The 72089-nt window shown below is 43.0% G+C and overlaps 1 pseudogene; it reads right to left on the bottom strand.

Annotated features, from left to right (window-relative positions):
• Positions 1 to 11694: 11694 nt before the first annotated feature.
• Positions 11695 to 59731, bottom strand: LOC119250969 (TIMELESS-interacting protein-like; annotated as a pseudogene).
• Between the last annotated feature and the right edge of the window lie 12358 nt (positions 59732 to 72089).

Genomic DNA, 72089 nt, shown 5'->3' with positions numbered 1-72089 from the left:
CACGGCGAAGAGCATGTGGCTGCTAGAACCGTTTATAAACCTGCTCAGAATGGTTGGTTGCTTTACACACTGGCGTAGTCGGCAGGATGGTTCGAGGCAGGACAGCTCTACGCAGACGAAACCCTTTGAAATCTGGAGAGGGATCCCTGGATGCGGCCACGAGCAGATGGTACCCGGTGGCCGACCTCCTCGCCCAGTGGGCACCTCCCAGGAATGGCCAGAGGTAGATGGATCCCCGGGGCAGTTGGAAGGCCCTGTATGAAATAGAAGAAACCCTGATGGATGCAGTGCCCGCGACGGCAGGAGCCGTGGGATGGGTGTTTCTCACGGCTCTGCGAGAGTCCAGGCGGAAAGAGCAATCTAGGATCCAGCAAGTACTGGATGAGATGCGAGAAGAGATACGAGAAGAGATGCGGATACAGCAACAACATTTGAGGATTCTGGAGGAAGAAGTTCGGAGAAACGACCCACCCCTCCCGAGATGCCAGACTCCGTCTCAGGAAGGAAGGAGAGGGAGGCTGGCCCTTTGCCGCGAATCACAGCCGGGTGGCAAACCAGCCTGCGACTCCAGAGATGCCTGAACCCTGCTCAGGAGAGGAGAGAGGAGGCTGAACCTCTTGCCTGAGTCCCAACCGGCAGTGGTAAACCAACCCGCCACCCCGGAGATGCGGACTCCTCTGGGAGGAGGAGGAGGCCGGGCCCATGCTCCGGCCCGCCCGGTGGTGACTCAGAAAATGAAGCGGCAGCGACCATGGCCCCAGGGGGTCAGGCCGGGACCACAGATGACGGAATTTACTACCTACAGACCTTACACCCAGGCGGAACTGGTGGACTTGGGCAAACAGTTCCGCCAGAAACCAGGGGAACCCTTGGCAGCCTGGCTGCTACGTTTATGGGACCTGGGGGTGGATGGGATTATTTGCACGGCTCAAGAGATGGAGAGACTGGCCTCCGTGACTCACACCATCCTTTGCGACAGAGGCTGCAGAACAGCCGGCGGTATGGCCAGGGTGACCACACCCTCCTGGAGTGGATAATGGCTGCCATACGGACAGTCTGGGCTGATGCGGGAGATGTGCCGGAGACAGTAAGCGGATGGCAGACGTACGCCGAGCTGGTGGCAGGTACTTCGGGAATGGGATGCGGCAGGCCATGTTTAATGTGAATACGCGTGGTCCTGACGACGAGCGTTCAGCAGGAATGAGGAGACTTGGTATTAAAGGATGCCCCCTCCTCTACATTGGATCCCTCATGGCAGTACTAGCACCCTATGTGGGACGTCAGATACATGACGTCACCACCATGATAGCCAGCTTGGAGAAGTTGAGAGCCGGCGCTCTCAGAAAGGAATACGGGTAGTTTCAGAAAGGTCAAAAGGAATGCCAAGGAGGGCAAGGAGGCTCTTGGCATCACAGAACCTATAAAAGTCACCCGTAAACAAATGTGGATGGATTTAATAAGAGCAGGCGTAGATAGCACTAAAATAGACGCACAGCCAATGCATATTTATGGAATTATGGCAGCAGCTGCGAGAAGACCAGAGGTTCACACCCATGAGAAAGGACTGCTGCTCAAGGGGAGCCTGGAAACCCCAGGCCTCAGGCACGCGCCCTGCGGCTGGAAGACCACTTGCTGCCAGCCCCGTCCTCGGGTGATGGCCTGATATCCTTTGAATAGGGTGAGGGCCAAGGAACCCGTCCACAGGGGACGGGCGGGGACCGGAGGCCACATGTGGAGCTTGCCATTCACTGGTCCCCGACTAACGTACAAAGGGTTTTAGCGCTAGTAGACACAGGAGCAGAATGTACTCTGCTCTATGGAAATCCGGAAGATTTCATGGGTCTACTTGTTATATTGATGGCTATGGAGGCCAGAGTGTCAAGGTGACAGCAGTAAAACTATCTCTGGGGATTGGGCGATTACCCCCTAAAGAGTATAAAGTGTATGTATCGCCCATCCCGGAGTACATCCTGGGGGTGGATGTACTACGTGGCTTATGGCTAGAAACCACAATCGGAGAGTTTCGCCTTAGAGTGCGCGGGTAAAGGCAGTGGTGAGAGGACATGCTAAGCATCCGCCCCTACAACTGCCAGTCCCTAGGCGAGTGACTAATACCAAGCAATATCGGTTGCCCGGAGGCTACAAAGAAATTACAGGCACAATATCAGAGCTGGAGAAAGTGGCATTGTGCGTACTGCCCACAGCCCCTACAATTCGCCAGTGTGGCCGGTGAAGAAGCCCGATGGCTCTTGGCGCATGACAGTAGATTATCGTGAATTGAATAAGGTAGTTCCCCCCTTGCATGCTGCAGTGCCTTCAGTGGCAGATTTGATGGATCGTCTGAGCCACGAGCTAGGAATGTACCATTTTGTAGCTGATCTGGCAAATGCTTTTTTTTCCATAGATATAGCCCCAGGAAGTCAAGACCAATTCGCCTTCACCTGGGAAGGCCGGCAGTGGACATTCACTGTGCTGCCACAGGGATACCTGCACAGCCCGACTCTGTGTCATGGGCTGGTGGCAGCAGATTTGGCCCGGTGGGAAAGGCCATCTTCAGTGCGTTTTATACCATTATATTGATGATATTTATTGACAAGTGACTCTCTTACAGATCTGGAAAAGGCAGTACCTCTCTTATTAACACACCTGAAAACATGCGGCTGGGCAATCAACGAAAGCAACTGCAGGGGCCTGGACTGTCAGTTAAGTTCCTGGGAGTTGTTTGGTCGGGTAAACAAAGGTTATCCCTGAAGCTGTGATAGATAAAGTTCAAGCTTACCCCACTCCAACCACAGTGAAGCAGCTGCAAGCCTTTCTGGGTCTGCTGGGTTACTGGAGGGCATTTATACCTCACATGGCCCAGCTCTTACGGCCCTTGTATATGTTAATACGAAAGGGAGCCAGGTGGGATTGGTCAGCTGAGGCAGACACAGCATTTGCCACGGCCAAACGAACTATAAAGACTGCTCAGGCCTTGCAGGTTTTTGACCCAGCCCGACCCTGTGAGCTCGATGTACATGTTACTCAGGAAGGGTTCGGGTGGGGACTCTGGCAGAAATCAGAGAGGCTACGACAGCCTATTGGGTTCTGGTCCCAACTCTGGAAGGGGGCTGAGGTTAGGTACTCCTTAATTGAGAAACAGTTAGCTGCGGTATATGCAGCCTTACTAGCCACAGAAAGTATAACTGCCACAGCCCCTGTCTCAGTGAGAACCACTACCCAATAGCTGGATGGGTACGGGACTGGACAACAAAGCCCCATAGTGGCACTGCTCAAACGCCCCACTTTGGCGAAGTGGGGGGCATACTTAGAACAGCGCTGCACCCTGTCAACTAGCCCCTTAAGGGTGGAGTTGCAGGAGGTTCTTGGTCCTGTGACATATACTAGTATGGAACCAAATTCAGAAGCCTGTATAGAAGCCGAACCTGAAGCTAGTCCCTACAAGGAGGGTCGAGCACCGATTCCAGCAGAGGCCTGGTATACAGATGGCTCCAGCCGGGGCCAGCCAGCCTCTTGGACAGCGGTGGCTGTACACCCAGAAACAGACACTATCTGGTTCGAAACCGGGACGGGACAGAGCAGCCAATGGGCTGAACTGCGAGCAGTATGGATGGTGGTGGCCCATGAGCCTTCCCCTGTAGTAATCTGTACTGACAGTTGGGCTGTGTACAGGGGTCTGACACTGTGGATTTCCACATGGAATTTAAATGACTGGACAGTTATGCATCGGCCATTGTGGGGCCAGGCCCTATGGAAAGATCTATGGGATCTGGGGCATCAGAAGCAGGTGACTGTTTATCATGTCACAGGACATGCCCCATTAGCCTCACCAGGCAATGATGAGGCAGATACCCTAGCCCGGGTTCGATGGCTTGAAACTGCTCCAGGGCGGGATGTTGCGCAGTGGCTACACAGACGCTTGCTCCACGCAGGGCAGAAGACAATGTGGGCCACTGTACGTGCCTGGGGTCTACCTGTAACTTTAAAAGAAATCCAGACTGCATGTGAAACATGTGTAGTATGTTCTAGGACTTACCCCCGGAGACCTTTTGCATCTACAGGCCAGGTGTTGCGGGGGCAGGTACCCCTGACACGCTGGCAGATTGACATCATTGGACCACTACCTCGCTCCGATGGACAACAGTATGCTGTCACCTGTGTGGACACTGCTACCGGGTTATTGGCAGCTTACCCTGCTCCACATGCGGACCAAAAGGCAGTTTTGGCAGCACTGGCACGCCTATGTGCTGCATATGGACGTCCGCTGGTAGTGGAGAGCGATCAAGGGACTCATTTTACAGGAGCCCGGGTGCAGCAGTGGGCCAAGAACATGGGTGTTGAATGGAAGTTTCACACTCCCTATAATCCCAAAGCTGCAGGGATTATAGAGAGGTATAATGGCCTACTGAAGCAAGGACTAAGAGCCACTGCCCCCACTCAGACGCTGGCCGGGTGGAGCCGACGTCTCTGGGAGGTGTTGCAGACATTGAATGAGAGGAGCAGGAGAGGCGGCCTGGCTCCAGTGGAGGCATTGCTACATCGTGCCGCTGCTCCCATCCAATTACAAATAAAGACGTCAGACATCTTATTAAAACCGGGACTTGGACAGCAGGGCAACATCCTATTGCCAGCCCCAACTGGAGTGGACCCAGGGCAGACTGTGGACTGGGAATGGCCCTGGACAGTGAAGGCTCCCCACATGCGGTGGGTGGCTCTGATAGCCCCTTGGGGTCGTGGCCTGGAGGCCAATTTACAGATAAAACCATGGGTGAGTGCTCAGTGGCCGCCACGGGTGCGTGTTACCCACCCTGGAGTAACAGATCAGCAGGCAATCCTCAAGGGGACATTTGTAATAACTCTGTGGCCCATTATGAGCTCTCCACTCCTGCTGCATGTAGAACCCACTGATGCCTCTTCACTGGCAAAGCGAGTGTGGTACTCACGCCCTGGAAGGCCACTGATGCCAGCAACAATATTGTCTTCGGATGCCAAATTAGCATGTATATTGCCCGATGGGAGGGATCTCCCATTGCTGGTACCAGTAACTTCTCTGTCCTTCCGCCCCTAGGAAAATTAAGTTTAGTCATTTTGTGGTGTGTTTGCTTTTGTGGTCCAGGGCTGCACTGTTTATGTTTGCTTAAAAAAATTGTACATACGTAGACTATGTGGCAGAAAACCCTGAGGGGGTGGACTGTAGGGTAAGGTAAAAGGTATCAGGCTTTTCTGCCCTTCCGCCATCAGGATAGATAAGAGAGCCCTGTGATCCTGGGTGCATGCCTGATGGCGGGCACCTGAAGTGGGTACACCTGCGCTAAAAGACTGATAATATAAGGGTGGTGCAGCAGAGTGCGGTGTGGTGGTAGTGCGGTGTTAAGGGTGGAGGAGTGGAGTGTACGGAGGAGTGTTGGAGCGACTACAAACCACGGCGAAGAGCATGTGGCTGCTAGAACCGTTTATAAACCTGCTCAGAATGGGTTGGTTGCTTTACAATCCCCAAAGGGAAGTTGGGAGGACCTAGTTGGCAGAGTTAAGCAGCCATTTTATCTGTTTATAAATAAAACCAGCCATGTTAGTGGGGGTCTTGGGTACTTGGCTCCTGCACTTGGCCAGGCAGGTTTGGTCTCGGAGGGTCATTTGGGATCCCAGGTTGGCGGAATGGGTACACATTTAAGACTTTATCTCCCTCTTTTCTCCCTGAGTTGTACATTTCCTCATTTCCCTTTCCCTTGCAAATAAACTTTTGTTAATGTTCAGTGTGTGTGTAGGGGGCCGGACTGGGCACAGTGCAGGTTTTCTGATCCCATGCAGATCGGGTAAAGGAGGAGTCAGAGTCCTCAGTAGTTTTGCAGGTTTTTTATTTGGGGTTCACCAGGCATATGGCAGGCAGGGGTGCTGGCTGGGGGGCTGGGAGGCTGGCAGGCCTCCCAGCCCCCAGCAAGTCCTCACTCTATCTGGGCTCTCTAGCGTTCGTTCTGCTGCTTCTCGGCTTCGGCTTCGGCTGCGGCTGCTGCTGCTGCTGCTGCTGGTGCTGCTGGCGTCCCCCCGTGACGCCGCCCTTAAAAGCACAGTCTTAGCTCAGCTGAATCCCATCTACCTATGCCCACACCCTATTCCAGGTGCCCACCATCAGGCATGCATTCAGGACAAGGATCCATCATCTATCCTGATGGCGGAAGGGCAGAAAAACCTGATATTTTCTTTACCCTACAGTCCACCCCCTCAGGATTTTCTGCCATACAGTCTATACAATACAGTATATACAATTTTCTAAGCAAACAAACAATGCAGCCATGGCCCACAAAAGCAAATACATCAAATATAACAAAATACAATATAACAAAATACAACAGAACACAAATAAGTCCAGGCAGGGCACCAACCAAGTGCAAAAGACAATTATTGGTACCAGCAGATGAGCCACCAAATCTGCTGCCGAAGGCACTGCTCATACGAGGGAGGGAAATCACACACGGCATCTGCTATAACACACCAGGAGCCGTCAGGCTTCCTGGCCTTCTCTGGCTGTAGTCTCGGCTACAAGGCACACACAGCATCCACCCCCAGGATGCACTAGCTCTGGGATTGGCAATTTTATTCTGTTGGGGGTAATCGCCAACCCTCAGGGTTTCTGTCTGCAGTCGCTCCAACACTCGGCCTTCATGGCCACCCATGCGACTCACAGACCCCTGCTCTCAAGCCAACCCACTGCACAAGCACATGGGTTGGGGATCCAAACTTTGCATTTGGCTTGGGCTCCACCCCAAGCCACATTCCCCACCCGTCCCCCAAGGACGGGTTCCTCAGCTCCTCACCCTCACTCAAGAATGAGCAGGGCATCACCCACAGGTGATTTTACGAGACTCCCAGTTCTTCAGCATACTCAGGCTGCTTAACAGCCGCTTTAGGGCTTCTCAACTTAGCATCAGTACCAGCTTTTGCCACCTTAGTTGGCTTTTCTCCTCCACCTGGCCACTGGGCATACACAGGCTGCTTTTGGCCATCTAGGCCCACTGGCCACCCCCAGATTCTCAAAAAATAAACATAACCTGCTAAGGTCCTCCGCCTTCTGGCGGGATTGTCAGTCCAAAATCATCAGTTCATCAGTCTATCAGTCCATTGGCCTCTCCCTGCTTCAGCAATGGCCTGCTGCCTCAGGGGTCATTGGCTGGTCCTTTCCGGTGTCGTTGGCTGGTCCTATCCGGTGTCGTTGGCTGGTCCTTTCCGGTGTCGTTGGCTGGTCCTTTCGGGCGTCTCCTTCACGCCAGGTCTCATCCTGTAGCTCGTGGACGTATCCATCTTCTATACCGCCATGGCGCCTCCAGCGTCGTCACAGGCAAAGTCTGTTCTCCTTAGTCCCTCCAGGTCTTCGGAGGGCTCCAATACCCGTCTGCATGGATCTTGCCGACATACGCCAATTGTAAGGGGCAGGACTGGGCACAGTGCAGGTTTTCTGATCCCATGCAGATCGGGTAAAGGAGGAGTCAGAGTCCTCAGTAGTTTTGCAGGTTTTTTATTTGGGGTTCACCAGGCATATGGCAGGCAGGGGTGCTGGCTGGGGGGCTGGGAGGCTGGCAGGCCTCCCAGCCCCCAGCAAGTCCTCACTCTATCTGGGCTCTCTAGCGTTCGTTCTGCTGCTTCTCGGCTTCAGCTTCGGCTGCGGCTGCTGCTGCTGCTGCTGCTGGTGCTGCTGGCGTCCCCCCGTGACGCCGCCCTTAAAAGCACAGTCTTAGCTCAGCTGAATCCCATCTACCTATGCCCACACCCTATTCCAGGTGCCCACCATCAGGCATGCATTCAGGACAAGGATCCATCATCTATCCTGATGGCGGAAGGGCAGAAAAACCTGATATTTTCTTTACCCTACAGTGTGCCTGCCGTTTAAGTCCCCCTTAAGTGTGTGGGTGAGGACCCACAGTCAAGCAACCCGTTTTATATCAGGGTTGCCCATTATAGCTTGTGGTTTCCAAGTTACATCCTTGGTAGACCAGCCCAAAGTAACTCCTTGTGTTGGTCATCTTAAGCACACTAGGTCTGCAGGACACTGGTAAATGTCTTTGTCCCAGGTCTTGAACAGTTTTCTTTTTTTTCTTGCACACAGCTTGTAGGGTAAAGAAAATATCAGGCTTTTCTGCCCTTCCGCCATCAGGATAGATGATGGATCCTTGTCCTGAATGCATGCCTGATGGCGGGCACCTGGAATAGGGTGTGGGCATAGGTAGATGGGATTCAGCTGAGTTAAAACTGTGCTTTTAAGGGCGGCGTCACGGGGACGCCAGCAGTAGCAGCAGTAGCAGCAGTAGAAGCCGAAGCCGAAGCTGAAAGAGAAGCCGAGAAGCAGCAGAAAGAATGCCAGAGAGCCCAGATAGAGTGAAGACTATGCACCCCTGCCTGCCATATGCCTGGTGAACCCCAATAAAAGACCTGCAAAAACCCACTAAGGACTCTGACTCCTCCTTTACCCGGTCTGCATGGGATCAGAAAACCTGCACCGTGTCCAGTTCCTGGCTTTACACAGCTGTCTTATCTTTCAACCATGCACTTAAGCAATTCTTCCCTAGCTTAAGTTCTTTCAGTTTTATTCCGGTTTTGACTTTAAGTAGTCTTTTTCCATTCAACATCCCTACCAACCTTAAAAATACAAATAATTTGGTGAAACTGGGGCTTTGGCACATGATTTTGCTTTTATATACTTATGTGGGTGGCTTGCAAGCCATCTGTAGGGTAAGGTTAAAGGTATCGGGCTTTTCTGCCCTCCCACCATCAGGATAGATGATGGATCCTTGCGGTCCTGAATGCTTAGGTAGATGGGATTCACCTGGGCTGAGGCTTTTAAGGGTGGTGTCACTGGGACGCCAGCAGAAGCCAAAAGAGAAGCCAATAAAGAAGCAGCAGAAGCCGAGAGAGAAGCAAGAGAAGCAGAAGCTGAGAGAAGGCCGGAGAGCCCAGAGTGAAGACCTGCTGAGGGCTGGGAGGCCTGCTAGCCTCCCGGCCCCCCAGCATCCCTGCCTGCCATATGCCTGGTGAACCCCAATAAAAGACCTGCAAAAACCACTGAGGACTCTGACTCCTCTTTTACCCAGTCTGTTAGATATTAGAAAACCTGCTTAGTGGTCCTTCCTGCCCTACACCATGCCTGCTTTGCAATCTGTGCTTCTGGCCTTTTTCCTTTTTTTTTTTTTTTTTTTTTTTGATAGTGTGTGAACACCATTGGCTACATTGTTGCTTCTCTGAGACCATGCAGCAACAAATTCAGGCTCTCAATTTAGCTATTCAGAGTATGAGGGAGGGAAACCATGCAGTTCTTGAAAGTGTGCAGGACCAGATACAGGACGCCCTCCAAAAATTGGATCTGGGAGAGGCCTGGCTAATGGTGCAGAGAAGGAATAAACCTTACCCCTCCCATAAGGACTGCAAGAAGGCAGAATTAGAAGAGGATGATTATCATTTGTAGCATTCTTTAAATACACCAGGACAGAATCTCCTCCAGGACAGAATCCTCCTCAGTGTAACAATACTCCCCTTGTGCAGACTCCTGAGGCTCCACAGCCCCCACTGCCCTCCAGGGAAGAAAGAAAAATGGCTTCTCTGCCCCACACTACACACGACATCCACTTTGGCATGAAGGGTCACCGTGAGGCAGGACAGTTTCTGCTATAGAGGAACCCCCATATAAAAAGGGTTGCTGGCTGTGGGTCCTCACCCCAGTGCTCAAAAGGGACTTACAGTGCAGGCTCATGAAAAAGGTTAACAAAGGTTTATTTACAAGGGAAGAGAATGAGTAAATGTACAACTCAGGGAGAAAAGAGGGAGATAAAGTCATGGGATTTGTAGTTCCCAGTGTCTTCCTGGAGTGGGGGTGGCATCCACAAAGCCTGTATGGAATTTGCTCAGGACATCCTTTCCCCCTAAAAATTTCCCCCTTTTTACTTTCCCCCACCATTTCCATGGTGATGATGTAAGATATTAAAGAACTAGGCATAGCAAGACAGCAGCCATTTTAAGGAAAACAGACATTTTCAAGGGCACAGCCATGCCCTAGTTTCGTTTTGGGGCAGAAACCACAAAACAAGGGTAAACGAAACCTAGCCAGCACCATAAGAGCTATCCAATCAGGGTGGACCCTGCCCCAGGTGTGAAAAGTCCCCGCATCCTGTCAACAAAGTACAAAAACAGCTGGTTGCTCTGGGAGGGGGGTCCCTCTCTCAACCTGGTGAGACTGCTGTGTCAGTACTCCAGGCAGATTTGGGCCCTAGCTTAAGCTAGCAATAAAGCCTTTTTGCTTTTGCATCTCTGACTCTGTGTAGTCTTTGGGAACTCCGGACGGAGTTGAGGCACCAACTCCTAACAATGAGAACCAAATATATGGTTGCCAGGGTACAGTCTCAGATGAAAAATTTTCTCAGGGTTCCCTTTGGAAAGAAAACCAGTCTCAGGCCTCCCCTGGTGGCGCAGGCAGTTAAGTGCCATGCTGTGAAGCTGTCCACAACCTCTGCAGCACCGGTTCAATCCCTCCAGCCGGCCAGGGTCCCACATGGTGCTGCAGACCTATCCTGTCTCACCCGCTGCTCCCCTCAGCAGTGTATTTCTTCAGTCTGCCTGTTCTGTTCCCTGCTCTGTCTCTGGTGAATCCTCTCACCCTCCCGTGCATCTGGCCTGTACCCTGGTTCTTGTATGAATAAATAAAATCTTAAAAAAAAATAAAATCAGTCTCTCCAGGTATTGCCCATTGTGGAAAGCAAAAGTCCTCCATTCCTGGAAAATAGTTTATCAGTCCAAGAGAAAAAAAAAAAAAAAACAAAACAAAAAAAATCTGGAGCTATTAGCTAAAATAAAACAGCAAAGAGATCAAATCACAGGAAAAAATGTTAAAATTTATTCAACTTATACAAAAACAAGTTCTCTCACCTTGATCCTAAATTGGTTCAACAGCATATCATAAGTTTGCAAAACAAATCTACTTTTAAATAATATTGCCTATTTTTGCATAAAATCACAGGGCAGAATAACCAAACATCAATTTTAGCTGCTTTGTTGGACACTCCATATAGCATGAGAACAAACTCTCGACGTCTGGTCCACGCACGTAGGCTTCAAGAACAAAGTTGGTCTCGCCAGAATCCACCTGTGCTTCCTCTTCTCAAGGGTACCGGGGCTTTTCCTTTTTCCAGGTCGTCCAGTCCTGCCCAGGGAGGCAGTTTCCCCACCTCCCTTAGGGGTCTCTGGAGCCCATGGACAAAGCAGCGGGTTCTCCTCTTCTTGGTTCAGCTGTTTCATCCTCCTGGAAGATTCCACTCACAGCCACACAGTGACACTCATGGCCAATTGTTTTTGTTTCAAGCAGACAAAATTCCTAAGGAAGTTATGCAAAAATAGACACTGACATGAAGATTAAAAAAAATTACTACCACTATTTTCATGCTGTGTTGGTACCAAGGGGAGAGAAAATGTGAACACAAGGTAGCGCTGCTGGGAAAAAAAAAATGCAACATTGCTGCAGGTCCTGGTCACTCAAAACAAGAAAACTTTGTTGAATCAGGACAAAATGCAAAACAAAAAAAAAATTACAGGATTATGTCAAACAAAACTTAGTAAAAATCAGGTTTATTTCCAGGTCTATTCAGTTCTTTGAAGGAAATTTTTACTCTCAACATTTCCATCTATAGGAATCTGCCGAGGTCCTTTCTCCCTATTTTCTTTCTTTTTTTTTTCTTTTAACAAGAAATTTGCAAAAATTTTATTACATAAAGATTTTAACACAAAGTAGACAAAATACATGGTAATCCCAAACTTGGAGAACAGGAAATTAATAGACTTTCTCTTAGTGGAAGCCTATAACCTCAGTGACATATATGGGTAAAGTTAGTGCACATTTTAAAAGGACTAGTATGGTTGTGTTTCCTCTGATTTTAATTCCTCCTCTTCATTTGCAGTATTGGCAGTAGCAGCATTATGTGGACTGTCTAGAATGTCTTTGTTAAATCCATTTGACTCCTCCTGTTGATCTTCACCTGTATTAACCTCTTCCTCCTGTTGATTCTCACCTGTATTAACCTCTTCAACTGCCTGTACAGTAGATGTGTTCATCAATAAGTCATTTCCTAGTGACTGGCTATTACTCAGTAGCTTTGCCTGCCTTCTTTCCAAGGCCAGTTGTTTATTTCTCTCAATTCTTTGTTGTTGCTCTTCTGTTAGACTTCTACTTGACTTGGAAGCAAACTGCTCACTTTGAAATGAGCTTGTCAAAAAGGGATCTAATTCAGTAGTCATTCCATCATGGCCAGTATTTTCTGCCACTTCATCATTATTGCTAACAAAATCTTCATGTACAATAGGAAGATCAAGTTGAATTTGTTTTAAACATGTCTGAATTTCCTTTTTATTTCCCAGGTATTCAACTCTGTCAATAAAATCTTCAAATTACAGTTTAGGGAATAGCCTATGTGCCCAGTGCGCCATGTGTCTGATTAGAGTCTTCAACTTCATGCCCTTCACCTTTGAATTTTGCCTTATCAAACACATGCCTTAATGCTGGAAGTCCTCTCTCTGAAATGAATCTTTATCAGCTTCCGTTTCTTCTCCATCTTCTCTCTCAGTCGGAGGTGGAAAAGGAGCAAAGGTTTCATCTTCTACATGTTCATAATCTGGGAGATCAATCAAGCCATCCTGCTGTTCCTCCATCTTTTCCTCTCAAGCAGAATGCATCAGGCACAGCGCGGACTTGGTCGCGACAGACAAACCTCGCACATCCCCTTTCTCCCTATTTTCTGTAGAAACAATTTATGTAGATATTAAACCATTGAAGTATACAATATTATAAGGCGGCAATTAACATTGACATGTTGATTACATACATATCAGGTATTGAGAGGTTGTTTACACATTTTAGAAAACCAATGTGAACATTTCTGTGCATGTCAAAGTGTTTCCCTTTTTCCCAAGTGACAATGCTTCCCTTCTAGTTTTACTTTACTAGGTAAGCCAAATAGGACAAAATCATCTAATGTCTTTCCCAGGAGGAAAGGGAGAAATTTTGTGGAGTGTCTCAGGAGCTCTACTGAGGTTCCACAAATATTCCTTCTATCATCCAAATGACAGGCTACCACCTTTTTACTTGAATTTAGATTTCTGGGAAGCCTTGCCATAAATATCAGAAAACAGCAGAAACAACAGCATTCAATCTCTATGAAGGCAACAGCTTAGTTCAATATTACAATGTTGGCAAACCATAACCTTTAGTTTTTTTTTTTCCTCATAACTGGAGACTTTTTGTTGTTGCTTTTTTCATTTCTATAGGCACCATGAATATCAATTTGTCAACCACTAGAGGCCAAGAGAAGGACACAAGGAAAGGGTATACAGACATACAACATATAGCATATAGAGCTCTTTATTTATTTATTGATTGATTGATTTAAGCAATCTAATTTATTTCTGTTTAGGTTTGAAGTATTTTCCATTTCAACCTAGAAATAAACTGATCACCATTTTACTCATTTTCTTTAGATTTCAGTTGCCAATAGCAACCTTGAAATACAGGGTTAAACAAATGCTCGATTTGACTTTAGTGGCTTTTAGAATCTTGAGCTCATGTTCATTGGTAATTGTAGAGTTGTGAAGAATCCCTGGGCTGTGAAGAATCCGAATAGCTGAATTTACTGCTGGGACTCCATTAGTTTATCAATTTCTGAACAGCTTTTGCTTTGATTTATTGGCACTGGGTATCAGTTCACAGAGGTAATATGAATTTGAAAACTATTATTCAAGGTATTAGTTTGGGTGAAGCTATTTAATTTGATGTAGTCCCAGCTGTTTATCTTTGCCTTCACTATCACTGCTTTGGGTGATGTGTCTGTAAAGATGTCTTTGATGTTCATATCACATAGTGTTTCGCCTATATTTCCTTCTATGTATTTTATGGTTTCAGGTCTTATGTCTAGTTCTTTAATCCATTTTGAGTTGATTTTTGTGTATGATGTGAGGTAGTGGTCAAGCTTCATTCTTTTGCATGTAGCGACCCAGTTTTCCCAGCACCATTTATTGAACAAACTTTCTTTGCTCCAATGCATATTATTTGCTCCTTTGTCAAAGATTGGTTGACCATAAATCTGTGGGTTTATTTCTGGATTTTCTATTCAATTCCATTGGTCTGTGTTTCTGTTCTTGTTCCAATACCATGCAGTTTTGATGATTATGGCTTTGTAGTATAGTTTGAAGTCTGGGAGTGTGATGCCTCCATTCCCTTCTTTTTTTTTTTCAGGCGAGCTTTGGCTATTTGGGGTTTTTGGTGATGCCATATGAATTTCATCAATAATTGTTCTATTTCTTTGAAGAATAGCATTGAAATTTTTATTGGAATAGCATTGAATCTGTATATTGCTTTTGGTAGGATGGCCATTTTAATAATGTTTATTCTTCCAATCCATGAGCAGGGTATGTTTTTCCATTTCTTTGTATCTTCTTCTATTTCTTTTAACAGTGTTTTATAGTTTTCTTTGTATAGGTCCTATACCTCTTTTGTTTGATTTATTCCCAAGTATTTGATTTCTTTTTGTTTTGCTAATAAAAGGATTTTTTTTTTATTATTTCTTCTTCAGATTTATTTTTTGTGTATAGGAAGGCTTCTGACTTTTGCGTGTTGATTTTGTATCCTGCCACTTTACTGAACTGATTGATGAGTTGAATTAGGTTTTCTGTGGAGTTTTTGGGGCTCTTTATGTAGATTATCATATCATCTGCAAATTGTGATAGTTTGACTTCTTCTTTTCCTATTTGGATTCCTTGTATGTCTTTCTCTTGTCTTATTGCTCTGGCTAGGACTTCCAGTATTATATTGAAAAGCAGTGGTGAGAGTGGACATCCTTGTCTTGTTCCAGATCTTAATGGGAATGCTTTCAGCTTTTCGCCATTGAGAATGATACTGGCTGTTGGCCTTTATGATGTTGAGGTATGTTCCTTGCATCCCAAGAATTTCAAGGGACTTTATCATGAATGGGTGTTGCACTTTGTCAAAAGCTTTCTCAGCATCTATTAATTAATATATGTTTTTTTATATTTCTTTTTGTTGATATGTTGGATAATGTTGATTGATTTTTGGATGTTGAACCATCCTTGTGTCCCTGGAATGAATCCTACTTGGTTGTGGTGAATTATCTTATGGATACATTGTGAGATTCTGGTAGCTAAAATTTTATTGAGGATTTTTGCATCAGTGTTCATAAGGGAGATTGGCCTATAGTTTTCCTTTTTTGTGTTGTCCTTGTTTGGTTTTGGTATTAATGTAATGTTGGCTTCATAGAACGTGTTTGGTATTGTCCCTTCCTTCTCAATTTTTTGGAAGAGTTTGTGAAGGATAGGCACTAATTTGTCTCTGAATGTTTGGTAGAATTCATTTGTAAATCCATCAGGTCCTGGGCTTTTGTTTTGGGGGAGGTTTTTGATTACCATTTCAGTTTCGCTGCTTGTAATTGGTCTGTTTAGGTGTTCTATTTCTTCTTTATCTAGCTTTGGGTGATTGTAGAGTTGTAGGAATTTGTCCATCTCCTCCAGATTGTTGAACTTGTTTCCATATAACTGTCCATAGTAGTTTCTGATTATTCTTTTGATTTCTGCTGTGTCCGTTGTGATTTCTCCTCTTTCATTGATGATCCTGTTTATTTGTGCTTTCTCCCTTTTTTCCTTTGTGAGCCTGGCTAGGGGTTTGTCTATTTTATTGATTTTTTTTCGAAGAAACAGCTCTTGGTTTCATTGATCTTTTGGATTGTTTTTTTTAGTTTCAATTTCATTTATTTCTGCTTTGGTTTTTATTATTTCTTTTCTTCTAATGATTTTGGGTATTTTTGTTGTTCTTTTTCTAGATCTTTGAGCTTCAAGATTAGGTTGTTTCTTTGAGTTCTTTCTTGTTTCTTGATGTGAGACTCTATTGCTATATATTTTCCTCTTATTACTGCTTTTGCTGCATCCCATACATTTAGGAGATTGGTATCCTTATTGTCATTCAATTCAAAGAATTTATTAATTTCTTCTTTGATCTCCTCATTAGTCCAGTGGTCTTCCGGTAGTGTGGTTTTCAATCTCCATGAGGTAGGAGAGTTCCTTGACTTCTTTTTATGGTTTATTTCTAGTTTGATGCCTTCATGGTTAGAAAAGATGGTTGGTATGATTTCAATCTTGGTGTATCTGTTGATGTTTGTCTTGAGATACAGTATTTGATCGATCGTGGAGAACTATCCGTGTTTGCTTGAGAAAAATGTGTACTCTGTTTCTTTGGGTTTAGTGTTCTATAGATATCTGTTAAACACAAGCACTCTAGGTCCTTATTTAGAGCTTTAGTGTCTTTACTTATTTTTTGTCTTGTTGATCTATCCATTGTTGATAGTGGTGTGTTGAAGTCTCCCACTACATATGTGTTTTCTCTGATGTCTGTTTTCATCAATGACAATAGTTGTCTGATATATTTTGGTGCTCCTTCGTTTGGTGAATATATGTTAATGAGTGTTATTTCTTTTTGAAGTGTTGTCCCCTTGATCATAATGTAGTGACCATTGTGGTCTCTTTTTATTTTTTTGAGTTTAAAATCTGTTTTATCTGATATAAGTATAGCTGTTCCTGCCTTCTTTTTTGGTCCATTTACTTGTAGGATTGTTTTCCATCCTTTTACTTTCAGTCTATTTTTATCTTTTGTAGCTAAATGTGTTTCCTGGAGACAGCAAAGGGTTGTATTTTGTTTCTTAATCCAGCCTGCGACTCTGTGTCTTTTTATTGAAAAGTTTAGTCCATTTACATTTAGAGTTAATATTGATATGTTAAAATCTGTATTTGACATTGTATTTGTCTTTCCTTTAATTTTATTTATTTATTCTTTTAATAACTTTTTTTTGGCCTTCTTTCATTGTTATTTGTCCCTCTGAGGTTCTGGCTTTAAGACTCCTTGTAGTATTTTTTGGAGTGGGGGTTTAGTCGTAATGAAATTCCAGAGTTTCTGTTTGTCTGGGAAGGTCCTTATTCTTTCTTTATAGAGGAAGGAGAGCTTTGCGGGATAGAGTATTCTTGGTTGGCATCTGTTTTCTTGGAGTCTGCTGACTATGTCCGTCTACTCTCTCCTTGCCCGTAGTGTTTCTTCGGAGAAAACCTGATTGGTTTTCCTTTGAATGTTATCTGTTTCTTCCCTCCTGTCACCTTCATTATTTTTCCTTGTCCTGGATTCTTGGGAGCTTTCCTATTATGTGTCTTGCTGTATTTTTCCTTTTGTCATGAATGTTGGTGTCTTCTTGCTTCTTGTATATCAATTTTCAGCTCCTTCTTCACGTTGGGAAGTTCTCTTCAATTATCTCCTTGAATATTTTCTCTGTTCCTACATCTCTCTCCTCTCCTTCTGGGATTCCTATAACTCTTATATTTCCTTTCCTCATGGAGTTAGATAGTTCCCGAAGTCTTTCTTTGGTCTTTTCCCTTCTTACTTCTCTTTCCTTTTCTGTTTTGGTTCTTTTTATTTCTGTGTCTTCAAGAGTACTTTTTCATTCTTCCATTTCATCTATTCTGCTTTCATTGCTTTTCCCAGAGTTCTTTCGTGCCTCCATTAATTCTTTGATCGCCTGCATTTCTTTTACTTCCCTCTTTAGGGACTCAATTTCATTCTTCTGATTGTTGATTATTTTTCCCCTTATCATTGTTTTCCTTTATGACTTCTGTCATTTTTTTTCATGGGAATTTTAAATTCTCTTTCTGGAAGGCTCAGAAGTTCTTCCAAGTTATTGTCGTTGCAATCTGGTGTGTGGTTTTCTTTTTGTGATGTGCTTTTTTCCTGAGGAGTTGCAAGGTTGCGTGTGGTTCTTCTACTCCCTAATGTCTGTTTTCTAATTTGCCATATACATTGGGACACTGTGTTGCTGGGAGTGGCCGGCATCTTGGGTGAACTTCTCCACTCCCCTCTGGCTCCTCCGGGAGCCATCTGTCGGTTTCAAGCAGTCTTTACTGAAGAAATGTTCCTGTTCTAAAATGCTGATGTGGGGACACACTCCCCTGCATGCCTGGTCTGCTCCGGCGGTGTGTTCCCGCTCCCCCTCTGGGCTCAGACTGCAGGCCAGAAGGGGTCTGACGTGGGCCAACTTCCCAGCTCAACTCTGGCTCCTCAGGGAGCCTTCTGCTGGTTTCAGGCAGTCTCTACGGAAGAAATGTCCCTGTTCTAACATGGCAATGTGGATGCATTCCCTGCGTGCCTGGTCTGCCTCGGCGGTGGGTTCCCACTCCCCCTCTGGGCTCAGACTGCAGGCCAGAAGGGGTCTGGCATGAGCTAACTTCCCAGCTCACCTCTGGCTCCTAGGGAACCTTCTGCTGGTTTCAGGAAGTCTTTACTTAAGAAATGTCCTTGTTCTAAAATGGCAATGTGGGAGGCACTCCCTGCACACTCGGTCTCAGGCCCACTCTTCTGCGCGCCCGGTCTGCCCCGGCCATGGGTGCCTGCTCCCCCTCTGGGATCCTTCTGCCAGTTTCAAGCAGTCTTTACTGAAGAAAGGTCCCTGTTCTATGGGGTGTTGGTGATTTTTTTTTCTGGTCGCTAGGTGGCGCCAGAGATCTCTCCTAGTGTCCTTGGGGAGCTGTTTTTTTTTTCACCCTGTGGGACTGGGAACAGAGTGGGAGTGGTGGGGAAAGCCTCAACGGCTTTGGGGTGCTGTGTCTGCTTTGTGCCCCACCGCTGTGGGGAACCCACACCCTGAATTTCATGCCCCGGTCTCCATTCCAAAGCCCTCAGGTCCAGGATGCAGGCTGTAGCCCAGTTCAGTGTCCACAGAAAAGGCGCCTTTTGCACCCCACTCCCGTGTCTGGGCGCCTGGTTTCTGATTACTCAGTGAGGGACATTCACCTCAGTGAGGGCCCCCACGCATCTCCCCACAAGCCTAGGTTGCAGGTGTTTGGACCTGGGCAGCCGCGATCTGCGTTTGCTTTTCAAGTGTGCCACATTTCTGCACAAGCTTACCAGCTGGCCTGGGGCTGTTTGTAGGTCTCTGGGAGTCTTTGTTTTTCTCTAATGGCGCCTGGAGCTGTTCGCTCACCTCTGCGGCGAATCCTGCAGGGTTCTCCACAGCTCCAGTTCACGGGGTGTGGTGGCTGAAATAGTTCCTTTCCACTCACAGTCCTGCTTGATGCATAGTTTGTTCTTGTTGGTTGTTTCAGTTTTTTTTTTTTTTAGTTTTTTTCCTCCTTTCTGTTGGTCGGAGAGTGCCGACTTTGCGGGTGGGGGAGTGTAGCAGGGTTCTGAGCTTTCCTCCCTTCTAGTCCTCTTTTATGGCAATTTTCTTCTTCAGGTAGTTTGCTGGAGTCGTCCGTTTATCTACCGTGTCCCAGTTCTCACTGGGACCTGCCGCTTTTCTTCCCTATTAACTTGTTTTTTAATGGGAGATCTTACTCGCAGTGTTTCCTCACCGCCATGTTGATCTGCCCCCATGGTTTTTTCTAAGAGCTCTTTAGTTACCATTTATCACACATAGGCATATCATACAACAGAAGTTTCATTCATAGGCCAAAATGAAGTTAAAAGGAAATATCAAATCAAGATTGAAAGCCTTTCTGTGTAAAAAAAATACTGCCAGAATATGCATGATTCTAGATGTTATTTCATGTCTCCTAATCTATGAAAGGAAAAAGATTGGTTAGAGCATGTCAGTCATCTCAGGGTTTCTTCAGAACTGTGCTACAGGCCAGAGGTGGGAGGGGTAAGAGGATTCACCAGAGACATAGTGGGAATAGAACAGGTAGATTGACAGAAATCCATTGCTGAGGGGAGCAGCAAGCAAATCAAGAAGCAAATCTCTCCAACTGTGACTGTGGAGGACATGGGCACAACAACCCTATTTTAGAATATCTGCTGCACCATGTAGATCAGCAACCTGGCTGGCCTGAGATCCAACTCGCTGTAATGGAAAGTCTTAGTGGATGAGCAGGCCAGGAGGCATCACCTTTGAGGGCTCCTGGGTGCTGCAGCTCAGTCTTCAGATTAAGGAAATGACACTGCACACTCTGATGGGAAACCGATTCTCTTGCCTGTCATGGCAACTAAACTATTCTTGTCAATTTTTACCTGCTTGTGGATGACTCTGCAGGTTTCTCCTCTGTATTGTTGCCACCTATTAATTCAGCCTTAAATTTTATGGCAAAGACAGGGAACTATACTGACTGTGGGGTGTGCCCTAGAGAGGACCCTGCTGTACAAGGAATTCCCCACTAGGCCTAATTAGCTTCTTTGGAGGAACTAAGTAATTTTTCAGCCTCCATGTTTGGGATGAAGGGACATCTCCCCATGGGACTACTGTTTCCCAGTATAAATAGGCACTATTAGTTCCTTCACCACTTAATGATCGCTGGCCTGGAACTGTTTCTCTCTCTGTGGATTCAGTACACATAGTAGGGGGTTACACTCATGTTTGCTTTCAAAATGCTTTGTGTGGACCTACTTCTCAACATTTAGGATGGCTATACCTCACCTTCTGTAAATATACACTCAAATGTAACTATCCCCGCCACAGCCTCAGTGTTATAAGCGCACAGCGCGCTGGGCACACACGGAGACACAGCACATGAGCACTATCCCTGTGACATTTCACTCTCTGGGGAAGCACTCACCTCAGTGCCACCAGCTCATTCACAAAGAGCACTTTCTGGTTCTCAACAGTTCCAGTGCTGGACAGAGGAATGCTGGATGGGGCGGGGCAGATATGGGGCTCTTGCTGAATCTTACTGGAAATATATGGGACATGGAGGAATAGATCAGGGAGGCTGACCCCACTTATTTCTCCTTTCCCAAATTCACTGTTCCCCAGCTTATTGTCTGTAATTATCTCTGCAATAGCCCCTGGCACATTCATAACTTAAATAGATCACACCCCCCTCCCACGTGTGCAAATGATTTTACCCTGACTATCTCAGAGAGAGAGAGACTTTGTCAAATAATTATGTGTCTGTCCCCCAGTTCTCTGGGAATTCATTTACAAAGGCATGGCCAGAGGGACCCCCACTATTGACATTTCATTAGAAAATGCAGGGCATTTTTTTTTCTTTTTGGCTGAAACTTATACAGTATCCTCCCTCAACACTGGAAAAGACACTATACCATTATAGCTGTCATGCCTTATGTCACTTTTCTCCACCATCCCAAACATCATCTTCAGGAAAAATCTCCAATTGAGGCTATTCCTGAACAATCTTTGAACAAGGATTCTTGAATAATCCTTGTCTTCCATATGTGAGAGGGAAATCAATATGCCCTCCTTTGAGATCTCTCCAACTGTGACTGTGGAGGACATGGGCACAACAACCCTATTTTAGAATATCCTGGCATTGGCCATACTACTGCCTGTGGTTTCTTTTGGTTTGAAGGAATTCCATGTCTGGGAAAATCAGTGCTAAATCTGACTGCTATGGTACAGCCAGGGTGGATGGCCATAGCACGTGCTACAGAGGCTGAACAACACTCTCCGAATTCCCTCGCCTCAGTGGTTATACAGAACCTTGGAGCTCTAGACCTGCTGATGGCTAAAGTCAGATGAGGCTGTGCCCTCATAAGTGAAACATGTTGTTTTTGGATTAAACTTCTAGTGAGGTAGAAGAAAACCTGGAGGTATTAAAGAGAAACATCTGTATTACAGACACAATTTAAAGACAGGCAGGACAAGGGCCTACAATCAATCTTTCCCTTTGTAGGAAATCAATTTCTGTCCTGGTTGCTCCCCTTGCTCATTTCCATACTAATCTTCTTTATTATTCTCTTGTGCGGACCCTGCGTCCTAAATGCCCTTGTCAGAATCATCTTCTCTCACCTGGAAGCCATCAGGTTCCAAATGGTCCATCAGATGGAGCCTGGTAGGACATCTCCACTGTCCTTCCTCTGAGGTCCTGGAGTGCATTGCCCTGCCATGGAGCCCTGACTGCTTCCCCACGTTGCCCTTTTTAAGCAGGAAGCAGTTAAAGAGCAGACTGACGCCCTTTGTCCTAACAGCAGTCAGGGGCTCCATCTGTAGAGGGGGGATGAGTGCCAGGGCAAGTTAGGGTTAATTGGGAAGCTTCAGGGACAATGCAGGCAGGGACTTTGGAGAGTTCAAGAGGCTTCTGAGAAAAGGGTAGAGAAATTCAGGAGGGCTAATGAGGGCAGTAAATTTTAAGGTTAATATTTAAAGCTAACTGGGACAGTACATTTTAAGATTCCTTGGACAGGGAGGATAAAAAGAGAAATTCTAAGATAAGAGCTGAGAAAATGGGCACTTCAGCCTGCAGGCATATAAACACTAGGAGAAAGAGCCAATCACAAAATAGGATGAGCAGGTTTTAAAATAGAGAAAATGGATTTTAAATATCTCCTAGACATGGGCATATAATGGTGTCTCTTGCCCCTTCTTGGCATCACTGCGTAGGAGTCCTTGCTCTTGTTCTTTTTCCTCAAAATAAACTTTATTTTCTTGAATAAGAAAATATTCAAGAAATATTGAATATCTCAATATTTTCTTGAATAAGAAAATAAAGAGTGGTTTCATGGGAATAGAAACTGTGGTGGTGCAAGGGTTAAATTAACAGCACACACCGGTTTCAATAGAAACCCCATTGGTGTTGGGGTAAATGTAGACCTGGCTGAGGATAATTCCTCCTCAGTAAAGAGGACTCCTGGGAATGCTAAACAAAATAGGGGGGACAGGAGCCATCTGTGTCCCTTTGATCTTCCCTGACAGCTTGCTAAGTCTGCTGAATTGCCTCCAGAGACCCATGGCCTTGACAGCCAAGTAAAGATGCCAGGTTCCTTGGTGGCATCCAGGCCTGGGGCTGTAGTGCTAGTTGTGGCCATGGGGGGCAGAGGGTCTTCTGTGCCAGGGCTGAGCTTTGCTGGGCCATGTGGTCACTGAGAGTCCATTGTGATGACCCCTGCTTCAGATACACCTTAACCTCCTGTGACCAGGGTCAGTCTGTGCAGTGTAGCTGCCTAGAGAGAAGAGGTTCCAAAGACTTCTCATTTCCGGCCAACTCTGTCCTTGTGCCAGGTGACCTACAAGGACCAGCTGTGTCTTAACATCACTCTCACCAGGCCCTGCCATTCTGGAGCTGTCGGTGGGAAAGGGGCATGTCAGAGCATGAAAGTGAAGATGTGAATGGTATGAGCTCGTGCCCTTCTGGAATCACAGGGTGTATGGAAAGGGAGGTCTGGGGTTCTCATGGAAGGGGTGTCTGGTGTCCTTGCTGATGACAGCAGGTGCCAGCCCTTCACAGGTTGGGGTCAGCATGTCAGGGAGAAAACACCACTACTGCAGACTTTCATGGGCAGAAGAGAGTTCCTTCAGAGGCAGTTAGTCAGTCAGTGTCACTACAGGGGACATGGGGGAAAAAGGGGAAAGGAAGGAGGAAGTAGGAGGGCAGGAGGGTGAGGATAATAGGAAAGGAGGAGGGAAGGGCCTACACCTGGGGCCTGAGAGACTGTCTTCTGTTCCATTCTGACAACACTGCCCTAATACTCATACCTTAATCTTAGTGCCTATCTCATAATGTGTGTGAGCCAACTGTCTGGATATAGTGGCATTTGTTCTGCAGCCTCAGGTCTCTCAGAGGCCAGGGATTTTGACCCAAATTCACCCCCATGGTTTAGGTTGAAGTTTGGACAAAGTGCCTGAGTTCTATCCTGTGAGGTATCCTGAGCAATGCCTGGAAGCTCTCCTATGTGGTCTCTGCACAGGGCAGATTACATCTGTGCTTTTCTTCCATAGTTCAGGAATGCAGAATATGCAAAAGAGAATGGCATCTGGTGAGGAAAAGGAGCTAGGGATTTATACTGGACCTCCCCAGTGGTGCAGTGATTGAGCACTGGGCTGCGAAGCTGCCCGCAGCCTCTGCAGGTCTGGTTCGATCCCTGGCTGCCGGAGAGGGTCCCACATGGTGTGCAGACCTCTCCTGCCGCGCCCACTGCACCCCTCAGCAGTGTACTTCATCACTCTACCTGTTCTGTTCCCCGCTCTGGCTCTGGTGAATTCTCTCACCCTCCCGCGTTTCTGACTGTACCCAGTGCATGTATAAATAAATAAATCTTTTTTTTTTTAAAAAAAAGAAGGAGCTAGGGATTTATATTGAAGGGAGATACGTTTTGATGTTTAAATATAGCCACGGAATCCACACCATTTAGTTGTGTTTGTTACTCAGTATCCAGGCCCTGACCACTTTGTGGTGAGCATGGCGTGTGTATGCTCTGGATGGGGATCGTGGGAGCCATTGTGGATTTTGTCTTCATCTGGGTAAAGATAAAGCCTTTGAGTCTCATTCATTTGAATAGGAAATATTTCTACTCTTTATGCCAGAAAATGGCAATATCTGAATTCACATTAATTTCAACTTCCTTGGGGAACAGACATTGCAACTAGGTAGGTGGGAAGTGAAACTGACAGTATGCCCAGGCTGGCGCCCACTCCTGTCTCAGCAGTGCTCCCCTACCTGTTCCCACACCTGTGTCTGCCAGACCACAAGTGCTGAGATAATATCACACACAACAGATGCTGTTCCCAGGAGGTTATTCTGATGGACCCCATGCTTGGAAACAGGGGATGCCTGAGGGAAAAAATACTTCAAGGACACAGAGCTTAAAGAAAGGAGGCCTGAATTCAGACAAGACCCTCATCTCAGGACCATTGTTACTTCCCAGACACCTGAGATGAGGCATGTTTTGGGTCAGCGTGAACATCAAGTATTTCTTGGGGGAATAAGGTCAATAGTATAGACTGGACTTTGTGGAGGTCAGACTGAAGGAAGCCAACAGGTAATGAATCCTTGTATGAGTGACCTCACATCCTATTGGTGGGCACCACAGTACATAGAACTCTGCCAACCAGGAAACCATATCCTAGCGACAGTGCTGGACCAGCTCAGTTGACTGGACACAGCAGATGTTGTTCTGCTGCTGGCACCTGAAACTTAGAGGCTCTAAATTCAGGAAAACCCAGAGTGTGAGGCTTGATGATTATTCCCATTGCTGGCTCAGCCATCTTGGCCACTCTCTCTGGCCATTTCACAGCAGGCAACCAAATGTAAAAGTCTCAGGCTGCCCAGGTAGTGAGAATACACCTGTAATCCTGCCTGAGCATCCCATACTCCTTTTCCCTCATCATATTTGTGTGTGTGTGTGTGTGTGTGTGTGTGTGTGTGTGTGTTGGGAGATGGTAAAGTTTGAGGGGAATTACAGAGGTAAGGCACAGGATGACATTTGTGAAAACCTGGTGGGTCAGCCATGTTTCTACCCAGCACATGACTGCCAGGATGAGAAAGTGACTGCAGGGAATAGACTCATGACCATGTGTTAATCTGGAGTCCTGGAGTTTCTCATGTCCTCCTAGCAGGATATCTTTGCAGCCTGCTCCTATGTGTCTCAACTGGGTGAAAGGGTTCCTGTATTGTGTGCCCTGTGGCATTACAGCCCCTGATACCTCTTCATCTGTCTACCTGGCAGTGTCTACATAGTTTTCCCCCAAGTTTTTATGTATCTACTGTCCAACATTCAATCCCAGTCCCCTAGATAATGGCCACTATTCCAAGGACCTCAACATTGCCCACAGCTGGACTCTGATAGAGCAGAATTACAGGGGCTCACTCAGGACTCTGGGGTGGCTGGGCTGGTACTAGAATTCACACTCAGATACTGGCTACTGAATGCCTCTTGGGCTTTCCCACACAAACACCCACAGAACCACACCCAACATAAACATAAGGACTCCCATAAATATAAATCCAGTATGTATGTAGAGATTTCCTCAGTAATAAAGACACCAGCAATAAAGACACTAATTTGCCATTATCACATTTTACGAAACATGTCAACTCAAAACTTATGATTGACAAAGTAGAAGTAGAAGTAGCAGGGGGTGGAGGAGAAACAGAACCCCCCAAATTGCTGGGTAGACATATAAATAGTCTTTAAATTTTCTTTTTCAGTGGTGAAAAGATGAAAGCATTTCCATTAAGATCTGGAACAAGACAAGGATGTCCACTCTCACCACTGCTTTTCAATATAATACTGGAAGTCCTAGCCAGAGCAATAAAACAAGAGAAAGACATACAAGGAATCCAAATAGGGAAGGAAGAAGTCAAGCTATCACTATTCACAGATGATATGATAATATACACACAGAAGCCCAGAAACTCCACAGAAAAACTAATTCAACTAATCAATCAATTTTGTAAAGTGGCAGGATACAAAATCAACATGCAAATTTCAGTAGCCTTCCTATACACAAACCATAAATTTGAAGAAGAAATCAAGAAAACTATCCCTTTAAAAAAAAAATCAAATAGGGTCTCCCTGGTGGCGTAGTGGTTGAGCACTGGGCTGCAAAGCTACCTTCAGCCTCTGCAGTGCTGGTTCGATTCGGGCTGTCAGCGAGGGTCCCACATGGTGTGCAGACCTCTCCTGCCACCCGCTGCTCCCCTCAGCAGTGTATTTCGTCAGTCTGCCTGTTCTGTTCCCCACTCTGTCTCTGGTGAAATCTCTCATCCTCCCGCGCATCTGGCCTGTATCCAGTGCTTGTATACATAAATAAATAAATCTTTAAAAAAAAGGGTCTCCCCGGTGGCGCAGCGGTTAAGCACCAGGCTGCGAAGCTGCCCGCAGCCTCTGCAGTGCCAGTTCGATCCCTGGCCGCCAGCAAGGGTCCCACATGGTGTGCAGACGTCTCCTGCCATGCCTGCTTCTCCCCTCAGCAGTGTACTTTGTCGGTCTGCCTGTTCTGCTCCCCACTCTGACTCTGGTGAACTCTCTCACCCTCCCACGCTTCTAACTGTACACAGTGCTTGTATAAAAAAATAAATAAATCTAAAAAAAATTAAAAAATCAAATACTTGGGATGAAACCTAAAAAAGAGGTAAAGGTCCTATACAAAGAAAACTATAAAACACTGTTAAAATAAACAGAAGACCCAAAGAAATGGAAAGACATCCCCCACTCATGGACTGGAAGAATTAATATTACAAAAATGGCCATCCTCCCAAAAGCAAAATACAGATTCAATGCTATTTTAGTAACAATTTCAATGACATTGTCAAAGAAATAGGACAATTATTGATGAAATTCATATGGCATCACCAAAAACCCCAATAGCCAAAGCTCTTCTGAAAAAAAAAAAAAAACAAGGGATGGAGGCATCACATTCCCAGATTTCAAACTATACTACAAAGCCATAATCATCAAAACTGCATGGTACTGGAACAAGAACAGACACACGGACCAATGGAATCAAATAGAAAATCCATAAATAAACCCACAAATTTATGGTTAACTAATCTTTGACAAAGGAGCAAAGAATATGCTCTGGAGCAAAGAAAGTTTGCTCAATAAATGGTGCTGGGAAAACTGGGTCACTACATACAAGAGAATGAAGATTGACTACTACCTCACACCATGCACAAAAACCAACACAAAATGGATTAAAGAACTAGACATAAGACCTGAAACCATAAAATATATAGAAGGAAATATAGGAGAAATACTACATGACATGCACCTCAAAGACATCTTTACAGACACATCACCCAAAGCAGTGATAGTGAAAGCAAAGAAAAACAGCTGGGACTACATCAAATTAAAGAGCTTCTGCACAGCAAAAGAGACAATAAACAAAACAAAGAAAAACCCCACCAACTGGGAGAACATTTTTGCACACAACACCAATGATAAAGGACTGATCCCAAAAATCTACAAAGAGCTGATGAGACTCAACAAAAACAAAGAAAATAATCCAGTCAAAAAATGGGCGAAAGAACTAAAAAGAAACTTATCTGAAGAGGAAATGAAAATGGCCAACAGGCATATGAAAAAATGTTCAACATCACTTGCAATCAGGGAAATACAAATCAAAACCACCATGAGATACCATCTTACACCAGTGAGAATGGCACATATTAAAAAAACTAGCAACAACAAATGTTGGCGAGGTTGTAGAGAAAAAGGAACTCTCCTGCACTGCTGGTGGGAGTGAAAACTGGTCCAACCACTATGGAAAGCTGTGTGGAGTTTTCTTGACCTACTAAACATAGAGCTTCCATATGATTCAGCAATTTCACTCCTAGGTATTTACCCAAAGGACACAGAAACATCAATTCCAAAGAGCACCTGCACCCCAATGTTTATAGCAGCACTATTTAAAATAGCTAAGCTTAGGAAACAACCCAAATGCCCAAAAATAGATGACTGGATCAAGAGGATGTGGTACTTTTACACCATGGAATATTACTCAGCATTCAAAAAAGATAAACACATGCAATTTGCAGCAACATGGATGGAGCTGAAAGGGATCATGCTCAGCGAAATAAGCCAGAAAGAAAAAGAAAAATACATGATGGTCTCACTCATAGCAGGAATCTAGAAAACTTAAATAAGGGACCAGGAAAAAGAATAACTATAAGAAAGAAATTATCAAAATCAACAAACAACTATGAACCAGGGACACTCTATGGCAGGTGGGCGGGTGGGGAAAGGAGGGATTGGGGTCAAAATAAAGTGGTTGTAATTGTAAGGGGAATATAAAAATAAAATTTAAATTGAAAAATTACAAAAAAAAAAAAAACAATTTCAATGATATTCTTCAAAGAAATAGAACAATTATTGATGAAATTCATATGGAATCACCAAAAAAACCCAATAGCCAAAGCTCTCCTGAAAAAAAGAAGGGAATGGCGGCATCACACTCCCAGATTTCAAACTATACCACAAGCCATAATCATCAAAACTGCATGGTACTGGAACAAGAACAGACACACGGACCAATGGAATCAAATAGAAAATCCATAAATAAACCCACAAATTTATAGTCAACTAATCTTTGACAAAGGAGCAAAGAATATGCTCTGGAGCAAAGAAAGTTTGCTCAACAAATGGTGCTGGGAAAACTGGGTTGCTACATGCAAGAGAATGAAGCTGACTACTACCTCACACCATGCACAAAAACCAACACAAAATGAATTAAAGAACTAAACATAAGACCTGAAACCATAAAATATATAGAAGGAAATATAGGAGAAATACTACATGACATGCACCTCAAAGATATCTTTACAGACACATCACCCAAAGCAGTGATAGTGAAGGCAAAGAAAAACAGCTGGGACTACATCAAATTAAATAGCTTCTGCACAGCAAAAGAGACAATAAACAAAACAAAGAAAAACCCCACCGACTGGCAGAACATTTTTGCACACAACACCAATGATAAAGGACTGATCCCAAAAATCTACAAAGAGTTGATGAGACTCAATAAAAACAAAGAAAATTATCCAATCAAAAAATGGGCAGAAGAACTAAAAAGAAACTTCTCTGAAGAGGAAATGCAAATGGCTAACAGGCATATGAAAAAATATTCACCATCACTTGCAATCATGGAAATGCAAATCAAAACTACACTGAGATACCATCTTACACCAGTGAGAATGGCGCATATTAAAAAAAAAAAAAACTATCAACAACAAATTTTGGCGAGGTTGTGGAGTAAAAGGAACTCTCCTGCATTGCTGATGTGAGTGAGAACTGGTCCAGCCACTATGGAGAGCTGTGTGGAGATTTCTTGACCTACTAAACATAGAGCTTCCATATGATCCAGCAATTCCACTCCTAAGTATTTACCCAAAGGACACTGAAACATCAATTCCAAAGAACACCTCACCCCTATGTTTATAGCAGCACTATTTACAATAGCTAAGCTATGGAAACAACCCAAATGCCCAAAAATGGATGACTGGGTCAAGAAAATGTGGTACATATACACAATGGAATATTACTGAGAAATCAAAAAAGATAAACTCACGCCATTTGCAGCAACATGGATGGAGCTGGGGAGGATCATGCTCAGCGAAATAAGTCAGAAAGAAAAAAAAAATACTGGATGGCCTCAGTCATAGCAGGAATTTAGAAAACCTAAATAAGGGACCAGGAAAATGACTAATTAATACAAAGTAAAAATCAAAATCAACAAGCAACTATAAACCAGAGACACACTGGGGTGGGAGGGGCAGGGAGAGGAAGGACTAGGTTCAAAATAAGGGCAGGGTGCAATTGTATGGGGAATAGAACCAAAATGAAAATGCATATATTGTGCAAAGATGGAAAGTGATGTAAGAATTACATAAAATAAAATATTTTTAAAAAGTGAACAATGATGTAAAAAATATATGAATTAAAATAAATAAATAAATAAATAAATTTCTCATCATTAGCCATCTGAAAACAAAAAAAAAATTCTTTCTCACCCAGGTCACAAATATTTTTCCTTGGAGCTCCACTGTTTCCCTTTAAGTCTACAGGCAATTCTAATGAATTGGATGTGTGGTGTGGAACTGTGTGGTCAAGGATCACTTATTGTAAAGAAAATTATTTTGCTACTGAGCTACAGTGGTGCTTATTATTACTGAATTGAGTATGGAAAATGGATTTGTTCCTGGACTTCCTTTTGTTCGATGAATCAAGGTTATTTTCTTATGGGGATAACACACTGTCTTGATTACCATAACTTTGCATCAAGTCTTGCTCTCTAGCAGTGTGTCTTCCCTTTGATTGTCAAGGACTTCCCACAGACCAAAGCCTAGAGGACAAATGACTTTGTGTGCTTTAACAACTTTCTTTTCCAAAATTCCCGCTAGTGGAGGAATTCAAAAACCACACATTACTAGGAAGCTGTTAAAAGGTGGCTTCTCAGATGAGCCCTCATAGCAACACAACCAAAGTGAAATGCTCACACATGGAGTCCCATGCCCACCCTGTGGCCAAAGGCTGAGGACACAGGCAGCAGAAGAGTCAGAGCACTTCCTGCAGAAGCCAGAGTCAGGTGATGTGCTGAGGGGACCTGTGCTCTGGAGCTGCCTCAGGGCCATCCCGCTTGGGCCTTGCAGAGGTGAACATGATAGTCCGGGGCTCAGTGGGGAGAGGCCAGGGGGTTCTCTGTAGAAGACACTCTGGCTTTTGCCTCCTGTAGAGCTGAGTGTTGTTAGACTCCCTGAAAGTGCCTCTCCTGCCCTCCACTTCAGCGCCCTCTACACAGCTGGCCTCTCGGTCCTTCTGGAGAGGCCTCAGAGAGGAGAGGTCAGGGTAGGGGGGAGCATGGGTGTAGGAAAAATGGTTTTCAGGCTTTTCTGCCCTCCCACCATTAGGACTGCCCCGCCTGATGGGGCACCTGCAGTGGTTACATTGTCGTGTTGTTCACTTCTGTGGGCCAAGGGAGGAGTATTGAGATAGTCATCAAGAGAAGCAGAAGCAGGAGAGAGGCAGGAGAAAGGAGAGAAAGAGGCCAGAGAACCCTAGAGTGAAGACTTGCCTGGGACCAGGAGTGACCCCCCTACCTCTGCCTCCAGGCCCTCTAGCACCCCTGACAGCCGTGTACCTGGTCACTGCTCTACATGTAACAGCTCAATAAAGGCCTAAGAAAGTCACACAGGGCTCCAGGACTCCTTCTTTACCTGTCTGCCGGATCAGAAAACCTGCTCTGTGCCCATCCTGCCACTACAATTGGCATTGTAGGATGTTATAGAATTGGATAGTAGCCCTTTGGGGAAGATAGCAAGACTGCAACCATTTTGAGAAATAACTGCCATCTCAAAAGGGCACAGCTTGGTTTCGTTTCTGGGCAGAAACCACAACATAAGGAAAAACAAAACCTAGCTGGCACCATGAGAGCTATCCAATCAGGTTGGACCCTGCCCCAGGTGTGAAAAGTCCCCGCATCCTGTCAAGAAAGTACAAAAACAGCTGGTTGCTCTGGGAGGGGGTCCCTCTCTCAATCTGATGAGTCTGCTGCGTCAGTACACCAGGCAGAGTCGGATCCTAGCTTAAGCTAGCAATAAAGCCTTTTGCTTTTGCATCTCTGGCTTCATGTGGTTTTTTGGAACCTTGGATGGAGTTAAGGCGCCAACTCCTAACAGCGTAAGTCAACAGGATGTTCCGATGCAGACGGGTATGGAGTCCCCTCAGGAGGGACTGAGGAGTAGCAGACTGTGTTTGCCTGTGACAACGCTGGATATGCCATGGCAGGAAATGACCAAGGTCCAGGAGCTGCAGGAAGAGCTAAGGATGCTGCAGGAGCACAAGTGGACAAGGTCCGGGAGCTGCAGGACAAGACCTCAAGTGGAGGAGGACATGGCCCGCGAGGACCAGCCCAAAACCCCTGAGGCAGCAGAAATATTGGGGAAGAAAGGACCACGATTCTGAGCTCTCCCAGTGGTGATGTAGGAAAATACTAATGTACATGGACTTGGACTTACAATCCCGCCAGAAGGTGAAGGAAATTTTGTAGGGTAATGTTATGTTTTGGGGACTGTAGGGTAAGGTAAAAGGTATCAGGCTTTTCTGCCCTCCCGCCATCAGGATAGATGAGGGAGCCCTGTGATCCTGGGTGCATGCCTGATGGCGGGCACCTGAAGTGGGTCCACCTGAGCTAAGAGACTGATTTATAAGGGTGGTGCAGCAGAGTGCGGTGTGGTGGTAGTGCAGTGTCGAGGGTGGAGGAGTGGAGTGTATGGAGGAGAACGACGACTATAAACCACGGCGAAGAGCATGTGGCTGCTAGAACCATTCATAAACCTGCTCGGAATGGGTTGGTTGCTTTAAAGGGACCTTGGAGGAAGATGGTATTGTTTGTTAAAGGAGATGGGACTCTGGGGGTGGCCAGTGGGTCTTGATGGCCAAAAGCAGCCTGTATACTGCCCAGCAGCTAGGCAGAGGAAAGATGCCAACTTAGAAAGGCAAAAACTGGTGCTGGGATTGGGAAGCCCTGGCTAAAGAAGGCCAGCAAATATCTTAAATAAATCACCTGTGGGTGATGCCCTGCTCATTACTGAATGAGGGTGAGGAGCTGAGGAACCTGTCCTTGGGGGATGGATGGGGAATGTGGCTAGTGGTGGAGCCCAAGCCGAAGAGGGGTCCCAAGAGAGGCCACATGTGGAGCTTGTATCCACGGATTCCCTACCCATGTGCTTGTGCAATGGGTCGGCCTGAGTGCAGGAGTCTGCGTGTTGCATCGGTGGCTATGAAAGCCGAGTGTTTGAGTGACCACAGACAGAAACCCTGAGGATTGGGCGATTACCCCCAAAGTACAGAATCGCCAATCCAACAGTGAGAGCATCCTGGGGGTGGATGAGGTGTGTGGCTTGTGGCCACGACCACAGCCAGAGAAGGCCAAGAAGCCAGAGGGCTCCTGACATGTGACGGCAGATGCCTGAGTGATTCCCCCCTCCTATGAGCAGTGCCTTCTGTAGCAGAAGTGGTGGATCATCTGCTGGTGCCAATAATTGTCTTTTGCCATTTGGTTGGTGCCCTGCCTGGAATTTTTTGTGCTCTACTGTATTGTTTCATGACTATGTATTGTATTTTCTTTTGTAGGCCATGGCTGCTGTGTTTATGTTTGTTAAGGGACAATTGTATATACTTATATATAGATTGTATGGCAGAAAACCCTGAGGGGGTGCATTGTAGGATAAATGGTTTTCAGGCTTTTCTGCCCTCCCACCATTAGGATTGCCCTGCCTAATGGGGGCCTGCAGTTATTAAATTGTATTGATTATTTACTATGGGTCATAGGAGGATTATTGAGATAGTCATCAAGAGAAGCAGGAGAGAGGCAGGAGAAAGGAGAGAAAGAGACCAGAGAAACCCAGAGTGAAGACTTGCCTGGGGCCTGGAAGCTTGATGGCCTCCTGGCCCCTGGCATCCCTGATTGCAGTGTACCTGGTCACTGCTTTATGTGTAACAGCTCAATAAAGGCCTAAGAAAGCCACACAGGGCTCCAGAACTCCTCCTTTATCCATCTTCCGGATCAGAAAACCTGCTCTGGGCCCATCCTGCCACTACAGTGGGCTTCTGTCTGGTTTAGCTTGCACAACCTGAATCTGGCAGGAGCATCCATGCACTTTATGGCTGGAAAGCACATCTGTGTGTGGACAGAGAAGCAGTCCCTTCAAGTATGCATGGAAATCACAATTGGAGGAGGAAGGAAAAGAAAAACATTTAAAAAGATTGGAAAATGTTTTACAGGCTCTCTTTATGCACTCTCTGCACTTTAAGTTCATAAGCACACACTGAATTCTTAGCTAGTCTTGAAAACTACCTTCAACTTTGCTTTTTTTTTTTTTTTGAGCCTCCAGAGCAACCTTTCTAAATCCTCAATCTCTTTGTGTAACTTTTCATTTTCCTGCTGACATTGTTCTCCTGCAGGAAGCAGCTGTTTCTTTGTGCTCCCTCAGCACGGCCTGGCCCTGGGCAGGCAGGTGCAGGACACCCCTCCGCTTCCTTCTCCTGAACCCCAATCTTGACCAAAGGCATTTTTTGGAACCAATGTTGAGACAAATTTGTATTTTCTAGGGTTCTTCACACAAAGTACAAATCAGAGCTTCATGGTCTCCTGTGGAGTGGCCACAAATAGACATCTTTGGAGGTACACTAGAAAATTGGCCTTTCTGAGTTGGGAAAGCTCCTCGGTTACACAAGGGAACACTCTGTAGTTTGTTTTCCAGGAATTTTCAGCAGCAGCTGCATAAACACCAGCACTAGCAGAAAAGGCACAGTTTGCTCCTTCTCCTTGGAAGTTGCAGCCACGAGGGCTGCCAGGGAGCAGCGAGGGCAAGGCTGCGCTTTCAGGCAGCTTCACGGGAACTACATTTGGACATAAATTCCATTCTGTGCAAGTTAAAGTGGACAGTTAGTAGAGTGTGGGGCATCTCCCAGTCTCTGCCTTTGGTGGCAAGTGGACAGCAAATTCCCTTCCACAGTCTGTTCTGCCATCCCCGAGGCATCGCAGTCTGAGAGTCCAGCACCGCTCCCCTTGAAACTGCTACCTGTTTCTGTGCCTGTGCAGAGGGTAGAGAGTCCTCAGGTGGCAGCAGTGAGTGGAGAAGCAGCCCCTCTTTTTTAAACTGAAGCAACAATGCATGGACTGGACTGTTTCAGGGCTGCAGTGGGTCTGATCAGGGTCAGCGGGCCTGTCCCTGCAGACATCCTATCCTCAAGCCTTCTGCTGGCTTCCGATGAAGGGGCTTGGTGCAGGACAGCAGGTGAGCAGGTCAAGAGCTGAGTCCACAGGAAGATGGCCCTGCTCTGGGTCCACGACAGGACACCGTGACCAGGCCTTCCCCTGGGATGGGGACTTGCTTCCTAATTTTGGGGTGCCACTGTAGTGTTGTAATCTCTGACCTACATGATTGTCTGTTTCTCTGAAGGGACATGGGCCTCTAAGGGCCTCTGTTCTACCCATTGCTCACATCACCCCTTTCTATTTTTAAAATAACTATTAAACAATTTTATAAGGTAGACAGAGATTTCATAAGTTATACTGTATTAATTAAACAGTTGGGGTAGGGTATAGAAAGATACTCAGAATGGATAGGCCAGATAATAAATTCATAATTTTAATAGACAATGGGCAATAAGTAATGATAAATAATAAACATGATGGATTATTAAAGATATTCAAACCTTGAGAAATATAAGTATAAACTGAGAATAAAAGTAATAATTACTATCAATAAAATAGCTGCATTGTATGAATAAGCGACCTATGAACATCATCTTTAACAGTCAAAAAGGAGAAATTTTAAGTAAAGTGGTATAGTACTATTCAGTTTTTTCTTCCTAAAGAAATTGGTTTTCATAAATAATCCGGGGGGGGTTATGTGGTGCTAAAAAAATTTCCTTCAACATAAGATATGATTATGAATCCCATAAAAAAGTAAAGCATAGGTCAAAACTGTATGAGTTTTGAAAATTTATCACAAAAATTCCAAAGACCAACTTACTTGATGCTAAGTTGTCTGATCTCATTTTCTGCCACTGGAGCCCCAGCTAAAGCTTATCTTTTGAGTGCTGCTGCATGACACCGACTGTGTGTTTTTTTCCACTTTTCTGTACTCACTTTCACTTCCTCTGCCTTCAGTACTTCTGCAGAGAGCTCAAATGTGCTTTACCCCCCAGGGAGAAATTGGCTTAAAAGGAACTGAAATCAATAATGAGAAAGCTACACCTGTGATGCCATGTTCATCTGTCTTACTATAACATGTTAAATCATCAATAATCTTGCTTGCTTCAGTTGCAAAATAAAATGCTGAATGCTGACATAAAAATAAGTTCTAAAAAACATTTTGTTTCATAAATCAAACAGGTCAAATATCTTAAAAAGAAAGCTGAAGTTACACAATGGAATGTTACTCAGCAATCAAAAAAGATGAACTCATGCAATTTGCAGCAACATGGATGGAGCTGGAAGGGATCATGCTCAGCGAAATAAGACAGAAAGAAGAAGAAAAATACAGGATGATCTCACTTATACCAGGAATTTAGAAAACCTAAATAAGGGACCAGGTAAAAGACTAATCATAATAAAGCAAAAATCAAAATCACCTATGAACCAGAGACTCACTATAGCGGGGAAGAAGGGAGTAAGATCAAAACAAGGGGGGGAGGATTGTATGGGGACTATAAACAAGATGAAAATGCATACATTGTACAAAAATGAAAAATAATATGAAAAATAAATAAAATTTTAAAAAAAGTTAAAAAAAGGAAAATTGGAGTCAAGGCAACACATGGAGACAAGCCTTGATGCTATGGTCAGTGCCTGAGAAGTCCTGGTTCCAGCATCCAGACTGCAAAGGTGCACTAAGCCACCACACCACTACTTGAAAGGGATGCCAGGACATCGCTGTGGTAATGGACTGTTATGTATCCGGAATTAGGGGCCCCTTTCCCACTTGGACTGCCCAGACCCAAGCTCAGCCTCCCACGAAGCCGGGCTTTCTCCCAGGATACCGAGATTGCAAAGCCCACAAGGTCAAGACCTGGTGTGCTTGGCAACTTGTGTTCCCCACCCCACACATGGCGACCCCCCCACATCCATCCTGTCTGGTGAGGGCACCGATTCTTCTCCCCTATTCCCCAGGAAAAGGGGAGTGGGCCAGAGTAGGCCTGGCAAAACCAGTGCACCAGGACAAGCCTCTCTCCTTCCAAGCAGAGGAGCGGCATGTGGTCTGATTCAGGTCCCTGCAAGGCCATGAAGGCGAGATGGTGACACCCAGCAAGCTGCCATCACCCATTCATCCCCTGTGCTTACTTTTTATCAACAGATGCGCTCCAAAACTGAGAATATTGGGGCCTCCCTTGTGGCCTAGGCATTAAGTCTCAATGCTACCACTGCAACTTAACCCACCGCAAAGGCCTAAGTTCAATACCCTGCCAAGAAGCTGACCCATATGGCTTAGCAGACTCGTCCTGTCTCTCCCGCTACTCCACTCAGCAGTGTAGTTCAGTAGACCCACCTGTTCTGCTCCCAACTATGTCTCTGGTGATTCCTCTCACCAAATCCCTGTATCTCTGGCCTACACCCCCTTTCATTTATACAAAAATAAATAAAATCTTAAAAAAAACCCTGAAAATATTGCCCAACAGGAGTTTGTAAATTTCAATAAAAATAACCACTAATAGTTGGAGCAGGAAGGAGAGGATCCAAAGGGTCACTCCTTAGCCCTTTTGTGATAAAGTGACTTAGTAGCAGGGCCAATAAGAAATAATCATTCTATTGGTCTATTAAATATCTGGTGCTTATATTTCAATCTACTTAAAATACAACAGGATGTTCATTTCATTTACCCTATGCTCTCCTGCCACATAACAAAGAGGGAGCAACACAAGACACAGTTCTGAGCTGCTGAGAACAATTCCATTTCCTTCCTGTTAGCTGAGTGTTTTTCTTGTTGTCCCTTGATACCACATTCAATTATCAGAAAAAAAAAATTCAAACAGATTTGTGCTATAATTCAGTCCCTCCTGTAGCAACATAAGATCTACAGATCAAGGAAGCCAAGAACTGCATTTAGAGAAAGTGGTTTCATTACTGGGTGGGACTGTGAGACTTAGCCACTGTTCCTTCATCTTGTGTATAACCACCATTTTAGTATTTCAAGTTTTGCTTACTCAAGACTAACTAGTCTGCATTCCAAAGAAGGTTTCGACACCCACCCAACTCTGGTCTTATCTTGGATGGCCAGCCACAGCGGAGCCGAGCAATTCGGGCCACTAATGGGGTCAAACTAGCCATAAAATAGAGCTGCATCTTGGTGTGACCAATCAGCTCAAAAACTGAAACTGTGCACCCACCGTTGTTAGGAAATGCACCCATGTAACCAATGAATAGTTGCCAACATGATTTAATTTTTAGAAGTTTGCTTGTAACCCTATAAAAGATCCCTGTTCCCTTTGTTCAGGGCTCTCAACCTCTGCTGTTGCATCCGTGCATGTCGTGAGCACTGACTCGAGCCCATAATAAACTCCTTTGTGTTCTTGCATTGGCTGTCTGTGTGTCCTTGGGGCTGCACTGGTTGACAGTGGGCACAACAGGACCAGATATACTCCACGGGGGAGGGGAAGGAAGAAGGAGCAAAATGGGAGGAAAGAGCAAAAGGAGCGCTGGTGATGGCGCATGGGGGAATTGGTGGTGGGGATTATGTTGAGACCACATCTGAGAAGAGAAAGTACACACTGTACAAAAAAGAAGAATTCTTCCATATATATTTAAATATATGAAATATTGGGTGAGACCAAAAAAAGAAATGTTAACAGGTAGAGAGGTGGTTTCTGCCCCTAGGGGGGTGGAAATGAAGGGGCAAGCCAATACTGATAGATTAAGAGCTGTCTCTCAGGAGCTAAGTTATGCTCTTGCCAGAGGGCAGGAGCAAGAAAACACTGCATGAAAAAGTACAAGTAACATTTAAGCATACATGCATGCACACGCTGACAGAGTGCAAGCAACGGACTGGCTATAGACAAATATTTTCTTTCAGTGTTTCTGAAAAGGGAGTATATTTAACCTTTTCACTCTTTATGATAAAATATTATACAAATTTGAGATCTATGATTTCATATCTGATAAATTTCAGCTGCCCATTAGCTTTTCTGGTGTGTATCATACTCATTTATAAGAGGAGGTACAGAGCTAAAGAGAAAATGCAAAATTAAAAATATGGTACATTCTGTTGATTTAGTAATAGTAAACCTAAATCTGTTGATTTAGTAAACCTAAATTGTAAGTTTTAGGTTAAATGTATCCAAAGCACACCTTTTTAACTAAACCTATGCAAGCTTAACTCACTTGATACTCTGGGCTGCTTAGGTGTTCTGTGAGTGGTCGACCTATGTGCTGTAGGGAATATGACAGCGCCTCTGGTCTCCACCCACGAGGCACCAGAAGCCCTCCCCATCCCCAGATGTGTCTGGACAAGTCAAATGCCTGGGAAGGGGCGAGAGGCAGAGCCAGCCCCATTTAGAATCACCATTGCATTCTGTGTTACTGGCTGTTTTCTTCCTGTTCATTCAATTACAGATCACATAGACATAATTACAGAAAACCATAAAAAAAACCTTCTTATACTGTAGGAACTATTTCAACAATAATCAGAGATAATAAAGGAGCTCATATTTTTCTGCTAATGTGGCCCTACCATTGGCCAACTGCCATGTCTTCTAATGGGTCACCTCCATCTCCACTAAAGGCAGCTTTCTGTAACAGAGAATGCTGCATCTGAAAATGCCTTCCGCAACCATTTAGTGAAACTAGAAAGTAGCAATTAAAACCTTATAGCCTAAGGAAAATCTACCAATGCAATTGAAAGAGGAAAAAATAATTTCAATAGACGTTGAAAACATTTCTAATAACTATAACACCCTTACATAACAACTAAGTCACTTAATTTTTAAAGAGATTATTTTTCCAACTTAGGAATTTTTATAAAATAAAAATAAACAACCTATGTTAAATCTAAAAATTGGAGTGATGACATTCTGCAAAATACTAATTAAAGCTCTCATTAACTTCCCAATCATCAACTACTAGTCTTAATTGTTACTCTGATCCATGTTTTTTCTGTGTGTTATTCTACCTTAAGGATAGCACCAGGACTAAGTACCACATGGTAGAATCTAAAAACCTCATGATAGATAAACAAATATTAGATAAATGAATGATTAACTTCTCCCAGATTAATCAGAAAATCATTCTTCTAAAACATACGTAGCAGCAAACCTAGACATAGACCTCAGCAAGCTCCAGGGTGGGTCCTGGAAGTAGCCCATCAGTGGTAGGCCACCTCAGGACTCAGCATGTCAGGAGAGCCTTGGAAGCAGACCTGCCACAGCAGGCCCCATGGACCTCAGGGAGTCCCAAGAAGAGTTCTGGAAGCAGCCCAAACCAGTAGTTCCTTCAGCAGTGGAGCAAGCCCTGCCAAGAGAAGCAGATGTGGTAGGTGTCATGAGAGGAAACTGTAAGCCTGGGGCTCATGAGCTGTAATTCCTGCAGCAGTGACATAGAAGGCCACTTTTTGGACCAACAGTCTCTCAGAGAGGAGAGGTATGATTATCCCCTGGTCTGTACAGACCAATGTAGACTTCAACAGAGTGGAAGCTGAGGAGAAGCATACTACACTGAAAAGGAGGTGGATGGGGGGGTGTTGGAGTTTGGGACACTGGTGACAGAGCAGTCAGATCAGCCACAGGTTCAGGGGAGAGGGGAGTAGAGGTTACAGGGAGACTGCACTGTGCTGTGTGGTATCCAGCTGGTCCACCCTCACCAAGGACAAGCAGCTATGAATTACATGGAAAGGACAGGCATGATTGCCCTATGGCTGATGAATAGACAACATAGAAGCAGCCCTCTGTGCTAGTGGAGTGGGGTGGGGTCACCGGCTCTCTGGACATAAAGAGGTCAAAAAAGGCATAAATATATAAAACAAAAGGCTAGAAATATTAAAAAAAAATAAGAAAACAGGGAGACCACAGGTAGCAAATTGGGTGGACAAAAATATTATAACACATGGGGCCTCCCCAATGGCACAGTGGGTTGACTGCAATGCTGTGAAGCTGTCCACAGCCTCTGCAACGTGGGTTCCATTCCTGGCTGGCCAGGGAGATACCCACATGGCACGGCAGACCTCTGCTGTCTCGCCCACTCTTCCTCTTAACAGTGCTTTCGGTCCTTCTGCCTGTTCTGCTCCCTGCTCTGTCTCTGGTGAATCCTCTCACCACCCCCATGCCACTGGCCTATACCCCAGCTCTTGTATAAATAAATAAATCTTTAAAAATATATATAACACAGGACCTCAAGAGAGCATGACATCACAAGGTAAGAACAACTCTCCAGAATCCAAATGCAAAAAGATGGAAGATTATATTTCCCAATCAGATTGTGTACAGAACTGCTATAAATAAAGAAACTCATAGATGGAAGAAAACTCAGAAAGGCTTAATGAGGAAATCAATGAACAAATTAAAATGTATTTGGAGACAAGTGAAGATAAAGACATGACCTACCAGAATCCATGGGATGCAGCCAAAGCAGCACTAAGAAGAAGGTATAAAGCAATACTGGCCCACACCAAAAAACTTACAAGAAAGAACTCAAATAAATAATCTATTATTACTCCTTAAGGAACAGAAACAAGTAAAACAAATGTTACCAAAAGTCAGGGAAAGAAGGAAATAAAAATTAGACCAGAAACAAATAAAACAGAAGTCAAAAAGACAATTGAAAGGATCAATGAAATCAAAAGATGGCTTTTTGAAAAAAATAAATGAAATGGACCAAACTCTAGTTAGACTAAGAAGGAAAGGGAAAAAAAACTCTAATAAACAGAATTAGAAATGAAAATGAAGTTCACACAGACACCTCAGAAATACAGAGTCTCATAAAAGACTACTTTGAATATCTTTATGCCAAGAAATTGGAAAACCTGGGAGATGTGGAAAAGTCTTAGAAGCAATAACCTCCCAATACTGAAACAGGGAGAAGCAGAGAACCTGAAGCATACTTAATATAAGGGCATTGAATCAGAAATCAAAAGTAACCCAGGAAACAAAAGCCCAGGACCAGACAGTTTTACTAACCAGTTCTACCAAACCTTCAAGAAGGAACTAATACCTATCCCTCTCAAACTCTTCCAGAAACTAAGGGAAAGGGGATGCTCCCAAGCACATTTTATGAAGCAAACATTACTGTTACTGAAAGCAGACAAGGACATTGCACAAAAAAGAAAATTACAGAGCAATATTCCTGATAAACACAGAGGCAAAAATCTTCAACAAAATCTTAGCAAACTGAATTCAACAAAAGAGTCATACATCATAACAAAGTAAGATTTATTCCAGCAATGCAAGGAGGGTTCACCATACACAAATCAGTGTATGGGGTTGTTGGAAAATTCATGATGTATTTTTTCCATGTTTTTCAAACAAGAATGTGTCATGACTTTTCCAACAACCCAATAATTCAGCATATTAACCTACGGCAAGATAAAAATCAGAGGAGTGTGTTAACAGATGCAGATAAGGTATTTGACAAGGTGCAGCATGCATTATTGAGAAAAATTCCTAGTAAAATGGGAATAGAGGGAACTTACCTCAACACAGCGAAGGTCATCTATGCCCAACCCACAGCTAGCATCATACTCAATGGTGAGAAACTGAAAGCTTTTTCTCTCAGATCAGGTACATGACAAGGATGTCCACTCTCAGCACTACTGTTCAATATAGAATTGGAAATCCTAGATAGTACAGTTAGGCAAAAGAAAGATATAAAAGCAATACAAATGGGAAAGGAATTGAAACTACCACTATTTATAGATGACATGATTATATGCATGTCTAAAGATGACATGAAAAAAAAAACAATAAATTAGTCCAGTAATGTGGTAGGCTACAAAATCAATACAAGTCTGTTGTATTTCTATATGTAAAAAATGAGCAAGAAGAGAAAGAAATCAAGAAAATAATCCCATTTACCAATGCATCAGAAAGTATTAAATACCTAGGAATAAACCTGCAAAGGTTTATTATTAAAGGTTTATTATTAAAATGTCAACGATACCCAAAGCAATCTAAAGATTCAAAAAAATCCCGGTCAAAATTTCAATGGAATTCTTCCAAGAAATAGAGCAAAATTTGTGAAATTTATATGGAACCACAAAAATCCTGAATAGTCAAAGCAATCTTGACAAAAAAGAAGAGGAATACGGGAATCACACTCTTAGACTTCAAACTATGCAACAAGGCTATAATAAAAATTATGGTATTGGATTAAAATGACCAATGGAATGGAATTGAGAGGGTAGAGATAAGCCCAGGTTCATATGGACAAAAGAAACCAAGGGCAAGGAAAGTCTCTTCAACAAATGGTGCTGGGCAAACAGGACAGCCAGGTGCAGAAAAATGAAACTAGACCACTATCTCACACCATACACAAAAATTAACTCAAAATGGGATTACAGACTTGGATGTAAGACCTGAAACCATCAATTACATTGAGGAAAACACAAGCAAAACACTCCACGGCACTGGCTTCAGGGATGTCTTTGGAGACACTAATGTAATGGCAAGGGAAATGAGAGCAAAAGTAAATGAATGGGACAACATCAAGCTACAAAGCTTCTATGCAGTCAGTGGAACTATCATTAAAACAAAAAGACACCTATTGAATGGGAGAAGGTATTTGCACAATGTATACCTGACATGGGGCCAATATCCACGATCTATAAATAACTCATGCAACTCACCAAAAAGAAAACAAACAACCCAATAAAAAAAATGGGCCAAAGACCTAAACAGATACTTCTCCAAAGAAGACATACAGATGGCCAAAGTCATATAAAAAATGTCCAACATCACTTAATACCAAGGAAATGCAAATCAAAATCACAATGAGATGCCTTATCATTCCAGTGAGAATGGTACTTATCCATCAAAAAACCAAACCAGAAACACCAAATGTTTGTGAGGGTGTGGAAAAAAAGGAACTCTTGTGCTCTGTTGATGGGAAGATACACTGGCCTGGCACCTATGGAACTAGTATGGCGGTTCCTCAAAATATTGAAAGTATATATCCTATGATGCAGCAATTCCATTTCTAAGTATCTACCTGAAGAATATTAAATTGATAATTTGAAGATATAGATGCACTTCTATGTTGACTGCAGCACTGACTACAATAGCCAAACAATGGAAACAACCTAAATGCCCATCAAGGAAGCAGTAAATTAAAAAGACATGGTATATATGCACAATAGAATACTACTCAGCTGTAAAAAAGATGAGTTATTGCCATTTGCAACAACATGGATGGAACTGAAGGGGATGGTGCTAAATGAAAGAAATCAGAAGAAGAGAGACAAACACTGGAATTCACTATATGTGGAATACAGAGGGGGTAGGAAACGATAAAACTTAATCAAAACAAACCCTATAAGTATGACTGCAAAAGTGAAGCTACTAGAGGGGCAACCAGGATGAGGGTTGAAATAAATGATGGAGGAGGTCCAGTAACTAGGGGAGGACTATGGTAACATACATCAGAGGCAGTGTGACCCTTCTCTAAAATGTGACCCTTCTCCTCTAAATCATAAATAGTAATGTAAACCAACCTTTTTTCAATAAAGAAGCGTGCACACACACATACATTTTGCAATTTTCTAGTCCTTATTAAATTAAACTGAACCATTCGAGACCTTCTATAGTTGGACACAACCTGCCCTCCCTAATTGTTAATTTCTGTTACTTCCCTATGACAAACACACTGCCAAAGTGAAGCAAAGCTCTCACTTTTCAGTTTCTTTGGCTTTCTCATCACGCTGGTGAACTCTGACACTCTCCTCTGCCCCCACTGAAATTCTTTTGAAATCCTCCAGGAGGACCTCCCTGGTGGTGCAAGGGGATAAGACGCAACCTATGAAGCTATCTGTAGCCACTGTAGCACGAATGCGATCCCTGGCCAGGGAGCTACCCACATGGTGCAGCAGACAGCTCCAGCCTTGACCACTGCTCTCCTCAGGAGTGTATTTCAGTCAGTCTGCCTGTTCTGTTCCCCACTCTGTCTCTGGTGAATCCTCTCACCCTCCACTCCTCTCGCCTGTACCCCAGCTCTTATATGCATAAATAAATAAATCTTTAAAAAAATGAAATGCTCCAGGTGCTGTGTGTGCATCAGAGATGCTACATCCTTCAGGACACTTTCCCAATCTCTCCAACTATGTATAATTTTTCCCCTTTAACTTTGATTTTTAGTTATAAGGTACTTAAGATACAAATAATATGATACTTACCTAACTTTTGAATATTTGTCTCATTCCTTAATTTTTATTAGTTTAGCTTCCTGCTATAGCAATTTTATTTTGCATGCCTTTCTATTGCCAAGGCCCAGCACAGTGCCTTGCACACAGGTGGTGCACAATATATAATGTTTGAATTGGATTCTCGGAAAACCTTGTTCCAAAATTGTTTCTAATGATAGTTGCTAAGAAATACAATCCAGAGAATAAATGACACAATAAGCCAAACCATGATGGAAGTCATAATATTCTGAAAATGTACTTATTGAAAACACAAGATACTTGAAAGATTAAAAACAGACTCAGCAAGCCCTTCCCATGTGCTAGCAAGACTTTTAGAATAGGAGACTGCATTATTTAATAACTCAAGATGTATTGGAAAAAATCAGGTTGGGAGAAAATAGTGGAAATTACTGTAAAAACATTTATAAACATCCTTTTTATATTCTTTGTAATAAAACCCACATTCAACAAAGAAAACATTTACAGAATTCTCTGCAGTTCACATCTTGAATAAGGATAACTGTGTTTCTCTGTTGATTTCACAGGAGATGACTCGCTGGGGAGGTTGTGGGGACACAGAAGGAAGCTGGTACTAAGGGATGTAGGTGCCAGGCCTGTCTGTACTCTAGCACAGCCAGGTGCCCTCTGCTTACCTTAGTCACAATTCCATACACTTGGTATCAAGGGCTACTAGACAGGTAAGTAGCATCATTTCTGCCACTGTTGGGAGTTAAACAGAACAGGCTATGAATTTTAGAAGCTGCAACAAACTGCTAAGCCTTTACTTCATATCAGGAGGAGACTTTATATCATTTGTCAAGAGAGGCCCAACCTCTCACAGCTCTTTAAACAGGACCATGGGTTTTTGAACACTGCCTTGGGATGATCCAGCACCAACACCAGGCTTCACCTGAGTGACTCCACCTGGAACTGCTGTGTGGTAAGCCAGCCACAGGCCACTGGCTTCCATGTCACTCACACATCACTGCTTCAGAGGAGATGCAAGGCCTGAGGGCTCGACCAGCCAAGCTCCTATGACCAGGGGCTCATGCTGGAGAGTTCAGATTCATATGACACATCTAACATCACAGGTGAGGGACTAGGAAGCACTGTCCAGAGAGCCAGTGACCCCACCCCACTCCACTAGCACAGAGGGCTGCTTCATCAGCCACAGGGAAGTCGTACCAGTCCTTTCCACGTAATACACAGCCACTCAACCTTGGTGAGCTGGATACCACACAGAACAGTGCAATCTCCCTGAGCTCAGCCTTTATTGGTTTCCTTCTTCACTTCAGAGCCAGGTGGATCTGGCTGCCCTAGGGAGGCTCCCCATCCTCTCTCAGTCTACCCCCACCACTCCCACACTCCATCAAAACTCAGCACCTGGTTTCTCTTTCTATAGGATCCTGCCACTTTATTCACTTTAGTCATGCCTTCATCCATCACTCACAATTCCTCTGTCATCCCCGTGCCAGAGGCAGGTGAGTGGGATCAGGGACACCCTGTGTGCGAACAGTTCTCCCTCCCAGCCCACCACCTTCTTGGTGCTGCCTTTCCAAATCTACTCCTTCCTTCTCCTTTCTGCAGGCCACTGCTGCGCTTCTCCCCAGCAAACTTTCTCATATTTTTTAAACTTTAATTTTGGCTGCATGCAGTAATGAGTAGGAAGAGAAGCTCCAAACTAGAAGAGGAAGATATTATTAGGAGTGTTTACAGAGAAAATATTGTTAATACTCAATACCCCACTCCTGTTCCTCCAGCAAGTACAGAGAATCCAAACTTTTAGCTTGCCAGCCTCAGCACCCACTGCACTGAGGGACACAGATGACACAAGGATCCAGTGGACCTGCCGTCAGAAAAGGCAGCAAGTTAAGAAAAAAAAGTAAGAGGAGAGAACTGGGAAAAGTTCTCTAATTTTCTTGCAGAAAACCTTTTTCCTATCTCTGAGAGTTGTCACCCAGAGCCTACATGGAAACCCTGAGGGAGCCCTGCCACTCAATGTATATTTACTTATATAGAAAAAATAATTTTGTGTCCTTCCATCTCCCCTTCTTAGATCAGGGAACTTTGGCATGTTCACAACACACCTAGACTGTGTGGAGCTGGGAAAGGGCTGCATTCACAGCCAGAGGTGAGCTGAAAAGCCCCCACAAGCCAATCCCCATCCAGCCGCCAGAGCCCAGAGAGGGATCCATTCATTGCTGGGGCAGACCATAAGTACACGGAAGGGCTCTCCCAACTTGCCATTTTAGATTACGGATATTTTGTGTGTCTGCAACACACTTAGACTGAGTGGAGCTGGGGAAGAGCTGCCCCTTCAGCCAGAGGTGAGCTGAAAAGCCCCCACAATCCAGTGAGCTGAAAAGCCCCCACAAGCTTGGCCCCTTCTGGCCACCAGTCTGAGCCCAGAGGGGGATCCAGCAATTTGGAGCCCAGTGGGTGATCCTGCCACCACAGGGTAGATTGTGGGACCATAAGACCCTCCTTGGAATTAAACAAACACAGAAGGAGGAGAGTCTCTGTGACAGCAACCACTAACATATTCATAGTACTACTGCCCTACTGGAATTCAGACATAACAGTTTTTGACTCAATTGGATCACTAGTTTCCGACATCCCAGAAAGAGCACACCAAAAAGATGTCAGCCATTACCAGCGACACAGTGTCCCAACGAATAGACCAAATTAGAAAACAAGCAGCAAGGAGAAGAAAAACTACAAATAACCAAGCAAATCCTCAGGAAAAAGACACACCACAAAAAGAAAACTGCCCACCTGATTGCAACTACAGTGACTTGGAAGAACTTCTGAGCCTTCCAGAAAGAGAATTTAAAATAGCCGTGATTAAAAAACTGACAGAAGTCATGAAGGAAAACAATAATGAGAAGAATGAAATTGAGTCCCTAAAGAGGGAAGTGAAGAGATCAAAGGATTAATGGAAGAGCTAAAGAACTCTGGGAAAAGGAGTGATAACAGAATAGATGAAATGGAAGAATGAATAAGCACTCTAGAAGACACAGAAATAAAAAGAACCAAAACAGAAAAGGAAAGACAAGTACGAATGAAAAAGAATGAAGAAAGACTTTGGGAATTATCTGACTCCATGAGAAAAGGAAATCTAAGAGTTATAGGAACCCAGGAGGAGAGGAGAAAGACCTAGGAACAGAGAAATTATTCAAGGAAATAATTGAAGAGAATTTCCCAAATGTGAAAACCAAACTTCCATGATGAAAGAAAATACAGCAGGACACATAATAGTAAAGCTCCCAAGAATCCAAGACAAGGAAAAAATAACGAAGCTGACAAGAGGAAAGAAACAGATAACATACAAAGGAAAACCAATCAGACTGACATCAGACCTCTCCGAAGAAACACTACAGGCAAGGAGAGAGTGGAGGGACATAGTCAAAAGACTCCAAGAAAACAGATGCCAACCAAGAATACTCTCCTGCAAAGCTCTCCTTCCTCTATGAAGAAAGAATAAGGACCTTCCAGGCAAACAGAAACTCTGGAATTTCGTTACAACTAAACCCCACTCCAAAAAATACTACAAGGAGTCCTAAAGCCAGAACCAACAGAGGGATAAATAACAACAAAATAAGGCCAAAAAAAAAGAAAAAAAATTATTAAAAGAATAAATAAATAAAATGAGAGGAAAGACAAACAAAATGGCAAACACAGACACTAACATATCAATATTAATGCTAAATGTACATGGACTAAACTCTTCAATAAAAAGACAGAATCACAGGCTGAATTAAGAAACAAAACCCAAACTTTTGCTGTCTCCAGAAAACACATTTAGCAACAAAAGATAAAAATAGACTGAAAGTAAAAGGATGGAAAACAATCCTACAAGCAAATGGACCAAAAAAGAAGGCAGGAACAGCTATACTTATATCAGATAAAACAGATTTCAAACACAAACAGGTAAAAAGAGACCCCAACGGTCACTACATTATGATCAAGGGGACAATACTTCACGAAGAAATAACACTGATAAATATATACTCACCAAATTAAGGAGCACCAAAATACATCAGACAACTACTATCATCTCTGAAAGCAGACATCAGAGAAAATGCATGTATAGTAGGAGACTTCAACACACCACTATCAACAATGGATAGATCAATGAGACAAAAAATAAGAAAGGACACTAAAGCTCTAAATAAGGATCTAGAGCTCATGGGATTAACAGACATCTATAGAACACTAAATCTAAAAAATTCTGAGTACACATTTTTCTCAAGCGCACATGTATCATTCTCCAGAATCAATTACATACTGAGACACAAGACAAACATCAACAGATACACCAAGATTGAAAATATACCAACCATCTTCTCTGACTATGAAGGCATCAAACAAGAAATAAACCATAAAAAGAAGGCAAGGAATTCTCCTACCTCATGGAGATTGAAACCCACACTACTGGAAGACCACTGGACTAATGAGGAGATCAAAGAAGAAATTGAAAAATACTTTGAGTTCAATGACAAGGAGGACAACAATTTCCTAAAGGAATGGGGTGCAGCAAAAGCAATAGTAAGAGGAAAATATATAGCAATAGAGGCTCACATCAAGACACAAGAAAGAACTCAAAGAAACAACCTAATCTCAAAGCTCAAAGGACTAGAAAAAGAACAATGAAAAAAGCCCCAAAACCAGTAGAAGAAAAGAAATAATAAAAATCAAAGCAGAAATAAATGAAATCAAAACGAAAAAAAAAATCCAAAAGATCAATGAAACCAAAATTGGTTCTTTGAAAAAAAATAAATAAAATAGACAAACCCCTAGCCAGGCTCACAAAGGAAAAACGGGAGAAAGCACAAATAAATAGGATTACAAATGAAAGAAGAGAAATCCCAACAGACAGAGCCGAAATCAAAAGAATAATCAGAAACTACTATGAACAGTTATATCCAAACAAGTTCAACAATCTTGAAAAGATGGACAAATTCCTACAACTCTACTATCAACCAAAGCTAGATAAAGAAGAAATAGAACACCTAGCAGACCAATTACAAGCAGCGAAATTAAAATGGTAATCAAAAACCTCCCCAAAAACAAAAGCCCAGGACCTGATGGATTTACAAATGAATTCTAACAAATATTCAGAAATGAATTAGTGCCTATCCATCACAAACTCTTTCAAAAATTTGGGAAGGAAGGGATAATACCAAACACATTCTATGAAGCCAACATTACACTAATACCAAAACCGAACAAGGTCAATGCAAAAAAAGAAAACTACAGGCCGATCTCTCTAATAAACATGGATGCAAAATCCTCAATAAAATTTTAGCTATCAGAATCCAACATTGTATCCATAAAATAATTCACTGTGACCAAGTAGGATTTATTCCAGGGACACAAGGATGGTTCGACATCCGAAAATCAAAAAACGTTATCCAACACAACAACAAAAAGAAATACAAAAACCGTATGATAATATCAATAGATGCTGAGAAAGCTTTTGACAAAGTACAACACCCATTTATGATAAAGTACATTGAAATTCTCGGGATACAAGGAACATACCTCAACATCATAAAGGCCATATACGACAAGCCCAAAACCAGTATCATTCTCAATGGTGAAAGGCTGAAAGCATTTCCATTAAGATCTGGAACAAGACAAATATGTCCACTCTCACCACTGCTTTTCAATATAATACTGGAATTCCTAGCCAAAGCAATAAGACAAGAGAAGATCATACAAGGAATCCAAATAGGAAAAGAAGAAGTTAAACTATCACTATTCTCATATGATATGATAATATACATACAGAACCCCAAAAGATCCACAGAAAAACTAATTCAACTAATCAATCAATTTAGTAAAGTGGCAGGATACAAAATCAACATGCAAATTTCAGTAGCCTTTCTATACACAAACAATAAATCTGAAGAAGAAGAAATAAAAAAAATCCCTTTTATTATTGAAACAAAACAAATCAAATACTTGGGAATAAACCTAACAAAAGAGGTAAAGGATCTATATAAAGAAAACTATAAAACACTGTTAAAAGAATTAGAAGACGACACAAAGAAATGGAAAGACATCCCCTGCTCACAGATTATAAGAATTAACATTAGCAAAATGGCCATCCTACCAAAACCAATTTACAGATTCAATGTTATTCCAATAAAAATTTCAATGACATTCCTTAAAGAAATGGAACAAATATTGATGAAATTCATATGGAATCACCAAAAACCCTGAATAGCCAAAGCGCTCCTGGAAAAAAAAAAAAAGAAAAAAAACAAAGGATGGAGGCATCACACTCCCAGATTTCAAACTATACTACAAAGCCATAATCATCAAAACTGCATGGTACTGGAACAAGAACAGACACACAAACCAATAAAACTGAATAGAAAATCCAGAAATAAACCCACAGATTTATGATCAACTAATCTTTGACAAAGGAGCAATAAATGGTGCTGGGAAAACTGGGTTGCTACATGCAAAAGAATGAAGCTTGACTACTACCTCACACCATGCACAAAAACCAACTCAAAATGGATTAAAGACATAAGACCTGAAACCATAAAATACACAGAAGGAAATATAGGAGAAATGCTACGTGATATGCACATCAAAGACATCTTTACAGACATATCACCCAAAGCAGTGATAGTGAAGGCAAAGATAAATAGCTGGGACTACATCAAATTAAATAGCTTCTGCACAGCAAAAGAAACAATAACTAAAACAAAGAGAAACCCCACCGACTGGGAGAACATTTTTGCACACAACACCAATGATAAAGGACGGATCCCAAAAATCTACAAAGAGCTGCTGAGACTCAACAAAAACAAAGAAAATAATCCAGTCAAAAAATGGGCAGAAGAGCTAAAAAGAAACTTCTCCAAAGAGGAAATGCAAATGGCCCAAAGGCATATGAAAAAATGTTCAACATCATTTATAATCAGGGAAATGCAAACCAAAACTACAATGAGATACCATCTTACACCAGTGAGATTGACACATAGTAAAAAAACTAGCAACAACAAATGTTGGCGAGGTTGTGGAGAAAAAGGAACTCTCCTACTTTGCTGGTGGGTGTGCAAAATGGTCCAACCACTATGGAGAGCTATGTGGATTTCTTGACCTGCTAAAGATAGAGCTTCCATTTGACCCAGCAATTCCACTCCTAGGTATTTACCCAAAGGACACAGAAACATTAATACAAAAGGGCACCTGCGCCCCTATGTTTATAGCTGCACTAGTCACAATAGCTAAGCTATGGAAACAACCCAAATGCCCAAAAACAGAAGACTGTATCAAGAAAATGTGGTATATATACACAATGGAATATTACTCAGCAATCAAAAAAGATAAACTCATGCAATTTGCAGCAACATGAATGGAGTTGGAAGGGATCATGCTCAGCGAAATAAGCCAGAAAGAAAAATAAAAATACCGGATGGCCTCAGTCATAGCAGGAATTTAGAAAAACTAAATAAGGGACCATGAAAAAGACTAATTAATAGAAAGTAATAATCAAAATCAATAAGCAACTATAGACCAGAGACACACTACAGTGGGGGCCGGTGGGTGGAGAAGAGGGATTAGGGTCAGAAAAAGGGGGTGGGAATTGTATGGGGAATATAACCAAAAGGAAAATGCATACATCATGCTAAAATGAAAAATGATATAAGAATTACATAAAATAAAATAATTCATAAAAAAAAGAAAAAAAAGTAGTTAGTTTTGAGAATGGAACAATAAACTGAAAAAAAAAAAGAAAACAATTTCATCACAACCCTGAAATGATCATTCAAGAAACTAGTTTTTTTTTTTTTTTAAAGATTTATTTATTTATGTAAGCACTGGATACAGTCAGAAGGGTGGGAGGGTAAGAGAGAGAATTCACCAGAGCCAGAGCGGAAAGCAGAACAGGCAGACTGACAAAGTACACTGCTGAGGGGAGCAGTGGGCGGCAGGAGAGGTCTGGACACCATTTGGGACCCTTGCCTTGCAGCCAGGGATCGAACTGGCGCTGTAGAGGCTGCGGGCAGCTTCGCAACCCAGCGCTCAACCACTGCGCCACTGGGGAGGCCCGAAACTAGTTGTATTATAAGGGTATACATGAGTCATAAAAATTTTTATAAGAGGTGTCTCCCTGGTGCCCAGGGGTTAAAGTGTTAGCACTGTCAAGCTATTCTGAGCCAATGTGGCATGAGTTTGATCCCCAGCCAGGGAGATACCCACATGGCACAGCAGACCTCTCCTGTCTTCCCGCTTCTCCCCTTAGCAGTGTATCTTAGTAGATCTTCCTGTTGTGCTCCCCACCTCCCACCCCTAGCTATGGTGAATCCTCTCCCCTCCTGCACCTCTGGCCTATACCCCAGTTTTATTATGCATAAATAAATAAAAATAAAATTTAAAAAATGTTTAAAGATTAATGAATTGTGAACCTGTAGTGAACCAAATGCATGAAGCATACAAGCTTTCAACGCACTGAAAGACTTCAACTTTCAGTTTAAATCACCGAATTTATGTGTCATTTGTCATTATACAGGAATCAAGTACTTGCCTGTGTAAAAATACTACACAAAAAATTTTTCTTTTATGGTGACAAAGGCAATTTAATATTTATTTATGTTTATTTTTTTAAATTTTATTTTTTATATTCCCCATACAATTACAACCCCCTTATTTTGACCCCAAGCCATCCATTCCCGCCCCCCACCCGCAATAGAGTGTCCCTGGTTCATAGTTGTTTGTCGATTTTGATATTTTCTTTCTTATAGTTATTCTTTTTCCTGGTCCCTTATTTAAGTTTTCTAGATTCCTGCTATGAGTGAGACCATCCAGTATTTTTCTTTTTCTTTCTGGCTTATTTCGCTGAGCATGATCCCTTCCAGCGCCATCCATGTTGCTGCAAATTGTATGTGTTTATCTTTTTTGAATTCTGAGTAATATTCCATGGTGTATATGTACCACATCTTCTTGATCCAGTCATCTATTTTTGGGCATTTGGGTTGTTTCCAAAGCTTAGCTATTGTAAATAGTGCTGCTATAAACATAGGGGTGCAGGTGCTCTTTGGAGTTGATGTTTCTGTGTCCTTTGGGTAAATACCTAGGAGTGGAATTGCTGGATCATATGGAAGCTCTATGTTTAGTAGGTCAAGAAATCTCCACAAAGCTCTCCATAGTGGTTGGACTAGTTTGCACTCCCACCAACAGTGCAGGAGAGTTCCTTTTTCTCCACAACCTCGCCAACATTTGTTGCTGCGTTTTTTTAGTATGTGCCATTCTCACTGGTGTAAGATGGTATCTCACGGTAGTTTTGATTTGCATTTCCCTGATTACAAGTGATGTTGAATATTTTTTCATATGCCTGTTGGCCATTTGCATTTCCTCTTCAGAGAAGTTTCTTTTTAGCTCTTCTGCCCATTTTTTCACTGGATTATTTTCTTTGTTTCTGTTGAGTCCCATCAACTCTGCAGATTTTTGGGATCAGTCCCTTATCATTAGTGTTGTGTGGAAAAACGTTCTCCCAGTTGGTGGGGTATCTCTTTGTTTTTGTTATTGTCTCTTTTGCTGTGCAGAAGCTCTTTAATTTGATGTAGTCCCAGCTGTTTATCTTTGCCTTCACTATCACTGCTTTGGGTGATGTGTCTATAAAGATGTCTTTGATGTGCATATCCCGTACTGTTTCGCCTAATATTCCTTCTATGTATTTTATGGTTTCAGGTCTTATGTCTAGTTCTTTAATCCATTTTGAGTTGGTTTTTGTGCATGGTGTTAGGTTTAGTCAAGCTTCATTCCTTCGCATGTAGCGACCCAGTTTTCCCAGCACAATTTATGAACAAACTTTCTTTGCTCCAATGCATATTCTTTGCTCCTTTGTCAAAGATAAGTTGACCATAAATCTGTGGGTTTATTTCTGGATTTTCTATTCCATTCCATTGGTCTGTGTGTCTGTTCTTGTTCCAATACCATGCAGTTTTGATGATTATGGCTTTATACAAAAAAATCTTAAGGCAAATCTCAAACTGTAATTTGATTGAAAACAATTCTAAATTGTTCCTACAGAGTAGTAATCCTAAAGAACTTTAAATATCACATATAGTACAGTTCCCATAGAAAATTATGATTGAAACTTCAAGTGAAATATGTCCATTCAGTCCATGTCCTCGCTGTTGCCTCATGTGAGGAGAGAGGAAAACACTTTCTTTGGTATTTTAACTCAGAAAGATGTGAAAAGGATGAACGATTGATTTGTGTTTCCAAATAGATCAGGCCATCCCCTCCACGTTCATTCATTGGGCACGTGGAGCTCAGTGATGCAGGAGGTAGCAGGTGGGCGTGAAGGAGTGGATTCACAGGCTGTTTCATTCACTTAGCAAATACGTGCTGAGCAGGCATCATTCCTGGCACTTTGGAAACAAAGCTGAACACCAAGGGCAGATGTGGCTGCACGAAGGATCTCTGCTCTGGTAGCAAAAAACAAGCCACAGAGGAGAGTGCTGTGCCAGCTCCTGGGCCAGCTCCTGTGACAAGGATTTCCTCCCACTGCTATGTCTTCCTTTATCAGAAAATGGAAATAAATCAGAAAAAAATCCTCGCAAACATTTTTTTCAGATATAATATCATGTTTCTGGGGTGAGGAACCCTCCAAGGCTACATGGTATAGTCCCAAGAATATGAACTTTTTGTCAGGAGCTGAGTCTCCCTATCCAGCTCTCCTATTGCCTCCCCTTCCACTGCTGCAGACCCTGGGGGAAGGCAAAGCCCAAGGGCTGGAGTTCCCAGAGGCAGACCCGCCAGGCTGGGAGGCTGCAAATGGGTCTCAGCTGTAACCATGTGATACCCCTGAAGTGAGAACTGGTAGTCGGGGTGACCCCAAGAGCAGTGCAAGTGAGAGGCGCACATGGACCCTCAGAGAATCAACACAGGATGACTCACCCAAGAGCACCCAGTTAAGAGAGGGAAACCTGGGTCCTACTTGGGTTGCTCTGCTCATATTTTAAATACAAGCACAGCACAGGGGCATCTAAATGATGTCAGTCACTGTTTCATCTGGAAAAAGCATCTCTCATTCTCAAGTCAGGCTAGTTTACAGTGGACAAGACCCATACCAGGCCCAGAGGCCTTCTCAGGCTGTAAAATCAATCTTGCTTGGATCCTCCCTCAGGGCTAATCTATAGACATTAAGTAAAAGCAAAAGAACTTCAGAATGTGAGCGGAATACAGAGGATGCTGGATTTTGAGGGATTCCCTACCACCTAAGTGACCACACTTAGCTAAGTGTGCACAAGGAAGTTACAGGAAAGGAACAATGACATGGTTGACATCAGGGAGGAAGGACAGATTGTGTGGAGACCCACTGGCCTCCCAGTCTGCTGAGAAGAAGCAGACATGCCCCAGAGTGAAGGGAACAGCTGTGAGGGGCCGGGTGTGTGCATCACAGAAGAAGCCACATTTTTGGTATCTTAGAAAAAGCTTTTCAAGGCCTTCAAGACATTTCAGTCTGGGCACAAGATCATCCTGCAGAAAACACTCTTCCCTGCGGGCTCCAGAGGTGCTTCCTGAGCTGGAGCTGCTGCCTTCCCTCACCTCCTGCATCTCTGGGGCCTCTGTGCAGGACACGTGTAGTTCAAAACAATGTTTACACAATATTGCAATAAAACCATTACACCCAAGCACAGAAATACTAAGACAAGGCTACATATTACTTCCTGTTTTGAGTTATTTTATGATTCTATCATAATTTATGAGAATTCTTGAGAAACAATTTTAAGATGTTCCCCAACTTAACTGAGTTCTCACTTTAGGTCTCAGACATTTAATCCCTGTGGAAAGCCACATGACTGGACCCATATTAAAATAGGGCTGAAAAAAGTCACCACCAAACATACTGCTTTACTGTCTTATTTAAATTGACCTGAGCCTGGACTGGGTGAAACCACCAACATTCCAAGAAGCCAGCAAGAAGGAGAATATTCCAGTGGAAATGACTGCAATAGAGAACTGGCACTTGCTTCTACCTGCAACCCCCACCTGACTATTCATCCTCATTCTCCACAAGCTCATTTATCCCCTTTTATATGACAATCCCCCCATTGCACTCTCACCTTGGAACATGATTTTAGGTCTGTCTAAATCTGTGTACCCTGAATTGCAATTCTTTGCTTCTCCCAAATAAATACATTTGTCACCTGTTAACTTTGCAGGTCTCTTCCTGAAGGCTAACCCACCACCATGACATGCACCTTCCAGCTCTGGAGGATGGGGGAGGGAAGGAGGCAATTTCTATGGCAACAGAATTAATCCTGATTAAGCAAAAACATGCCTTTCTCCTAGCCAAAGTCAATACTGCAGACACAATGTCAGGCCCTATCAGCAACTTCACATGAAAATAATCCTAAATGGAATTTGCATTCATATATTTACAACCAAATTTGAATTCAGTTTGTAAGCCCTTAATAAACTACATACCTGTATTGAGGAGTACTGGGTAAAATTTTCTATTTAGTACCATCTATAAACTTCTTTTTTTTTAAAAGATTTATTTATTTGTATACAAGAGCTGGGGTACAGGCCAGAGACGCAGGAGGGTGAAAGGATTCACCAGAGACAGAGCGGGGTACAGAACAGGCAGACGGATTGAAACACACTGCAGAGGGGACCAGCGGGCAAGACAGGAGAGGTCTGCCGTGGGATTCTCTCTGGCCGGCCAGGATTGAACTCGCACTGCAGAGGCTACGGGCAGCTTCACAGCGCAGCGCTCAACCCACTGTGCCATCAGGGAGGCCCTAAAAACTTCTTTTAATCTCTGATCTGGAACAAAAAGAAAAACCCATTTGTAGCTCATTGGGTAATGCTCAACTTTTAAAAACAAGAAATAAAGCAGTTGCTATTTCATTTAACCAATGCAAGATGGACAGTCGGCCCTGCTTATCAACGTATAAGGATATAGGACCCCAATTTCCACAAGTATGTGTAGAACTTTAAAATAGACACTTCTCTGCCCTGAAACCAACCAACCACTGTCAGCAGCATAAAGAATAGCTACAAAGAACTGATGGTTCTGATTTCACAAATTTTAATTTTCAGTCTCTCCTGGCTTACTCTTCAGATGATCGGAAGTCCAAATAGTTCTCCACATTGTTTTCCTCTAGAAGTGAAGAGTTTTTCCCAACATATGAAGAGTTGAGAAGAAAAGCTGTTGCCACCTTCTTTACAATTTGTAAAATGTACAACTCTCTTTCAAGAGAAACGTCTACAGTAAGGAAACTGCAGGACAAAGAATCTAAACTGAACAGGAATGGGGAAGAGACAATGGAAGTGGTCAGAACAAAGCCATGGTGGTATGTACTGGACATAATTTATTTACATCAAGAAAAGAACCCCACGATAGAACATCCAGCAAACTTGCAACACTGACTCTTTCAAGAAGGCATGGGGCTTTTCAAAAAGGCTGATACCAAAAGAGCATGCTATTGGACAAGAGCATGATAAACCAGCATGAAGTCCCAGAAAGGGGAAATCTACATACAATTAGACATTTTGAAACTAATTTTCTATAGCCTGTGGGACTCAGGAGGAATTCCAAAGCAAATGTGAAAGTCTTCTGAACTCAATGAGAGTTGCCAGGTGAGAAGTTCCAAATCTGAAAGCCACCAGATCCAGAAACAGAGAATGGAAAGAGGCCACTGAGATGCAAGATGTCAATGTAGACAAAGGCACAGGTGGTGGGAGAGGGGAGGCGTTGCCATTGACTAGATAGGGGTTCAGAGGTTCACCTAGTAGGGTGACCTAGCAGCTGTAATGCCAGGTCCCCTTAAAGGAAAAATAGGGAGATGCGAATAAAAATTCATGCCTATCTCTTCGTGAAAACCCTACCACCCACGATCCGGATTCCAGAGTGAGCACTGTTCTTACAAGCCTCTCGCCTTTGCTTCTACTTCCTCTGTCTGAGATGCCCTCTTTCAACTTCATGGTCTTCTGGTAAACTACCATTCCTTTTTTGAGATATCACTTACTATGCTACTACTGTCATATGGGGTTCTCTCTGGTCTGGACTTACTTTTATCTAAGAATTCTGGCTGGCTCATTCCTCTTAGGTGCAGTTTAGAGCTGGCTCCCTATTCCCCACCAGGCTAAAATGTCACCATCCAGTCTTGTTCCACATCCCGCAGATGGTCTCCAATCAGTGCTCCTGAAGGGGTGAGACTATTTCCACTGAAAACCTAAGAAATAAAGCTAGAGTATCATTGTAGTCTCACTGAGAGTTTACACCATACACCATGTGCACTCACTTTATGCTAGCACCATGATGAGTTCCTTATTTGCATCATCACAGTGGCAGGAGGTTACGGGTTTTGGGGGGACTGAGTGGGGATTGGCGACTTGGTCAGGCTTGCCAGGACTCAGGGGTCTGGGCGGGGCTGCTCCTGGCTTAGCTGACTCAGGGAACTAGGCGGGGCTGCTTACTCTGTCTCTCAGCAAGTCCATGTCCTTGGCCCTCAGCAGGGAGGCAGAGCCCTGGTGCACAAGGGCCCTTGGCATCTGTCAGATCCCGCTCTTGGTCATCTAGGGCGGCCCGCCCCAAGGACTTTGAAAGCGGTGCCCCAGTCTTCTCCCTGGAGACCGGAAACTCCCCTGTAACAGATGCGCATTGGCGCCGTTCTGCCCGTCCTGGCGCGCCATTGGCTGGCGGACCCGCGGTGGGCGGGACGGCGCTCCTCCAGTGGACAGTGGTTCACCACCCCCCACCCCAGCGGGTCTGGGTCAGCTGTGGCTTTGGCTCTCATTTCCACCTGTCATTTTTTTTTTCAAGCAAGTCCCACCCCCCCAAATTGTCCCCAAGTGTCCCAGTGTCCTCGGTGTGCCCCTCCCCCCCCAGATGTCTACGTGTACTGGATGTATCCAGTCCTTATGCCTAGGAGAACCCGCTGGCCAACGAGGGGTGGGGGGCTGGACAGGACTGTGCTCTAGGCATAGGGGGCGGGCCCCAGGCTTCCCAGTCCAGCAGGCCAGAGGGTTTCAGGCAGGACCAGTGCTCCCAGCTCAGCCCCTGGAGTCTGAGAACCCCATGGGCAGAAGATTCCCAAGTGGTGAAGTCAGCAGGTGGGTGTAGAGCCCAGAGCATCCTGCAGACCCTGCAGTGATTCCTGTAGGGAGAGCTCACATCCTCAGAAGGAAGAATCAAAGAAATGTTGTTTGTTGTCTTTTTCCCCCCAGTTGAAAGTTATGTTTTTATGGAGTGAAGTAAAGTTTTTCTAAGAGACATGCCATAGAGGTGGCTTGACTTAGCTCTTTAAAAATAGTTTAAGACGTTTTGTTATCCTGTTACTCACGATGTTATATAATCGAAGGAATGTTAGCAGAATGTATTAAACTGTATAAGTGTGTTCAGTTAGAGAGAAGGTCAGTATCAGGTCTTTATATTCACTCATAGGGATTCAGATACTTCCTCTGAAGACTAGCTGTTCTCCGAGAACTAGTATTTCACCTTTCTGTAAGGTGGGCAGTCTTATTCTCCCCACTCATCTCTCATTTTGACATTTCCCCATTTCCCACGTGCCTCCACTCAGCCACCACAGCAGTGACAAATGGCAGTCACAAACCTCAGCTGCAGGTTTCTGCCATTTCCTTCTTTGATGTTTTTTTCCTGTTTGAAGAGGTGTTTGGCATCTCTGTTTTGTCTCTAAGTACCTCCAAGTTGCTCTTTTAAACTCCTTTATAGAAGTTTTGGAATGTTTTACCTGGAGAAACACCATCAATTTCAATGTGAAATGTGGTTTATGTTTTCTACGGACAGGTAATCTCATGTGTCAAATTAAAGCTAAAGAGCAGCCCTTACACTTTCCCATTTAATGTGTCCTCATTAAGCTACCAGAGCTTCCTTTCTGGCATTCTCTTTATGATACCTTCCCTGAATCGCAGGTCATCATCATCCCCAGATGAAGTTGAAACCCTAGGGATCAGCTTCAGAGTGCTTAGGAACTGGGCCATCACGTTTAACCACAGCTCATGGCTGCTCCTGCCTGGTCCTGCTGTGTGCTTTCTCTTGCTCTGCTGCCCCTGCCTCAAATGCACATAATTCAAGGCTCAGTTGAGGTTCCATTCCTCCATAGAGCACACTGACAATTCTTCTAGTCCCTATAATTTTTACTTTTTCTATCCCATTTTTACAGTATGCACTTTGTCAGGTTAATCTATTGTGTGTGAGACATACATGGCCTTGTGTGGACGAAGAGCTTGTATACACCAGCATGTTGTCTTACACACCCTGTGTGACTCACCTACTAGGGAGCTGGACAGGACCACAACAGGTCCTCAGATCCTGCCCAGCACTGCTCTTTCAACTAAGAGCCTGCATTTGTTTTTCCCATAACATCCTTCTGTTTTGATATTTTTAACTTTAGTGTCTGATTACACTGTGAACCAATGAAGTAATGCAAGAAGCACATCTCACCTTCATAATTAAACAATTTTCCAGATACATTGTAAGAAATGTATCTTGAATGATCACTATGAGTGGGAATCATCCTTAACCTTTTTGTGCACATTTGCAGATAGTGGGATACAGGCGCATATGTCCAATTTTATTTCTGTGTGTTTGGTTATTGCTCTGCTGCCATTAATCGAGTATCATGTATATCTTTCTTTATAAAAAAAATACTTAATCATGTCCTTGACTTGAATGGCTGCATTATGGTCTGCTGTATGGAAGGCATAAACTCCATCATGTATTATTACCAGCTGTCCTATAAAACTGGAGCCTTACCACAGGAGAGGACATTGTGTAATAGGAGAGAGCAGTTTAGATCATTTCTTATTTCTGAGCAATTCTCTAATGAAGACCATTATATTCATCTCCCACTTGCTTGATTACTTCCTGGAATAAATTCCTTGAAGAGAATTGGCTCAAAGTCAGTATCATTATGTGGATTTCATTATCAGCCTCACCAACACTCAGCTTTATTAATCTTTTCAAATTATGACAATCTGGTAGGGGAAAAAGCAATCATGATTCATTTTCTATTTATTTCTTCTTCCATCCAATGTTTATTTATTTTCTTTGTCACCTTTCCTATTGTGGATAATTATAAATAAATATAATGAGTTGATTCATTCTATAAACTAAAGGAATAAACAAAGTATTTATTATTGAAGCAAAATTTAATTTCTTAGTATCTGTTTTCAAAAGTTGTGGAAGCATTTTTCCTGAATGACAGAAATGAACAGTATTTAGAAGTTGAACTTTGTCCGTAAGTATATAATATTTTAAGTTATAAAACATGTGGTGTAGTAGAAACTCACTAATTCCAGTTAACTGGAGAATGAGTTCTAAATTAATTGGGATTATATATAATTCTTTATTTTCAAATAATTGAGAATATGTTCCATTATATCATAAATGTTTGGAAATGCAATTGTGATAGTTCATTTCACTAATTAAATTGTTCTTTTTCTAATAAATTTGGATTTTTTTGGCAATATAAAAAATCATTGCCAACCAAACAAAAGAGGTAAAGGACCTATACAAAGAAAACTATAAAACACTGTTAAAAGAAATAGAAGAAGACACAAAGAAATGGAAAGACATCCCCTGCTCATGGATTGGAAGAATAAACATTATTAAAATGGCCATCCTACCAAAAGCAATATATAGATTCAATGCTATTCCAATAAAAAATTCAATGTCATTCTTCAAAGAAATGGAACAATTATTGATGAAATTCATCTGGAACCACAAAAAACCCCGAATAGCCAAAGCTCTCCTAAAAAAAAGAAAGGAAAGGAGGCATCAAACTCCCAAACTTCAAACTCTACTACAAAGCCATAATCATCAAAACTGCATGGTATTGGAACAAGAACAGACACACACACCAGTGGAATGGAATAGAAAATCCAGAAAGAAACCCACAGATTTATGGTCAACTAATCTTTGACAAAGAAGCAAAGAATATGCATTGGAGCAAAGAAAGTTTGTTCATAAATGGTGCTGGGAAAACTGGGTCGCTACATGCAAAAGAATGAAGCTTGACTACTACCTAACACCATGCACAAAAACCCACTCAAAATGGATTAAAGAACTAGACATAAGACCTGAAACCATAAAATACATAGAAGGAAATATAGGCGAAAAACTACGGGATATGCACATCAAAGACATTTTTACAGATACATCACCCAAAGCAGTGATAGTGAAGGCAAAGATCAACAGCTGGGATTACATCAAATTAAAGAGCTTCTGCACAGCAAAAGAGACAATGACAAAAAGTAAGAGAAACCCCACCAACTGGGAGAACATTTTTGCACACAACACTAATGATAAAGGACTGATCACAAAAATCTGCAAAGAGCTGATGAGACTCAACAACAACAAAGAATATAATCCAGTCAAAAAATGGGCAGAAGAGCTAAAAAGAAACTTCTCTGAAGAGGAAATACAAATGGCCAACAGGCATATGAAAAAATGTTCAACATCACTCGTAATCAGGGAAATGCAAATCAAAACTACCATGAGATACCATCTAACACCAGTGAGAATGGCACATATTAAAAAAACTAGCAACAACAAGTGTTGGCGAGGTTGTGGAGAAAAAGGAACTCTCCTGGATCAAGAAGATGTGGTACATATACACCATGGAATATTACTCAGCATTCAAAAAAGATAAACACATACAATTTGCAGCAACATGGATGGCACTGGAAGGGATCATGCTCAGCAAAATAAGCCAGAAAGAAAAAGAAAAATACCAGATGGTCTCACTCATAGCAGGAATCTAGAAAACTTTATTTTTTTTATTTTAATAATAAATTTTATTTTTATATTCCCCATACAATTGCAGCCCCCCCATTCTGACCCCAATCCCTCCCCTCCCACCCCCGCCCCCTTAAAAGTGTCTCTGGTTTGTAGTTTTTTGTTGATTTTGATTTTCACTTTCTTATAGTTATTCGTTTTCCTGGTCCCTTATTTAAGTTTTCTAGATTCCTGCTATGAGTGAGACCATCCGGTATTTTTCTTTTTCTTTTTGGCTTATTTCGCTGAGCATGATCCCTTCCAGTGCCATCCATGTTGCTGCAAATTGCATGTGTTTATCTTTTTTGAATGCTGAGTAATATTCCATGGTATATATGTACCACATCTTCTTGATCCAGTCATCTATTTTTGGGCATTTGGGTTGTTTCCAAAGCTTAGCTATTGTAAGCAGTGCTGCTATAAACATAGGGGTGCAGGTGTTCTTTGGAATTGATGTTTCTGTGTCCTTTGGGTAAATACCTAGGAGTGGAATTGCTGGATCATATGGAAGCTCTATGTTTAGTAGGTCCAGAAATCTCCACACAGCTCTCCACAGTGGTTGGACCAGTTTGCACTCCTACCAACAGTGCAGGAGAGTTCCTTTTTCTCCACACCCTCGCCAACATTTGTTGTTGCTAGTTTTTTTAATATGTGCCATTCTCACTGGTGTTAGATGGTATCTCATGGTAGTTTTGATTTGCATTTCCCTGATGACAAGTGATGTTGAACATTTTTTCATATGCCTGTTGGCCATTTGCATTTCCTCTTCAGAGAAGTTTCTTTTTAGCTCTTCTGCCCATTTGTTGACTGGATTATTTTCTTTGTCGTTGTTGAGTCTCATCAGCTCTTTGCAGATTTTTGTGATCAGTCCTTTATCAATAGTGTTGTGTGCAAAAATGTTCTCCCAGTTGGTGGGGTTTCTCTTTGTTTTTGTTATTGTCTCTTTTGCTGTGCAGAAGCTCTTTAATTTGATGTAGTCCTAGCTGTTTATATTTGCCTTCACTATCACTGCTTTGGGTGATGTGTCTTTAAAGATGTCTTTGATGTGCAAATAACGTAGTGTTTCGCCTATATTTCCTTCTATATATTTTATGGTTTCAGGTCTTATGTCTAGTTCTTTAATCCATTTTGAGTTGATTTTTGTGTATGGTGTGAGGTAGTGGTCAAGCTTCATTCTTTTGCATGTAGTGACCCAGTTTTCCCAGCACCATTTATTGAACAATCTTTCTTTGCTCCAATGCATAGTCTTTGCTTCTTTGTCAAAGATTAGTTGACCATAAATCTGTGGGTTTATTTCTGGATTTTCTATTCGATTCCATTGGTCTGTATGTCTGTTCTTGTTCCAATACCATGCAGTTTTGATGATTATGGCTTTGTAGTAGAGTTTGAAGTCTGGGAGTGTGATGCCTCCATTCCCTTCTTTTTTTTTCAGGAGAGCTTTGGCTATTCGGGGTTTTTTGTGATTCCATGTGAATTTCATCAATAATTGTTCTATTTCTTTGAAGAATGACATTGAAATTTTGATTGGAATAGCATTGAATCTGTATATTGCTTTTGGGAGGATGGCCATTTTAATAATGTTTATTCTTCCAATCCATGAGCAGGGGATGTCTTTCCATTTCTTTGTGTCTTCTTCTATTTCTTTTAACAGTGTTTTATAGTTTTCTTTGTATAGGTCCTTTACCTCTTTTGTTAGATTTATTCGCAAATATTTGATTTTTTTTGTTTCAATAAAAAAAGGGATGGTTTTTTTTGATTTCTTCTTCTTCAGATTTATTGTTTGTGTATAGGAAGGCTACTGACTTTTGCGTGTTGATTTTGTATCCTGCCACTTTACTGAACTGATTGATGAGTTGAATTAGTTTTTCTGTGGACTTTTTGGGGTTCTCTATGTATATTATCATATCATCTGCAAATAGTGATAGTTTGACTTCTTCTTTTCCTATTTGGATTCCTTGGATGTCTTTCTCTTGTCTTATTGTTCTGGCTAGGACTTCCAGTATTATATTGAAAAGCAGTGGTGAGAGTGGACATCCTTGTCTTGTTCCAGATCTTAATGGAATTGCTTTCAGCTTTTCACCATTGAGAATGATACTGGCTGTTGGCTTGTCATAGTTGGCCTTTATGATGTTGAGGTATGTTCCTTGTATCCCAAGAATTTCAAGGGCTTCTATCATGAATGGGTGTTGCACTCTGTCGAAAGCTTTCTCAGCATCTATTGATATTATCATATGGTTTTTATATTTCTTTTTGTTGATGTGTTGGATAACGTTGATTGATTTTCGGATGTTAAACCATCCTTGTGTCCCTGGAATGAATCCTACTTGGTCATGGTGAATTATCTTTTGGATACATTGTTGGATTCTGATAGCTAAAATTTTATTGAGGATTTTTGCATCAGTGTTCATTAGGGAGATTGGCCTGTAGTTTTCCTTTTTTGTGTTGTCCTTGTTCGGTTTTGGTATTAGTGTAATGTTGGCTTCATAGAACGTGTTTGGTATTGTCCCTTCCTTCTCAATTTTTTGGAAGAGTTTGTGAAGGATAGGCACTAATTCGTCTCTGAATGTTTGGTAGAATTCATTTGTAAATCCATCAGGTCCTGGGCTTTTGTTTTTGGGGAGGTTTTTGATTACCATTTCAATTTCGCTGCTTGTAATTGGTCTGTTTAGGTGTTCTATTTCTTCTTTATCTAGCTTTGGGTGATTGTAGAGTTGTAGGAATTTGTCCATCTCCTCTAGATTGTTAAACTTGTTTTCATATAACTGTTCATAGTAGTTACTGATTATTCTTTTGATTTCTGCTGTGTCCGTTGTGATTTCTCCTCTTTCATTGATGATCCTGTTTATTTGTGCTTTCTCCCTTTTTTCCTTTGTGAGCCTGGCTAGGGGTTTGTCTATTTTATTGATTTTTTCAAAGAACCAGCTCTTGGTTTCATTGATCTTTTGGATTGTTTTTTTAGTTTCAATTTCATTTATTTCTGCTTTGGTTTTTATTATTTCTTTTCTTCTACTGTTTTGGGGTTTTTTGTTGTTCTTTTTCTAGATCTTTGAGCTTCGAGATTAGGTTGTTTCTTTGAGTTCTTTCTTGTTTCTTGATGTGAGCTTCTATTGCTATGTATTTTCCTCTTATTACTGCTTTTGCTGCATCCCATACATTTAGGATATTGGTGTCCTCCTTGTCGTTCAATTCATAGAATTTTTTAATTTCTTCTTTGATCTCCTCATTAGTCCAGTGGTCTTCCAGTAGTGTGGTTTTTAATCTCCATGAGGTAGGAAAGTTCCTTGCCTTCTTTTTATGGTTTATTTCTAGTTTGATGCCTTCATGGTCAGAAAAGATGGTTGATATGATTTCAATCTTGGTGTATCTGTTGATGTTTGTCTTGTGCCCCAGTATGTGATCGATCCTGGAGAATGATCCGTGTGCGCTTGAGAAAAATGTGTACTCCGTTTTTTTGGGGTTTAGTGTTCTATAGATGTCTGTTAAGCCCAATTGCTCTAGGTCCTTATTTAGAGCTTTGGTTTCTTTACTTATTTTTTGTCTTGTTGATCTATCCATTGTTGATAGTGGTGTGTTGAAGTCTCCCACTACGTATGTGTTTTCTCTGATGTCTGTTTTCAGAGAGGACAACAGTTGTCTGATATATTTTGGTGCTCCTTCGTTTGGTGAGTATATGTTAATGAGTGTTATTTCTTCTTGAAGTATTGTCCCCTTGATCATAATGTAGTGACCATTGGGGTCTCTTTTTATCTTTTTGAGTTTGAAATCTGTTTTATCTGATATAAGTATAGCTGTTCCTGCTTTCTTTTTTGGTCCATTTGCTTGTAGGATTGTTTTCCATCCTTTAACTTTGAGCCTATTTTTATCTTTTGTAGCTAAATGTGTTTCCTGGAGACAGCAGAAGGTTGGGTTTTGTTTCTTAATCCAGGCTGCAACTCTGTGTCTTTTTATTGAAGAGTTTAGTCCATTTACATTTAGAGTTAATATTGATATGTTAGCATCTGTATTTGCCATTGTGTTTGTCTTTCCTTTGACTTTATTTATTTATTCTTTTAATAACTTTTTTTTTGCCTTCTTTCATTGTTATTCGTCCCTCTGAGGTTCTGACTTTAGGACTCCTTGTAGTATTTTTTGGAGTGGGGTTTAGTTGTAATGAAATTCCGGAGTTTCTGTTTGTCTGGGAAGGTCCATATTCTTTCTTCAAAGAGGAAGGAGAGCTTTGCGGGATAGAGTATTCTTGGTTGGCATCTGTTTTCTTGGAGTCTGTTGACTATGTCCCTCCACTCTCTCCTTGCCCATAGTGTTTCTTCGGAGAAGTCTGATGTCAGCCTGATTGGCTTTCCTTTGAATGTTATCTGTTTCTTCCCTCTTGCCAGCTTCATTATTTTTTCCTTGTCCTGGATTCTTGGGAGCTTTACTATTATGTGTCTTGCTGTATTTTTCCTTTCGTCGTGGAAGTTTGGTGTTCTTCTTGCTTCTTGTATATCAATTTTCAGCTCCTTCTTCACATTTGGGAAGTTCTCTTCAATTATCTCTTTGAATATTTTCTCTGTTCCTACATCTCTCTCCTCTCCTTCTGGTATTCCTATAACTCTTATATTTCCTTTCCTCATGGAGTCAGATAGTTCCCGAAGTCTTTCTTCGTTCTTTTTCCTTCATACTTCTCTTTCCTTTTCTGTTTTGGTTCTTTTTATTTCTGTGTCTTCAAGATTACTTATTCCTTCTTCCATTTCATCTATTCTGCTTTCATTGCTTTTCCCAGAATTCTTTAGTTCTTCCATTAATTCTTTGATCTCCTGCATTTCTTTTACTTCCCTCTTTAGGGACTCAATTTCATTCTTCTGACCATTGTTTTCCCTCTCTAGGGACTCAATTGCATTCTTCTGATCGTTGATTATTTTTCCCTTATCGTTGTTTTCCTTTATGACTTCTGTCAGTTTTTTAATCACGGCAATTTTAAATTCTCTTTCTGGAAGGCTCAGAAGTTCTTCCAAGTTACTGTCGTTGCAATCTGGGGGCTGCTTTTCTTTTTGTGGTGTGCTTTTTCCCTGGGGAGTTGCTAGGTTGCGTGTGGTTCTTCTCCTCCCTACTGTCTGTTTTCTAATTTGCCGTATGCGTTGGGACACTGTGTAGTTGGGACTGGCCGGCATCTTGGGTGAGCTTCTCTGCTCTCCTCTGGTTCCTCCAGGAGTCATCTGTCAGTTTCAAGCAGTCTTTACTGGAGAAAGGTCCCTGTTCTAAAATGCCGATGTGGGGACACACTCCCCTGTGCCTGGTCTGCCCCAGCGGTGGGTTCCTGCTCCCCCTCTGGGCTTGGACTGCAGGCCAGATGGGGTCTGGCGTGGGCGAACTTCCCCCGCTCACCTCTGGCTCCTGAGGAAGCCTTCTGCAGGTAGTCTTTACTGAAGAAATGTCCCTGTTCTAAGATGGTGATGTGGGACACACTCCCTGCACGTCCGGTCTCAGGCACACTCTTCTGCGCGCCTGGTCTGCCCCGGCTGTGGGTGCTCGCTCCCCCTGTGGGCTCAGACTACTGGTCGGAAGGGGCCCGGCGTGGGCTAACTCCCCAGCTGGCCACTGGCTCCTCTAGGCACCTCTGCTGGCTTCAAGTCGCTAGGTGGCGCCAGAGATCTCTCCTGGAGCCCTTGGGGAGCTGATTTTCCACCCAGTGGGACAGGGAATAGAGCGGGAATGGTAGGGTAAACCTCAACGGCTTTGGGGTGCTGTGTCTGCCTTGTGCCCCACCGTCGTGGGGAACCCACGCCCCTAATTTCGTGTCCCGGGTGTCAGTTCCAAAGCCCTCAGTTCCAGGACTCAGGCTGTAGCCCAGTTCAGTGGCGCGGGAATGGCGCCTTTTGAATCCCGCTCCCGTGCCTGGGCGCCTGGTTCCTGCTCACTCAGTGAGGGCCTCCGCGCGTCTCCCCGCAAGTCTAGGTCGCAGGCGCAGGGACCTGGGCAGCTGCGATCTGGATCCGCGTTTGCTTTTCAACTGCACTGCTTTTCCGCGCGCGATCCCGATTACGATCCGCACTTGGTTTTCCAGTGCGCTGTTTTTCCGCGCAATCCTGACCATGCTCCGCGCCTGCTTTTCCAGCGTGCCGCTTTTCCAAGCAGGCTTACCGGGCAGGCCTGGGCTGTGTGCTGGTGCTGGTCTTCTCCTGGGCGGGGTCTCTCTTTAATGGCGCCCGGAGCTCACCTCCGTGGCGGATCCTGCAGGGTTCTCCACAGCTCCCATTCACGGGGTGTGGTGGCTGCAATAGTTCCTTTCCACTCACAGTCCCGCTTGCTGCGTAGTTTGTTCTTGTTGGTCGTTTTAGTTTGTTGTTTTCCTCCTCTCTGCCGGTCGGAGAGTGCCGCCTCTGTGGGCGGGGGAGGGGAGCAGGGTTCTGCGCTTCCCTCCCTTCTAGTCCTCTTTTATGGCAACTTTCTTCTTCGGGCAGTTTGCTGGTGTTACCCGTTTATCTTCCGTGTCCGGTTCTCACTGGGACCTGCCGCTTTTCCTCCCTATTAACTTTTTTTAATGGGAGATCTTACTCGCAGCGTCTCCTCGCTGCCATGTTCCTCCGCCCCCACAAAGAGTATACTCTTAATCTAGAAAACTTTAAATAAGGGACCAGGAAAAAGAATAACTATAAGAAAGAAAATATCAAAATCAAAAAATAACTATGAACAAGAGACATTCTATGGGGCTTGGGGTGTGGGGTAAGGAGGGCTTGGGGTAAAAATAAGGGGGTTGTAATAGTATGGGGAACATAAAAATAAAATTTAAATTAAAAAAGGTAAAAAAAATCAACAGGCATTTATACCATTTTAAGTTCATTACTTATATTCCCATAAACTTGACCCCTTTTACTCCATTTACCCATCCCCCCTTTCTCCCCTCCCCTCTGGTAATCATTAATTGGTATTATAGTCTAAGAATTTATTTTTGCCTTATTTAATTCATATTTGTTTTTTGTATATACTGCATATGAATGAACTCATAGTATTTGTTGTTTATCATCCTACTTAATATCCTCTAGATCTCTCCGTATGGTTGCAAATGGCGATATTTTATCATTGGACACAGCAGAGTAGTTTATTGTGTATTTATACCACATTCTCTTTCTCAATTCCTCTGGTAGTCACTTAGGTTGTTTCCAGCTCTTGTCTGTTGTAAATAGTGCTGCATTGAACATGGAGGTAGAAAAAAATAAAATATTCAGAGTACGTTAGCTATTCAGAATCAAAGGGAGGCATAGATGTAACAAATTGAACTATTCAATGGCTTTTGAAATGTTTCTTTTGGGGGATTTTGAAAAATAACTACATTAAATTTCAGCTTCTATATGGCATAATGATATCTTCCTTCCTTTATTTACCATTTGCTAATTGAGAATGTACTCTGTCATTTTGTGCTCAGAACAGGAGATAAAAACTCAGACACATGTGGCTTTCCAAGATTCAATTAAGAGATCAACGTTTGGACTCTCTATTCAAATTTAACCATTTCCATGGGAAAGTGCTGTACCTTACTGGAAATTGTTTTCCTGTAGATGTGAAAAAGGTACATCTGTACCTCCCTCTCATCTAAATTAATTATGAAAAGTTTACTTTGCCATTACTCATTTGAAATGACACTCAGGTAACGCTCAGCACCACCAAATAGCCACTGTTCTTTGTTCTCTTGTAGGAACCAACAGGTTTTAGATGTCATGTTATTTCCCTTATTATGATTTCTTGCTAACTCTGATATGGGAAGTTTAGCTATTCACAGTTGTAATACTCAGAAAAATTACCATATGGCTCTGCGTACATTTTAACTAACATGCTGCAATCTTTTACTGAAAAGTATGTTTCTCTTAAGCTGTCATGTGAGATAACCACTGTGTGATTGTCCCACGGCACAGGGGAGGAAGGCTCATGGGTGGGTGCCTTGTCTAGAACTAGTAAGGCACTGGAATTTACAAGAGTTCTAAATTTCATCATTTGTTTTCATTTCATTAGGTAAAATATCAGCTAATTTTCATAAAATGATTACTCAATGCTGGATGAATAAGATAAGTAGATTTTCTTCTGTGCATAAAGTTACTAAAGTTTAAATCTCAAAAAAGATCCTTAAAATCACTTGGTTTGATATACATCAGGGCAGTTAGTAATCAAGAATGATAGTTTTGCTCCAGGCAGTCAACTGCAGTAGCAGTAAGAGAGCTTT

This window comes from Talpa occidentalis, unplaced genomic scaffold (genome assembly GCF_014898055.3).
Source record: "Talpa occidentalis isolate TD23 unplaced genomic scaffold, MPIMG_talOcc4v2.1 talOcc4.19, whole genome shotgun sequence".
Classification (NCBI taxonomy): domain Eukaryota; kingdom Metazoa; phylum Chordata; class Mammalia; order Eulipotyphla; family Talpidae; genus Talpa; species Talpa occidentalis.
Note: the sequence above shows the minus strand (reverse complement) of the source record. Positions and strands in the feature narration are given on the sequence as shown.